The sequence below is a fragment of the Colletotrichum navitas genome, assembly GCF_030913465.1.
Source record: "Colletotrichum navitas strain CBS 125086 chromosome Unknown LY79scaffold_172, whole genome shotgun sequence".
Lineage (NCBI taxonomy): Eukaryota > Fungi > Ascomycota > Sordariomycetes > Glomerellales > Glomerellaceae > Colletotrichum > Colletotrichum navitas.
The window spans coordinates 1-53,287 of record NW_026850718.1 but is presented as its reverse complement, the minus strand read 5'-3'; the positions used below and the strand labels follow the sequence as shown (position 1 = coordinate 53,287).

The 53,287-nt window shown below is 34.5% G+C and overlaps 10 protein-coding genes across 10 annotated transcripts; 5 read left to right on the top strand and 5 right to left on the bottom strand.

Moving 5' to 3' along the window:
- Window positions 1-16,862: 16,862 nt before the first annotated feature.
- On the top strand, window positions 16,863-17,976 carry LY79DRAFT_572984 (Chloroperoxidase). The gene is made up of 3 exons (XM_060559419.1): window positions 16,863-17,147; window positions 17,217-17,738; window positions 17,817-17,976. The coding sequence occupies exons 1-3, from the start codon at window positions 17,054-17,056 to the stop codon at window positions 17,945-17,947; spliced, it is 747 nt and encodes a 248-aa protein (XP_060407241.1). The 5' UTR covers window positions 16,863-17,053; the 3' UTR covers window positions 17,948-17,976.
- Window positions 17,977-20,122: 2,146 nt separating this feature from the next.
- LY79DRAFT_663957 (uncharacterized protein) lies at window positions 20,123-21,122 on the top strand (the record flags this gene model as incomplete). The annotated part of the gene is made up of 2 exons (XM_060562858.1): window positions 20,123-20,782; window positions 21,063-21,122. The coding sequence occupies 2 exons, from the start codon at window positions 20,123-20,125 to the stop codon at window positions 21,120-21,122; spliced, it is 720 nt and encodes a 239-aa protein (XP_060407240.1).
- A 235-nt stretch (window positions 21,123-21,357) lies between these two features.
- On the top strand, window positions 21,358-21,843 carry LY79DRAFT_500682 (uncharacterized protein; the record flags this gene model as incomplete). Its single annotated transcript, XM_060553362.1, has 1 exon — window positions 21,358-21,843. A coding segment is annotated over one exon (486 nt), but the record flags the coding sequence as incomplete, so codon positions are not given.
- Window positions 21,844-32,513: 10,670 nt separating this feature from the next.
- Window positions 32,514-34,613, bottom strand: LY79DRAFT_572982 (alpha-L-rhamnosidase). The gene has a single exon (XM_060559418.1). The coding sequence runs from the start codon at window positions 34,427-34,429 to the stop codon at window positions 32,762-32,764; it is 1,668 nt and encodes a 555-aa protein (XP_060407238.1). The 5' UTR covers window positions 34,430-34,613; the 3' UTR covers window positions 32,514-32,761.
- A 1,486-nt stretch (window positions 34,614-36,099) lies between these two features.
- LY79DRAFT_529606 (MFS hexose transporter) lies at window positions 36,100-37,809 on the top strand (the record flags this gene model as incomplete). Its single annotated transcript, XM_060556125.1, has 3 exons — window positions 36,100-36,434; window positions 36,496-37,510; window positions 37,579-37,809. 3 exons carry the CDS (start codon window positions 36,100-36,102, stop codon window positions 37,807-37,809), a joined length of 1,581 nt encoding a protein of 526 aa, XP_060407237.1.
- Window positions 37,810-39,042: 1,233 nt separating this feature from the next.
- On the bottom strand, window positions 39,043-40,237 carry LY79DRAFT_595156 (uncharacterized protein; the record flags this gene model as incomplete). The annotated part of the gene is given in 2 exon segments (XM_060561752.1): window positions 39,043-39,626; window positions 39,640-40,237. The coding sequence occupies 2 exon segments, from the start codon at window positions 40,235-40,237 to the stop codon at window positions 39,043-39,045; spliced, it is 1,182 nt and encodes a 393-aa protein (XP_060407236.1).
- Window positions 40,238-43,629: 3,392 nt separating this feature from the next.
- LY79DRAFT_663953 (uncharacterized protein) lies at window positions 43,630-44,356 on the top strand (the record flags this gene model as incomplete). The annotated part of the gene is given in 2 exon segments (XM_060562857.1): window positions 43,630-43,873; window positions 43,888-44,356. 2 exon segments carry the CDS (start codon window positions 43,630-43,632, stop codon window positions 44,148-44,150), a joined length of 507 nt encoding a protein of 168 aa, XP_060407235.1. The 3' UTR covers window positions 44,151-44,356.
- Window positions 44,357-44,960: 604 nt separating this feature from the next.
- On the bottom strand, window positions 44,961-45,813 carry LY79DRAFT_572968 (uncharacterized protein). The gene has a single exon (XM_060559417.1). The coding sequence runs from the start codon at window positions 45,762-45,764 to the stop codon at window positions 45,072-45,074; it is 693 nt and encodes a 230-aa protein (XP_060407234.1). The 5' UTR covers window positions 45,765-45,813; the 3' UTR covers window positions 44,961-45,071.
- An 812-nt stretch (window positions 45,814-46,625) lies between these two features.
- On the bottom strand, window positions 46,626-47,868 carry LY79DRAFT_529608 (uncharacterized protein; the record flags this gene model as incomplete). The annotated part of the gene is made up of 5 exons (XM_060556126.1): window positions 46,626-46,943; window positions 47,012-47,342; window positions 47,401-47,486; window positions 47,555-47,717; window positions 47,777-47,868. 5 exons carry the CDS (start codon window positions 47,866-47,868, stop codon window positions 46,626-46,628), a joined length of 990 nt encoding a protein of 329 aa, XP_060407233.1.
- A 2,507-nt stretch (window positions 47,869-50,375) lies between these two features.
- LY79DRAFT_572967 (uncharacterized protein) lies at window positions 50,376-51,949 on the bottom strand. Its single transcript, XM_060559416.1, has one exon. The coding sequence runs from the start codon at window positions 51,864-51,866 to the stop codon at window positions 50,391-50,393; it is 1,476 nt and encodes a 491-aa protein (XP_060407232.1). The 5' UTR covers window positions 51,867-51,949; the 3' UTR covers window positions 50,376-50,390.
- Window positions 51,950-53,287: the final 1,338 nt, after the last annotated feature.

Here is a 53,287-nt window from a genome sequence, read left to right as displayed (position 1 = left end):
AGTAAGACTTTTAATATATTTAACTAGTTTTAAAACTATAAAAGATTTATTTATAGATTATAACTATAATATTTTTAAAATAATTTAATATAATATTATATAGTATATAATAACTATTATTTAGGTAAATTCTTTAGAGTAGTAGAAAATAATATAGAGAAATTTCCTATTTATCTATACTAGTAAGAAAATACTTAGCTATACCTTTTACTTCTCTTGCAGTAGAAAGTAGTTTTAACTAGTCTAGTAATATTATTACTAAAAGAAGAACTAATTTAATAAATAATACTAGAAAGAAGTTAATACTTTTAAAAGGCTAGTAATAATCTAGTAATTTAGAGGGTTTAGATAGCTTATTTTATATACCTAAGATATATAGTAGTTTATTTAATATAGGATTTAAATACTTGTCTAAAGAAGAAGAGAGTATTATAGAGGAAGGAATAAGAGATAAAGAAATAGAAGATATACAAGAAGTAGAAGAAATAGAAAAGGATTCTAGTTATTAGATAGTTAGTTATTATATATTAGGTTATTAAATAGTTAGTTATTAAATAGTTAGTTATTTTATAGTTAGTTATTATATAGTTAGTTATTATATACTAAGTTATTATATAGTTAGTTATTTTATAATTAGTTATTTTATAGTTAGTTATTAGATAGTAATTATTATATACTAAGTTATTTTATAGTTAGTTATTATATAGTTAGTTATTAGATAGTTAGTTATTATATACTAAGTTATTTTATAGTTAATTATTATATAGTTAGTTATTATATACTAAGTTATTTTATAGTTAATTATTATATAGTTAGTTATTATATAGTTAGTTATTATATACTAAGTTATTATATAGTTAGTTATCTTATAGTTAGTTAATATATTATTAGTTATTATATAGTTAGTTAATATATACTAAGTTATTTTATAGTTAGTTATTATATAGTTAGTTATTTTATATTTAGTTATTTTATAGTTAGTTATTATATATTAATTTTCTATATAGTTTATTATTATATATATATTTTCGATATAGTTAGTAATTATATAATATACTTAATAGTCCTTAATATACTATAATTTTAATAATAGTTAGTTAATTTATAATTATTATATATATATTACTTAAGAGTCTTTAGTAAATCTTAGTTTTTAAGTATATAATATTTTTAGTAAATTATATAAAAAATACAATAGCATAAAGAATAATTAACTTATATTATATATTATTTATATATTAACTTTTTATTATTCTTATTTTTTATATTATATTATTATATTTAATATAAAATATTATATAAATATAATATAATATAAATATAAATATATATATTCTTTTTCTTATATAATATAATATAAATATATATATTTATTATAATATTAACTATTATAAATAAATATTAAACTTATTAGGTTAACCCTAATAACTTATTACTAGCAAATCCTTAGATATTTAGCTATAGATTCTCTAAGGATTTATAGGTAATAAGTTAGTTATTTAACTAACTAACCTATAATAATTATCCTTCTTTTCTTTACGTATAATAGAGAACTACAGTTACCCCTATTATTTATTAATTACTACTAATATATATAGTTAACTATATTAACTTATCCCTTAGTATTACTAACACTAATTAGTAGTTAACTTTACTATTAACTATATAGGTTAACTTTACTATTTAAACTATAGATTAGTAAGGTCTATAAAAAGAGGTAATTATTATTAGTTAATTATTTATACGCCTAGAGTAGGCAAGTACTAAAAAACGCCTCTATAAATACCTTTACTATAATAGTTTATACTAATTACCTATTATAATTGGTTAATTAATAGATCTATAACTAGTCCCCTTAACTAGTAGAAACCTTATTAATTTATATTTATTATATAAGCTTTATTACCTTTAGAAAAGCACTCTTAACTATAAAAAACCCTTTACTTTATATACCTATAGCTAACTAGTAATTATTTACTATATCCTATTTATTATAAGCTCTTTAGCTTACTAACTTCTTTTTCTTATATATATTCTCCTTTTACTAACTAATAGTGTTAATAAGTTACTAATATAATAGCCTATTATTTCTCCTCCTTCTACTAACTAATAGTGTTAATAAGTAGCTAATGTAATAGCTTATTATTTTTCCCTAAGTTATTTACCTATAAGAGTGTATTTTTCCCTAGTTGTTTATACTACTAGTAGTAATCCCTCTAATAAATACATATGCCTTCTAGTCTACTAAAAAAACTGCCTATGTTTAAGAGGTTATTAGGCTAACAGAGGGTAATAGTAAATAACACTACGCCTATAAGTAAAAGACTTAAGCTAAGATAAGTAAGTATAATAAGCTTATAAATAAGTAAGGCTTATAAGCTACTGCCTTATTACTTATAAGGTAATAAAAAGAGGTTTATAGTAAATATAATATACTACTTAACGTAAAGTAGTAAGTAGTAGTAATTAATAATATATTTACTATACTTATTAACCTTATATAGTATATTCTCTTATAGTAATAAAGAAAAGACTATATTAAGAAGTTATTAACTAACCTTATAAGTAAGTAATAAGCTCTTATACTTAACACTATTACTATATTTTATATTAGTAGTTATAAGTACTATAACTATATTAGTAGTAAATTACTTTACTACACCTATAAGGATTTTAGTAAATAGTCTATAAATAACTTTAAGGTAATTAACTAAAAGGTCTTAATAAGCCTATATAACTTCCTTATTAATTATAGTGTATAGGTTAACTATAGTAAACACCTATTAATTACTTAAGATATATTTAATACTCTTTAATAAGAGGAAGGCGTCTACTAGACTAATAAGATAATTACTATTATTAAAAGGTTATTATATAACTTTAAACTATACCTTAAAGACCTTAGCTTTATTAAGAATATTTAAGGTTATAATATAATCCTATATAGTAAATAACTAGCTAAAGTACGCCTATTACTAGTAATTACCTATTAGACCTTTTATAATAACCTAACCTTTACTTTACTACTACCTTTATTAATAGTAAAGCCCTATATAATAGCTAAAATTAATAGCCTATATATAATAACTACTACACTACTATAGGAGCTCTTGTTAACTATAGTAATATTAATAGTAATATTAAGGCTAACACTAAAGTAAATAAGTAACCTTATAAAGATATACTTTAATAACTAGGCTATAAAGTACACTAGTAGCTAGTATAAGACTATTAACTTAAAATTACTATTATTCTATAACCTTTATATCTAGGTAAGTATAATATAAGACTACTATAGAGTAGTAATTTAAGTAATACTTTAAGGGGAACTATAAAAGTATTATACCTTTACCTTCTACTAATAGGTAAGTAATTTTAATACTTTAATAGTAAAGCTTAAAGAATAATTTAAAGGTAATAAGGTACACTTAGCCTATATTACTAAGCTTTACTATATATTATTTAACTTAATTACTATAAAAACTATAGTAAAAATAAGCTTAAGATCCTTAAGTTACTTATTAAAAAGGTTATTAAGCTAGTTAAGGTAACTACTTATAATAGCCTACCTAAGATAAGGATTATTATAAATACCTTATTACCTATTACTATAGTATACCTAAGTGTACTATAGCTTTTTTAACCTACTAGTTATATTCTATAGCCTTTATATATAACTATATAATAAAGTAGTAAATATCTTACTTTACTATAAGCTACCTATATAATACCTTATAAATAAATCTACTATAGAGAATAAGTAATTTTAGGTTAACTATAAGTATAATAGTAGCTATAATAATTACACTAATCTATAGTAAACATAAGGTTCTTTATAAAGTAACTACTATAGTAAAAACTAGTGTAGTAATAAATTAACTAAGAAGTACTTTATCTATAGTAAGCCTAGTTATTAGTTAACTAAGTATACTAAAGAAGAGTAGTAATCCTTATTTAACTAGTATAAAAGCACCTACTTTATATAAGCTTTACTAACTACCTTTAACTACTTTCTTCTTAACTATAAAGGTTATAATATAAGTTATCTTAAAGAAGTAAGTAATAGTAAAAGATAACCCCTTAGTAATAATAATAACTATATAGATATAGTGTTCTTTACCTTTATTATCTTCTTTATATAATTATTAATTAATAGCCTAACTATATTCTCTAAGTTATATAACTAGGTAACTACCTATATACTTACTTATAAGAACCTACTAAAGAAGCTATTACTTAGTAAGAATATAAAAACTAATAAGATATTTATACTTAATAAGCACTATTTAGTAGTAACTTTTTATAATATTATACTTAACACTAGTATAGCTAAAAAATTAACTACTAGCTATAAGTAATACTTTGCCCTCTAGTACTACTTAGGTAAGTAAATACCTATAGATACTACCTAAGTAAGTAAAGTAAGTATTTACTTTAGTAGTAGTAATTACTTTAAATCCCTAAAGGTAATTAATATACTTATACTACTTAGTAACCTTGTTTTTTATATAATAACTACTAATACTTTATTTTTTTTTACTTAAAGGATATAGACTATTATAGTATAAAATTTAATAACTTTACTAACTAGCTAATCTAAGATAATAATATTATACTTATTATTTACTAATTTAGCTACCTATAAATACTTCTATAACTACTAGAGAAGAGTATTACTAAGTAACACCTAATAGATAGTAAATTATACTAAATCTACTAGTAATTTAGCTACCTATTTATTTAGTAACTTTATAAGTTACTTAAATACACTAGAGAAAACATCTCCCTCTTGTTAATTAAAGCTATTAATAAGTACTACTACTACTACTAATTATACTCTAAAGCCTTTAGTTACTTTAAGTTTATACTATATAATAATAATAATAAGTTTAACTATAAGATCCTTATTAATATAATATATCTTAATAGTAATAAACTAGTACTTTATATAGTTAATATAGTAATAGTATTTAATATAGTAAGATTCTTATAATTTATTACTATAGAGTATATATAGAAGGCACTATAGATATACTAGATTAATATATATTTTAGCCTACTTAATTAGATAATAACTAACGCTAACCTAAATTTTTACTTTAGTAAGTTTAAATATACTACTTATAGGTTATCTATTAAAGTAAAAGAAGTACTTATTAAAGCCTATTATAGTATTAGTAAAGTTAAACGTTATTATATACCTCTTTACTACACCTATAAAATTATTTATAAAAAAACTAGCGCTAAACCTAAAGTTACCTTTTAATTTACTATTAAAGTAACTAATAATACTACTAGCCTAGATAGCCTTGTCCTAACTCTCCTTATTTTTAGTATATACCCCTAAATAACTAATAAGTTACTACCTACTATAACTACTATATAGTATACTAAAGTAATTAAGAAAGTAATAGCTATAGTATACTAAATCTATATAAAGTAATAGCTTTATAAAGCACTAGCTATATATAATAGCCTAGATTTAACTAATACTATTACTTTACCTCTTTAATCTCTTATTTATATATAGTATAAGAAATATAGCTAGTAAGGCCTATTTTACCTTATTACTAATAATAGTACTACTTATACTATTAATTTACCTTATAGCCTATATAACTTTAGGATTACTATAGTAAAACCCTACTATATAAAGGAAGATTAGCTAGACCTCTTTACACTAGATAAGCCTACTAACTACTTTATATAAGTAGAAGATAGTCCTATATATACTATATAAGCATAAGAAGACCTTATAGTAATACTTAATACTAAAAAAGAAGTATATAATACTATTATTATTAATAATAAACTACTATAATAATACTATAGTTACTTATAAAAGAACCTAATACTTATATTCTTTATAGAGATATATCTTACTATAACTATAGTGTTCTTAACTATAAAAGAGGAGGTAGACTATATATTTATTATTAAGCTATATAAGAAAAGGATTATTACTACACCTAGTAAACCTTTTAAAGAATCTAATAAAGTAGAAGTAAAAGCCCTTATTAACTATAGTATATTTTATATTATTACCTATAATAAGAAATCCTATAGTAACACTTATATATTTAAATTATATATAGTCTATAAAGTAAAAGGTAAAAATAAATAGCCCTATAAGAAATTATAGCTTATTATTTAAGGTTATATAGATAATAGTAAAAAAATAATTCTTATATAGTTACCTACTATTTAGTAAATAGCCTAGTAATTAATACTTACCTTTGCCCTTTTACTACTTTAATATAGATTTCTCCTCTAGTTATATAATATTACCTAAGCGTATACTTAATTAGTAATACTACTAAATTATATTATTCTTGCCTACTTACTTATATAAATTTACTATCTTTACTTAGTAAATATAATAATAATAGTAACTAAGCTATTATATAGTATTATAAAGGTAAAAACCTACTAGTAAGTAACTTATAACTACTATTATAAAGAGAATCTCTAGATAGATTTATTAACCTTTAACCTTTACTTATTAATATTATTACTTAATAATAGTAACTTTAGATTAATTAGTATATAAATAGATAATATAATTAGCCTTATAGATAATAAATTCTCTACTTATAAAGAGAAGAAGCTTAAGAAGGCTACTTTTATAGTAAAACCTAAGTAGTTACTTATAGCTAATAACTTTATTACCTTTAATAACAGTATATTATCTATTACTACTAATAGTAAGCTTACTCTTTACTAAAAAGGCTAAGGTAAAAAGCTTTAACTTATTAATAAGAATTACCTACTGCTTAGTAAAATTATATCTAGTAATACATCTATAGTGTATATATTACTTCTATTTACTAACCTAAAGCCTACTTTAACTATTTAGTTACTACTTAACACTAATTACCTATAGTAAAAGAGATTAAAGCTCTTAATTACTAAATTAAGTAGTAAGTTAATAACCTTAACTATAGCCTATAATTCTTACTAATTAACCTTATAACTACTAAGCTCTTTATATTTATTAATAGCTTATTTATAAATAACTATAACCTTACTTTCTAACTTAGCTTTATTATAATTTTATTAATAAATAAATTATTAAGTAACCTACTACTAATAGTAAAAGCTTTAAATTAACTAGTAATATTATTTACTTTAGTTTAATAAAGTATAAAAGAGTTATATATAGTGTACTTACCTCTAAGGTCTATAGAATAGTTACTAGCGCTAATATTACCTATATAATTAGTACTACCTTTATAATAATTACTAACTACCTTAAACTACTATAAATACCTATAATACTCTACACTAACTTATATTTACTTTATAAGTGCCTTATAAAGCTTAGTACTATAAAGAAGAAGTAACTTATAATAAATATTATAGCTCTTTACTAGTTATATAAACACTATAAGATTTTTAAGATATAATAAATTTATAGTAGTAATAACCTAGTAAATAAATTTATAAAGTTATTACTAAATAATATATTAAAGAAGCTAGTTAGTAATAAGTAGTTAGAGATATAGATAAATAAATAGGTTTCTTATATATAATAGACTATATAAGTAAAAAGTATTAAATACTTTTTAGCTTCTTGTTTTTATTATATTTTTTAGCTATTCTTTTAGATATAAATAATAAGGGATTTCTAGTACTATAGAAAGTTACTAGTATTATAATATTAACTATTATAGATAAATATTAGAGTTATTAGGTTAACCCTAATAACTTATTACTAGTAAATCCTTAGATATTTAGCTATAGATTCTCTAAGGATTTATAGGTAATAAGTTAGTTATTTAACTAACTAACCTATAATAATTATCCTTCTTTTCTTTATATATAATAGAGAACTATAGTTACCCCTATTATTTATTAATTACTACTAATATATATAGTTAACTATATTAACTTATCCTTTAGTGTTACTAACAATATTATATTTATATTATATTATATTATATTTATATTATATTTTTATATTATATTATATTTTATATTTTTTTAAACTCTCTAATACTTTTTATAATCCCCTTTATAACTATAGTATTAACCTAGCTTAATAATAGGTTATTTACCTTTTACTATTTATATATCTTTAGCTTAGTAAAAAATAAATTACTTATAGTAATAATCTATTTTTATTTTATTACTTTATTATTAATAGTTAGTAGTACTAGCTAAATAGGCTTTTAGCTTTACTACTTTATTTACTAGCTAACTAAAAGGTTATTTTAGCTTATAAGGTTAGCTTTATATTACCTTTAGTGCTTAGTGTTTTACTTTATAATATATTTAGCTAATGTAAGTACTCTAAAGTACTCTAGGAGCTCCTTTTTACTATCTAGATTAATAAATTACTAGACTTTATATTAGGTAGTATAAAAGTAAAGCTTTATATACTATAAGAACTAATCTTTATATATAGTTAAAAGGCTATAAAGGTAAATATTAGTTAGTAGACTTACTATTACTTCTAAAGGTATTATAAGTATAAAATAAAGTTAAAAAAAAGTATTAGTTTTAAGAAAAGTATTTCTAAGTATATACTACTTTATAATAGTAAGGGTTATTATTACTTATAAATTAAGTTAAAGCTAGGCTTATAACTATTATTAAGTAATATATTTAGAAGGTAATTTATATAGTTAAAAGTAGCTTATTTCTTTTATTTATAGTACTATAATTTATATTCCTTAAATATTACCTTACTAAGTAGATTCTACTATAAGTATCTATATTTAGAAGTAAAGGTTAGATTAATAAGTAATATTATTCTAGAAAGTAGTGTTAGTTAGTAATATCCTATATAATATAGTGCCTTAAGGAACTTAAGGAGTAAGTAGACTAAATAAACACTAAAGTTATACTTTTTAATAAAAAGTCTAATAACCTTAATATATTAACTACTTTTAAGAGTAGCCTATTTAAAGAGTTAATAAACAAGGTTAACTAAATAGCTACTAAGCTTAATAAACAAAAGGCTATAGTTAATATTAGTAACACTAAGGGATAAGTTAATATAGTTTACTATATATATTAGTAGTAATTAATAAATGATTAAGGTAACTATAGTTCTTTATTATATATAAAGAAAAGAAGAATAATTATTATAGGTTAGTTAGTTAAATAACTAACTTATTATCTATAAATCCTTAGAGAATCTATAGCTAAATATCTAAGGACTTACTAGTAATAAGTTATTATAGTTAACCTAATAACTCTAATATTTATTTATAATAGTTAATATTATAACACTAGTAACTTTCTATAGTGCTAGAAATCCCCTATTATTTATATCTAAAATAATAGCTAAAAAATATAATAAAAACAAGAAGCTAAAAAGTATTTAATACTTTTTATTTATATACCTTATTATATATAAAAAACCTATTTATTTATCTATATCTTTAACTACCTATTACTAACTAGCTTCTCTAATATATTATTTAGTAATAACTTTATAAATTTATCTACTAGGTTATTACTACTATAAATCTACTATATCTTATAAATCTTATAGTGTTTATATAATAGTAAAAAGCTATAATATCTATTATAAGTTACTTCTTTTTTATAGTACTAAGCTTTATAAGGTACTTATAAAGTAAGTATAAGTTAGCATAAAGTATTATAGGTATTTATAGTAGTTTAAGGTAGTTAGTAATTATTATAAAAGTAGTACTAATTATATAAGTAACGTTAGCACTAGTAATTATCTTATAGACCTTAGAGGTAAGTATACTATATATAACTTTTTATACTTTATTAAACTAAAGTAAATAATATTATTAGTTAACTTAAAGCTTTTACTATTAGTAGTAGGTTACTTAATAATTTATTTATTAATAAGAACTATAATAAAGCTAAGTTAAGAGGTAAAGTTATAGTTATTTATAAATAAGCTATTAATAAATATAAAAAGCTTAGTAGTTATAAGGTTAATTAATAAAAATTATAGGCTATAGTTAAGGTTATTAATTTACTATTTAACTTAGTAGTTTAAAGCTTTAATCTCCTCTACTATAGGTAATTAGTGTTAAGTATAACTAAATAGTTAAAGTAAGCTTTAGGTTAATAAATAAAGTAATATATATACTATAGGTATATTACTAGATATAATCTTACTAAGTAGTAAGTAATTTCTTATTAATAAGCTAAAGCTTTTTACCTTAGCCTTTTTAATAAAGGGTAAGCTTACTATTAGTAGTAATAAATAATATACTATATTAAAGATAATAAAGTTATTAGCTATAAGTAACTACTTAGGTTTTACTATAAAAGTAGCCTTCTTAAGCTTCTTTTTTTATAAGTAAAGAATTTACTATTTATAAGGCTAATTATATTATTTATTTATATATTAATTAATCTAAAGTTACTATTATTAGGTAATAATATTAATAAGTAAAGATTAAAGGTTAATAAATCTATCTAGAGATTCTCTTTATAATAGTAGTTATAAGTTACTTACTAGTAGTTTCTACCTTTATAATACTATATAATAGCTTAGTTACTATTATTATTATATTTATAAGGTAAAATAGTAAATTTATATAGGTAGGTAAATAAAAATAATATAATTTAATATATTATAATTAGGTATATACTTAGGTAATATTATATAACTAGAGAAGAAATCTATATTAAAGTAGTAAAAAGGTAAAGTAAGTATTAATTACTAAGCTATTTACTAGATAGTAAGTAACTATATAAGAATATTTCTTTACTATTATCTATATAGCCTTAGATAATAAGCTATAATTTCTTATAAGGCTACTTTTTTTACTTTTTACTTTATAGACTATATATAACTTAAATATATAGGTATTACTATAGGATTTCTTATTATAAGTAATAATATAAAATATACTATAGTTAATAAAGGCTTTTACTTCTACCTTATTAAATTCTTTAAAGGGTTTACTAGGTATAGTAATAATCTCTTTCTTATATAGTTTAATAGTAAGTATATAGTCTACTTTTTCTTTATAGTTAAGAACACTATAGTTATAGTAAAGTATATCTCTATAAAGAATATAGGTATTAGGTTCTTTTATAAGTAACTATAGTATTATTATAGTAGTTTATTATTAATAATAATAGTATTATATACTTCTTTTTAGTATTAGGTATCTCTATAAGGTCTTCTTATACTTATATAGTATATATAGGATTATCTTTACTTATATAAAGTAGCTAGTAGGTTTATTAGTATAAAGAGGTCTAGTTAACCTTCCTCTATATAGTAAGGTTTTACTATAGTAACCTAAAGTTATATAGGCTATAAGGTAAATTAATAGTATAAGTAGTACTATTATTAATAATAAGGTAAAATAGGCCTTACTAGCTATATTTCTTATACTATATATAGATAAAGAATTAAAGGGTAAAGTAATAGTATTAGTTAAATCTAGGCTATTATATATAGCTAGTACTTTATAAAGCTATTACTTTATATAGATTTAGTATACTATAGTTATTACTTTCTTAATTACTTTAGTATACTATATAGTAGTTATAGTAAGTAGTAACTTATTAGTTATTTAAGAGTATATACTAAAAATAAAGAGAGTTAAGACAAGGCTATTTAGGCTAATAGTATTATTAATTACTTTAATAGTAAGTTAAAGAGTAACTTTAGGTTTAGTACTAGTTTTTTATAAATAATCTTATAGGTGTTATAAAAAGGTATATAATAGTACTTAACTTTACTAATACTATAATAGGCTTTAATAAGTACTTCTTTTACTTTAATAAATAACCTATAAGTAGTATATTTAAACTTACTAAAGTAAAATTTAAGCTAGTGTTAGTTATTATTTAATTAAGTAAGCTAAATATATATTAATCTAGTATATCTATAGTACTTCTTATATATACTTATAATAATAATTATAAAATCTTACTATATTAAACACTATTACTATATTAACTATATAAAGTACTAGTTTATTATTATTAAAATATATTAATTAATAAGATCTTATAGTTAAACTTATTATTATTATATAGTATAAACTTAAAATAACTAAGGCCTTTAGAGTATAATTAGTAGTAGTAGTAGTACTTATTAATAGCTTTAATTAATAAAAAAGAGGTTTTTCTTTAGTCTGTTTAAGTAACTTATAAAGGCACTAAATAAATAAGTAGCTAAATTACTAGTAGATTTAGTGTAATTTACTATCTATTAGGTATTACCTAGTAATACTTTTCTCTAGTAGTTATAGAAGTATCTATAAGTAACTAAATTAATAAATAATAAGTATAATATTATTACCTTAGATTAGCTAGTTAATAAGGTTATTAAATTTTATACTATAATAGTCTATATCCTTTAAGTAATAAGGAAATAAAGTATTAGTAGTTATTATATAAAAAACAAGGTTACTAAGTAGTATAAGTATATTAATTACCTCTAGAGATTTAAAGTAATTACTACTACTAAAGTAAATATTTACTTTATTTACTTAAGTAGTATTTATAGATATTTTTTTACTTAAGTAATACTAAAGGGTAAAGTATTACTTATAGCTAGTAGTTAATTTCTTAGCTACACTAGTATTAAGTATAATACTATAAAGAGTTACTACTAAATAGTACTTATTAAGTATAAATATCTTATTAGTTTTTATAGTCTTACTAAGTAATAGCTTCTTTAGTAGGTTTTATAGGTAAATATATAGGTAGTTACCTAGTTATATAACTTAAAGAATATAGTTAGGCTATTAATTAATAGTTATATAAAGAAAGTAATAAATATAAAAATACTATATCTTTATAGTTATTATTATTATTAATAGGTTATTTTTATTATTATTTACTTCTTAAAATAACTTAAATTATAACCTTTATAATTAAAAAAAAGTAGTTAAAGATAGCTAATAAAGCTTATATAAAGTAAGTGCTTTTATACTAGTTAAATAAGGATTACTACTCTTCTCTAGTGTACTTAGTTAACTAATAACTAGGCTTACTATAAATAAAGTACTTCTTACTTAATTTATTACTATACTAGTTATTACTATAGTAGTTACTTTATAAAGAACCTTATATTTACTATAGATTAATATAATTATTATAGTTACTATTATACTTATAGTTAACCTAAAACTACTTATCTTCTATAGTTAATTCTTTTATAAGGTATTATATAAATAGCTTATAATAAAGTAAAGTATTTACTACTTTATTATATAGTTATATATAAAGGCTATAGAATATAGCTAGTAAGTTAAGAAAGGCTATAGTATACTTAAGTATACTATAGTAATAAGTAATAAAGTACTTATAATAATCCTTATCCTTAGGTAAACTATTATAAGTAGTTACTTTAACTAGCTTAATAACCTTTTTAATAAGTAACTTAAGAATCTTAAGCTTATTTTTACTATAGTTTTTATAAGTAATTAAGTTAAATAATATATAGTAAAGCTTAGTAATATAGGCTAAGTGTACTTTATTACCTTTAAATTATTCTTTAAGCTTTACTATTAAAGTATTAAAATTACTTACCTATTAGTAAAAAGTAAAAGTATAATACTCTTATAGTTTACCTTAGAGTATTACTTAAATTACTACTTTATAGTAGTCTTATATTATACTTACCTAAATATAAAGGTTATAGAATAATAGTAATTTTAAGTTAATAGTCTTATACTAGCTACTAGTATACTTTATAGCTTAGTTATTAAAGTATATCTTTATAAGGTTACTTATTTACTTTAGTATTAACTTTAATATTACTATTAATATTACTATAGTTAATAAAAGCTCCTATAGTAGTACTATAGTTATTATATATAGGCTATTAATTTTAGCTATTATATAGGGTTTTAGTGTTAATATAGGTAGTAGTAAGGTAAATATTAGGTTATTATAAAAGGTTTAGTAGCTAGTTACTAATAATAGGTATACTTTAACTATTTTTACTTTATATATAATTATCTTATAGCCTTTAATATCTTTAATAAAGTTAAGGTCTTTAAGATATTCTCTAAAGTTATATAATAATCTCTTAATAATAGTAATTATCTTATTAGTCTATTAAGTACCTTCCTTTTATTAAAAGGTATTAAATATATATTAAGTAATTAATAAGTATTTACTATAGTTAACTTATACTCTATAGTTAACAAGGAAGTTATATAGACCTATTAAGACCTTTAGGTTAATAGCCTTAAAGTTACTTATAAGCTAGTTAGTAAGGTCTTCTTATATATAGTAAAGTAATTTACTACTAAAGTAGTTATTATACTTAAATTTACTAAAGTAAAATATAATAATAGTATTAAGTATAAAAGACTATTACTTCTTTATAAGGTTAATTAGTAACCTTATAATATAATTTTTTTTTATTAGTATAAAAGAATATACTATATAAAGGTAAAAAGTATAGTAATAATATTATTTATTACTACTATTTTCTTTATTATATTAAGTAGTATATTATATTTACTATAAATCTTTTTTTCTTATTACCTTATAAGTAAAATTATAGTAACTTATAAGCTTTACTTACTTATAAGCTTATCTTGTTTACTTATTTTAGCTTAAGTCTTTTATTTATAGGCGTAGTATTATTTACTATTATCCTTTATTAGCCTAATAACCTCTTAAATATAGGTATTTCTTTTAGTAGACTAAAAGGTATATACGTTTATTAGAGAGATTACTACTAGTAGTATAAATAACTAAGGAAAAATATACTCTTATAGGTAAATAACTTAAAGAAAAACAATAGGCTATTATATTAGCTACTTATTAATACTATTAGTTAGTAAAAAGAGAGAAAATAATAAGCTATAATATTAGTAACTTATTAATACTATTAGTTAGTAAAAGGAGGATATATATAAGAAAAAGAAGTTAGTAAGCTAAAAAGCTTATAATAAATAGGATATAGTAAATAATTACTAGTTAGCTATAGGTATATAAAGTAAGGGGTTTTTTATAGTTAAAAGTACTTCTCTAAAGGTAATAAAGCTTATATAATAGACGTAAATTAATAAGATTTTTACTAGTTAAGAAGACTAGTTATAGATCTATTAATTAACCTATTATAATAGATAATTAGTATAATATTATAGTAAAAGTATTTATAAAGGTATTTTTTAGTCTTTGCTTACTCTAGGTATATAAATAATTAACTAGTAATAATTACCTCTTCTTATAGTCCTTACTAATCTATAGTTTAGATAGTAAAGTTAACCTATATAGTTAATAGTAAAGTTAACTACTACTTAGTGTTAGTAATACTAAAGAATAAGTTAATATAGTTAACTATATATATTAGTAGTAATTAATAAATAATTAAGGTAACTATAGTTCTTTATTATATATAAAGAAAAAAAGGATAATTATTATAGGTTAGTTAGTTAAATAACTAACTTATTACCTATAAATCCTTAGAGAATCTATAGCTAAATATCTAAGGATTTACTAGCAATAAGTTATTAGGGTTAACCTAATAACTCTAATCTTTATCTACAATAGTTAATATTATAATAGTTAACCTTTAAGTCTTAGCTACTTAGCCTAAGGTTACTACTTTAATAACCTAGGGTAGCTAAGCTAATAAATACTACTATAATATTAATAATAATAATATAACCTAGGTACTACTAAAGGCTAAATAATCTTAATAAAACTTTAAAAATAATAAGTAATAAAGTTATTATATAAGAAGAAAAGTAATTTTTATACTTTATATTTATATATACTATTATAAAATATATATTTTTTTAGTAAAAAAGAATAAAGTTCTTTAAAAGAGAGGCACTTATTATAAGATAAGTGCCTTATATAGTAAATAAATAAGTAAAATATAGGATTACCTTATTAGTATATATCTAAGTATATACCTAGAGATATATATCCTATTACTTATTACCTTCTATAAGGAAAAGTAACTTTAATAAATAACCTACACTTATACTTAGCTTTTGTCCTATATTATTTATTTAGCTCCTTGTTATTACTTGCCTTGTTTTACTACTCTACTATTATACTTTACCTTTATACTATATTACTTTATATTACCTATTATAGCCTTACTTCTCCTATTAGATCTATAATAGCTAGTAAAAAGGCTATATTAAATATACTACTAGTTATTACTATACTTTTATTTATTTAGTAAAATTTACTTTTTTTATAATTACTTTATTAATTTATATTTTTATTTTAAGATTTTTATAGATTAGGTCTAAGAATTATAAGACCTATCTATTAATTTATATATTATTATTATTAGATATTGTTATAGTATAAGTAGTTTTCCTATGTTTTACTATTCTTCTTTTCCTTTATTAGGTAGTAGATGCCTTGCCTTTTCTTAATATCTATATATTAATTCTTAAAATAATATAGTTTACTTACTATAATTATTTACTTACTATATATATATATTAGGTCTTTTTTATTTAACTATATTAATATAATAATTAAATATAAATTATAAGTAATATTTAAAATAATTAGTTATAATAATTATACAAAAAGAAGAAATATAAAATAAGATATATATAAACCCTATTTTAATACTATAAAAGAGTAAATAGTAAAAGATCTATATTATCTAAGGACCTAGAGAGTATATCTATTAAATTAATCTTTAGCCTTATATTAAACTCTCCTTAACCTTAACCTTATATATTTTCCTATTAGAGTATAGCTAATATTAGACTATTATTAGTTTTACTAATTGAGCCTTTACTGTAATAGGCCACTTACTATACATGTACCTTAGGTCATTTCTGACTTTTAGACTAGTGTTCCCTGTAGGTTACTGTACCTAGGAATCCGGGGGTTCTGAGCCACTTTCGGCCAGCCCGCTGTGGGGTGGACGCTTGGAGAGCCTATTGTAGCCCTGCCTTGCTTGCACGCGCATGATTCCCTTGTCTAAATCAGAAGGCTCTGCCGATTAGAGCAAGAAGTATACCTAGCTTCTGTGTCCGGCCGCGCAAGGTCGTTTCTGTTAATTATTCCTTTGGATCTAGTCCGCTCTTTCTTTGGTCCAAGTAGCCTCCTGTCATCTGTTGCATGTTTCTTCTTTATAGTCCGCTTTCGTTCCACAATGCGCCTCAGTCTTTTCCCCCTCGCCCTCTTCGCGTCCTCGGCGCTGTGCCAGGACGCGGCGCACCAGTGGCAGGCTCCGGTCAGCGGTGATCGTGAGTCTCTCTGCAACAAGTCCCCAATCCCCGCGCGCAGCGCCAACTGACAAAACAAAACGCACGTAGGCCGATCACCGTGCCCCCTCCTTAACAGTCTCGCCAACCACGGCTACCTTCCCCGTAACGGCATGGATATCTCGGTGGACGCGCTTATTGACGGCATGCACGCCGGGCTCAACCTCCGCGAGGACGCGAAGCTCTTCTTCCGCCTACAGGGTAACAAAGCCGTCAGCGCCTCATCGACTGGCAACAAGGAGACCTTCCACCTAAACGATCTAAACAAACACGATCTCATCGAGCACGACGCATCGCTTAGCCGGGCCGACATCTTCTTCGGCGACAACTGGTCCTTCAATCAGACCATCTTTGACGAGACCAAGTCGCACTGGCCATCGGAGACCATCTCCATTATGGACGCCGCCACGGCGCTGGTGGCGCGGCAGAAGAGTGCTGAGGCAGTTAACCCCGAGTTCAACCTGCCGCTTGACGGATACACGAATTCGCTTGGTCAGACCGCCATGTACCTAGGCTTGTTCGGCAACTACGACAACGGAAACGCTAACAGGACTTGGGTAGAGTACTTTTTTGGTGAGTGCTCTGCCTTATCGGCTTCACCAGCCTGTACGTGGCCCTGAGAGTATTGTCGCTAACTTGGAGTTCTCACAGAGAATGAGAGGCTCCCCTACGAGCTTGGTTGGAAGAGACGCTCTGATGACGACAAGATCCCAGCCACAGGCATCTTGGCCCTGACGACTCAGGTTGCAGTAAACTACTTGGCAGTCAAGATTGGCCTGTAGATAGTAATATACTTTATTTAATGAATAAACGTAATAACTTCATAGGAAAGGTCTAGGGTTTATAGCCTTGTATTGTATATGTATAGAGTTTACCAACAGCGGCTTTTACTCCTGCCTTTGAGTGTCAGATTGGCAGTCAACCCACGATGGCCGCAGGGGCCTTTGATGTCAGGAGACAATAGTACGTATATTGCGGCAGTCGAAGCTGCAGAGTCGCCCTTGTTGTCTCATCCAGTGGGCTCTCAATCGGGCGGTGACAACGACAAGATCTCGTCATGCCGGGATGCAGTATGGACTAGTGTTGATCTGGTTAGCAGAGGTCATATCAGGGGGGGGGGGGGGGGGGGGGGAATAGCAGAAGAATCAGACGGATCCTCAAAACAACTTGGCTACTACATAGACCTTGTCCCTGGAGATCTCTATATCCTGTCTCGCACATGCGCCCTTACTATTAGTGGGCTGCGTTGTAAGCTTTATAAGCCTTATCACCAGCTTAAAGCACGAAAACTTGAGCGTCAGCATTAACGTGAAAAGCATGGGCGTAGAGATGACGCTAGCCTCTCTGATCTTGAGCGCCAGGATAAAGATTGCGTTCAAGGCCTAGGCAGAGGTGAGGCGTATACTAAGAAGGTATCCTCTGCGCAGTGTGCTGTTGCAAGTGACTGCCACGTATGTAGAGGCTGCGAACTGGCAGATGAGGCAGCATGTAGAGTTTGGGCGACTAACAACACAGAGTAGAAGAGGCAGATTGTCGATATCATGGGGGCATGTACATGCTTGTGTCCAGGGAAGCCAGCTACCGCCAATAAAGACCCCCCTGCGGCTTCCGTGAGGGTGCACTGCAATCTAGAGACAGTACAGCACCAATGCTTCCCTTGAATCAAGTTCTGGTCCCCACGGAGAGTGTTGCACAGGTATATTGAAACAGGTCAAAGGGACAACGAATAGCAGATAGTTCCTGACCCTGAGATCACTGTTCCGTAGACTATATGGCTGCTTCCAGTCAATATCTCTTTACTAGTGAATGGATTATAGGACGAGGGACACAGAGAACGGTGGAAAAATCAAACAATACTTCAATATACGAACGATTACATCCTTTGACTCGTCTAATGCCAACACTTCACTTCGTTAAACCTAGTCCACCTACAACTATACTAAAGGCTCCCTCTTCCCCAACCTACCATATGTTATGGAGCTATACCTAGAGAATTTGTTTCTTTTCTCAAAGTATCTCTTTTTCAATTTTATTAATTTTAATAAACTAGCTACCCTAGAGCTATAGAAACTAGCAGTAGAATATAGTATACTTCTAGGGGGTATAAAGATAAGGCTATTAATCTACCTAATACTTTTTTATAGTAGTGTATTACCTTATATATAAAAGTACACTAGAAGCAGGTTACTTAACTTCTTATTAGTAGCTAATTTATAGGCATTATATATTATTTAGTAGCTAGCTAGTACTATTATTACACAAGGTAATATAAGGCATTAATTACTGCCTATAATTAACAGCGTCGTTTTTTATAACAGTTATGAGCCTAGTTCGCTCTATATTATGCCTTTACGGTATAAATGCAGAGTTAGTGTCTGAGCATTATAGATCCTAGGGGTTTAATTCCCCTTGTAGACACCATGGGGCCGATTGACCTTATTAAGCTTAGTCAGCTGAGCGTTCTTCTATTACAGCGATTAATTGAAGACCCCTGATTAGGACTTAATAGATCACGGAGGGGGGTCATGGTAGCTTCCCTGCTAGCCAAGAAGCAGATTATATAACACAGAAGTGTCTCTGCAATCTGGGGGGGTGTGTTACACAAGGTAATATAAGGCGTTAATTACTGCCTATAATTAACGGCGTTGTTTTTTACAATAACTATATATAAGTATCTATAGTAAATAATATTAACTAGTCTAATAAATATATATATATAAGCTAATTAGGGTCCTGAAGTAGTAAATATACAGCGGAGTATCTGTATATAGTATAAAATCTTAATAAATTAACCTAATCTATAGACCTTACCAAGAGAAATCTTAGTAAAACTACCTAAGCCTAGCGTTCTTACACATGCTAAATATAAGTTCCTCTAGGGATAACATTATGCTTGTCTATTACTCCCCTAAGCCCACTCTCTTACTTACCCCTATGCTTCAGCGCAATTGTCCAGAATGTGGCACTCTTTAAATAGCCCCACCTTTCTCATCACGGCTTTGTTCTATGCTCTAGTAGCTGCTGGACGTAAACCAGTACGAGATGCCAAGACCTTAGGTCTCACAATTAAACAACAAGGCGGAAACCATTTCGATGTTTCTGGCCCCGGAAAATTCCGCGCCTACGTCGAGATTGACAAGTTTTTGGATCAAATCGATGTTATATACATTGGTAACGCAGGGAGAGCGATTAAAGCCCGTGAGGTTTTATTAAGCGTTTGGAAAGAGAGCTCGGGGACCAGCGCATCCAAATTGAGGCGTATCATGTACGATGTAATCCAGAATGATGAAACTGTGTCGGTTCTGGACAGCATTTGGAAAGCCCGCGAAATAGACGACGGCAAACACGATTCTGACGACGACTACGGAGACAGCTATAATTACGGATCACACGACGAAGGAGAAACGGACGGCGTCATCGAGCCAACAATAACCGTTACAAGACCACCTCCAGGCGAGGAAGATTGGCGGTTTAGCGATTTGCGAGACAAGACTCCTTTTGGAATTGGCGCAGCGAAAATGTGTCTTGAGTATACCGAGATGGAGAATCATTTTATAAAATCCTTCACATTTGGGAGGAACAAAGAGGATGGAAAATGGCTAGTCATTAACTTTGGGGTAAACAAGTAGTAGATAGGAAAAGGAGAAAAGTCGCAACCCTGATTCGCCTAAGAGTTTGACAAACATAAATCTCTGTCATTCCGATGCCTGCCACCTATATTCAAAGCACACGAAACAGCATTAGATCAGGTCCGGCTGATGAATCCTCTAAAGCTATTAAAAATAGGCTGCGCATAGTGATGGGACCTTTACATTATTGTAAAATACACAGCATACATGATTCGCGACTCTTACATAACATATGACTTTAACTAAATCTATATAAACCTACTTATAGACAGGGGTTATTAGTCAAGTGTACTCTAAGGTCGTCATTGTACGGGATGGCCGTCATTAAACTTATTTTCTAGTTAATTAATCCACTTAATTTAATGAAACCTTGATTAAAGAAAGAAAAGCGTATTATGCTAATTTAGTTTTGTATAACATGGAGTGTTTACTCAATCAATAGTTTACCAATGAAAGGCTTAAGCACAGACACAATAGGGAATTTATATAAAGGACACTCAAAACAATTCATTGATTTCTAAAATACGACTTCAGTAGTGAACACTGCTTCTTACTCTGTCCTAATGGCGTCTTTATTCCATTTTACTATTCTTTTATTCCACCTGCTAGGTGTCTTTGCCAACACACTACAGCAAGGTGGATACAGAGTTAAGCTTGAAGAAAATGTTTACAAAGTGTTCTCAGAACACTTCTACGACAATCAGTCACCTCTTACCGTCGTACAATTCGATGAATCTGAAACCTCAATAAGCGTCCTGGAAGCATATAATCAGTTTGAACCAGCACACAAGGGCAAGCTAACCCTACTTGATATCTTGAGAGAGCTCTGTAACTTTGCAGGAGTGAATCCTCATAAATTAGAAGCGGCCACATTCAAGATGAGGGAAACACAGATACGCAAGGCCTTTCAGGATTACATAAAAGAACACCCTTTGAAGCGGGGTGTAAGCAGCATTACGATTACAAAACATAACAGCGCCTGGAACGATTTCAAAAGCACTCCCTACGTACAGACTGTACAAAGCCTAGTTGGGAACAAGGAGATAGACAAGATTTACATTCAAGCACCAAAAGCGACAATACCTGTACCGATGGTATTTATATACATGGCCGATAGTAAGTCAATCTTAGAGATGCCAGTCAAGCTGGAAACAAGCTCAACCAAGAAGTTCAACCTAGGTGAATTGCCCAACACCTTTGTTCCAAGCCTTCCCAGCCCAGACAGTTTTACGACTTCTGTTAGGTTACAGTTATTAGGCATAATGAAAAGCAAGAGCCTTCTCAACAGCCTCTTTTAATAAATATATATTGTGATGGGGACAGCAGACATGGTTTTAGATCGTCACGTGACTTAGCAGCCTCGTTCATATAGAGGTTGGCTGGCAGCGGCCATAGACCAAAAGAGGGAACATTATTATTATTAGTATCACTAATACACACAGTCACCACCGTGTATATGTCTATTTGTTCTTTTAAAAATCATACCTTTGACTACAACTATGTTATTATTTGCCTAATTCTACTTTTCTTTCTAGATTAGGTCTAAGAATTAATAGGCCTGTCTTATAATATATATTTTCTTATAATTTAACATTGTTCTATAGGGGTGTGTTATATATGTATTTAGTTTATCTTTTTCTTTCTCTGATTGTGGTCTACAGCCTTGCCCTTTCTTAATATAAACACCTTAGGGATCTTTACTATATTACTACTAGTAGTAAGAATTATATACTAGGTACTATTAACCTTAGCTATACTATTAGTAGAAACATTACTATTAGATTACTAACTGTAATATAACTCTATTTAAGCAGTCTGGTTTACTAAGTCTACTAGTCTTTAGCCTATTCCTGTTCTTTATAGATTAAGTCTAGATCCTGTATATTGAACCCTATTAGCTAGAAGTCTTGTATTCCTACCCAACCCTATAGTCTACTGCAATTTGGCTATCCTTGGGTAGCCTATTGCCCCCTAGTGCCAAGTTTAATCTAATAATTATCTTTAGGTGGATTGTCACGAAGGGATGTCGTGCCCTCTGCTATAGATAGAATTGTATTAATACTCTGTTAATTAAACATGAAGCAGAAATTATAATGGGCATTAGGAATGTCGCGTTTGCCCGCTGGGTCGAAATGTTCCTCGACTCAGGCATCGAATCGTTTCTCAACCTCCTCCGTATCCGCGCCAGATAGTGCCAGGTACTCTATGACCTCGCTATAATATCGATTCCAAAGCTCCTGGAGAGGCAGAGGGCCTTTGGGCTCTTATCTTGGCATACAAGCGAGATCACCGTAAACCCAGGCTTTGGCGTACATGTTAAGCCGCCCAATGGCCTTCATAAACGCCTCGTCGGATCCGTAAGAGGTGCGAAAGACTGTGAACTCTCAACAATAGGGGTAATTATGACATCCATCATAGTTGGCAAGTTGAAGTAGATAGCGCCTAAAGGCCCGATTCGTCTCTGGATTTCTTGCGAAACGGGGCTTTGGGTTGGTTAGTACCATATCGATGGGCTGGAAACTCGCCATCGTTGGTTTCTCGTTTGCGAAATCTGTTGTGAGGAGGGAAAAGCCTGTGTGTAAGAGGAGCGGAATCAGGTCAGGGGAGCTATCCCACACATGCTGCCCACGGTCGGCGTCGCTTCAATTGGGGGAGTGCAACCAATCTACCATGCGACGTAAGGAATTGAACCTGTGCCGTCTAGGGAGATTAGATGCACCATTGTGTCACGAGCAGGTCAAGGCAACCAACTCTGGCACAAAGCAAAAGCCTCGGTAAGTCAAAGCACCCGCTTTCCGATCACCCCCACTTGGCGATCACCGATTTCCCACCAAAATACACTAAAATACACCAAAACTACTCCTTTTTACTATAGCTATAACAGTACAACCCTAGCTTCTATAATTCTATAAAAATTATTATAGTTAGTTAAATACTTACTTTTACTATACTAGGTTTTTTACTTTATTTTAGCTAGTATAGTTTAAGATATAGTACTTTATATAAAAAAGTACTAAAATACTAGTAAATTATAATTAGCTATAACTTAGTATTTACTATTAGTATAAGCTTTAAACTTTATAAATAGCTTTTCTATATAGTATATTAAGTAATTATATTTTTTATATAATATATGTATCTTTATATAAGCTTATATATTAAAATTAAAATTTTTCTTATAAAGTTTTCTTAGTAAAACTTATATTTAAGTATATACTATAGTATAACTTAAATAATCTACTATATAAGCTAGCTATTATATACTTTATACTATAAAGTAACTATATAAAATATTATAGGTTTTTTTACTTTATAGTTCTAAAGTTATATAGATTTTTATACTGTTAAAGAATACTAGTAAAATATACTAAAACCTTAACACTTTTACTACTTTAGCTTTAAGTAACTAATACTCTACCTATACTTAGTAAAAAAATTATATAACTAGTATATAGACTTTATATATAATTCTCTATATATACTAATTTTCCTAGATCTATTAAGACTTGTCTTATATAGTTAAAGCTATAGTGAAAAAGAGCAGTTTTGGTGTAAATAGGTGATTGCAAAGTGGGGGTGATCGGAAAGCGGGTGCTTTGACTTAATGATGCACCTGCATCATAATCCCCTGTTCTGCACTATAGTTACGCCGGCCAGCACCCCAACTGGTTGGGCCGTAGCATTTAGCAACGGCCACGGTATTGATTGAGAATATCGCCACGACGTTCAATATCCCCATCTCCTAGATGTCTACTGCCCCGGTTGGGAACTAAGACATCTAGACCATGTGTTGATCTATTTGTAGGAGGGTGAGGAAGTCTCGGCGCTTTAGGTGCACTAGTAAAGACACAAGAATATTGGTATGGTATAGTTGTTTGTGTGCCGACTGTCCTACTAACTATCCTCCCTGTCTTCCTACTCAGTTTTAGTACATTCTGCACCATCCTCTCCCTGGGGATTGTTGATTGCCAAGTTTTATCCCTTTCTTTCCATTATTTTAGCCCGTGTCTGTCATCGCTACTTTTACGCACAAGTAGGCTCTTTAGGACTGCAAATGCATTAGTGTATAAGAACTTAGCCTGGAAACACCACTCAACACTCAGTAGAGAGCCGACTGTGCGATTGCTGACCAAAATACTTACCTAACTTTAGTGTGCTCTTTTAGTCTGCCGATAGAGTGGGAGATTAGAGCGTGCGCACGTAAGCCACCATACGGTCAACCTCCTCCTCAGCCAGTCCCTCGGATTGGTAGACTTGATCAGTGCCTAATTTCCACCCTCTGTTATTACTCTTTGCAGTATATTTGCCTGTCGAGAGGGCACTATTAACAACGCGCTTAATCTTGCTCTCTTTAACTTTGATATAACGTTCAGCTTGCGATATATGAGTCCCGTCGTGATAAAATGCTGCAATTAGTACGTTGACTGAGCTATCAATAAATGGAAGGATTCTGCTAAAGACATTGGTAGTGAGGAGGGTAACTATAAGTAGGATTGCTTTAGGAAGAATTATAGTAGATAGAGAAGGGTATTTAGAAAATATATAACGTAGGAGGATAATAGAGTAATAAAGGGTTTAAGAGTTGGTAATATTAAGTGTAAAAGGTTATAATAATAAGATAGAAAAAGTCAAAGGTAGATAAATATATATAATTCTAGAGATTACTCTAGATACTTATCCTTTATAAAAATCTTACTTAGTATATATAGTATTAATATAATTAAAGTTACTTATATTTTATATAAGTTTTTATTTATAATATATATATATACTAGCGTTACTGTTAAGGTTATTACTAACGTTCTAGCGCCTAAATATCCTTTTAGGATTATTATTAGTAACACTAAGAGATAGGTTAATATAGTTAACTATATATATTAGTAGTAATTAACAAATAATAGAGGTAACTATAGTTCTCTATTATATATAAAGAAAAAAAGGATAATTATTATAGGTTAGTTAGTTAAATAACTAACTTATTATCTATAAATCCTTAGAGAATCTATAGCTAAATATCTAAGGATTTACTAGTAATAAGTTATTAGGGTTAACCTAATAACTCTAATATTTATCTATAATAGTTAATATTATAACACTAGTAACTTTCTATAGTGCTAAAAATCCTCTATTATTTATATCTAAAAGAATAGCTAAAAAATATAATAAAAACAAGAAGCTAAAAAGTATTTAATACTTTTTTATTTATATAGTCTATTATATATAAGAAACCTATCTATTTATCTATATCTCTAACTACCTATTACTAACTAGCTTCTTTAATATTTTATTTAGTAATAACTTTATAAATCTATCTACTAAGTTATTACTACTATAAATCTACTATATCTTAAAAATCTTATAGTGTTTATATAACTAGTAAAAGGCTATAATATCTATTATAAGTTACTTCTTCTTTATAGTACTAAGCTTTATAAGGCACTTATAAAGTAAGTATAAGTTAGTATAAAGTATTATAGGTATTTATAGTAGCTTAAGGTAGTTAGTAATTATTATAAGAGTAGTACTAATTATATAAGTAATATTAGCGCTAGTAACTATCCTATAGACCTTAAGGTAAGTATACTATATATAACTCTTTTATACTTTATTAAGCTAAAGTAAATAATATTACTAGTTAATTTAAAGCTTTTACTATTAATAGTAGGTTACTTAATAATTTATTTATTAGTAAGGACTATAATAAAGCTAAGTTAAAAGGTAAAGTTATAGTTATTTATAAATAAGCTATTAATAAATATAAAAAGCTTAGTAGTTATAAGGTTAATTATAAAAATTATAGGCTATAGTTAAGGTTATTAACTTACTACTTAATTTAGTAGTTAAAGCTTTAATCTCTTTTACTATAGGTAATTAGTGTTAAGTAGTAACTAAATAGTTAAAGTAGGCTTTAGGTTAATAAATAGAAGTAATATATATACTATAGGTGTATTACTAGATATAATCTTACTAAGTAGTAGGTAATTTCTTATTAATAAGTTAAAGCTTTTTACTTTAGCCTTTCTAGTAAAAGGTAAGCTTACTATTAGTAGTAATAGATAATATACTACTATTAAAAGTAATAAAGTTATTAGCTATAAGTAATTACTTAAGTTTTACTATAAAAGTAGCCTTCTTAAGCTTCTTCTTTTTATAAGTAAAGAATTTATTATTTATAAGGCTAATTATATTATCTATTTATATACTAATTAATCTAAGGTTACTATTATTAAGTAATAATATTAATAAGTAAAAGTTAAAGGTTAATAAATCTATCTAGAGATTTTCTTTATAATAGTAGTTATAAGTTACCTACTAGTAGGTTTTTACCTTTATAATACTATATAATAGCTTAGTTACTATTATTATTATATTTACTAGGTAAAGATAGTAAATTTATATAAATAAGTAAGTAAGAATAATATAATTTAGTAGTATTACTAATTAAGTATATACTTAGGTAATATTATATAACTAGAGAAGAAATCTATCTTAAAGTAGTAAAAAGGTAAAAGTAAGTATTAATTACTAGGCTATTTACTAAATAATAAGTAACTATATAAGAATTATTTTCTTACTATTATTTATATAACCTTAGATAATAAGCTATAATTTTTTATAAGGCTACTTATTTTTACCTTTTACTTTATAAACTATATATAATTTAAATATATAGGTATTACTATAGGATTTCTTATTATAGGTAATAATATAAAATACACTATAGTTAATAATAGCTTTTACTTTTACTTTATTAAATTCTTTAAAAGGTTTACTAGGTATATTAAGAATCCTTTTCTTATATAGCTTAATAGTAAGTATATAGTCTACTTTCTCTTTATAGTTAAAAATACTATAGTTATAGTAGGATATATTTCTATAAAGAATATAGGTATTAGGTTCTTTTATAGGTAACTATAGTGTTATTATAGTAGTTTATTATTAATAATAATAGTATTATATACTTTTCTTTAGCTTTAGGTATTTTATAAAACTTTTTACGCTTATATAAAGTATATAAGGTTATCTTTTACTTATATAAAGTAGCTAGTAGGCTTATCTAGTGTAAAGAGGTCTATTTAACCTTTCTCTATATAGTAGGGTTTTACTATAGTAATCCTAAAGTTATATAGGCTATAAGGTAAATTAATAGTATAAGTAGTACTATTATTAGTAATAAGGTAAAATAGGCCTTACTAGCTATATTTTTTATACTATATATAGATAAAGGATTAAAGGGGTAAAGTAATAGTATTAGTTAAATCTAGGCTATTATATATAGTTAGTACTTTATATAGCTATTACTTTATATAGATCTAGTGTACTATATTTATTACTTTCTTAATAGCTTTAGTGTATTATATAATAGTTATAGTAAGTAGTAACTTATTAGTTATTTAAGGGTATATACTAAATATAAAGAAAGTTAAGATAAGGCTATCTAGGCTAGTAGTATTATTAATTATTTTAATAATAAGTTAAAAGGTAATTTTAGGTTTAGTACTAGTCTCTTTATAAATAATCTTATAAGTATAGTAAAAGGGTATATAATAGTACTTAACTTTACTAATACTATAATAGGCTTTAATAAGTACTTCTTTTACTTTAATAAATAACCTATAGGTAGTATATTTAAACTTACTAAAGTAAAAATTTAGGCTAGTGTTAGTTATTATTTAATTAAGTAAGCTAAAATATATATTAATTTAGTATATCTATAGTACTTTTATATATACTCTATAGTAATAAATTATAAAACTCTTACTATATTAAATACTATTACTATATTAACTATATAAAGTACTAGTTTATTACTATTAAGATATATTATATTAATAAAGATCTTATAGTTAAACTTATTATTATTATATAGTATAAACTTAAAGTAACTAAAGGCTTTAGAGTATAATTAGTAGTAGTAGTAGTACTTATTAATAACTTTAATTAATAAGAGAGAGGTATTTTCTCTAGTATATTTAAGTAACTTATAAAGTTACTAAATAGATAGATAGCTAAATTATTAGTAGATTTAGTATAATTTACTATCTATTAGGTGTTACTTAGTAATACTTTTCTTAGTAGTTATAAAAGTATCTATAGGTAGCTAAATTAGTAAATAATAAGTATAATATTATTACCTTAGATTAGCTAGTTAGTAAAGTTATTAAATTTTATACTATAATAGTCTATATTTTTAAGTAAAAGAAAAATAAAGTATTAGTAGTTATTATATAAAAAATAAGTTACTAAGTAGTATAAGTATATTAATTACCCCTAAGGATTTAAAGTAATTACTACTACTAAAGTAAATACTTACTTTATTTACTTAAGTAGTATCTATAGGTATCTTTTTACCTAAGTAGTACTAGAGAGTAAAATATTATTTATAGCTAGTAGTTAATTTTTAGCTATACTAGTGTTAATATAATACTATAAAAAGTTACTACTAAATAGTACTTATTAAGTATAAATATTTTATTAGTTTTTATAGTCTTACTAAGTAATAGCTTCTTTAATAAGTTCTTATAAATAAGTATATAAGTAGTTACCTAGTTATATAACTTAGAGAATATAGTTAGGCTATTAATTAATAGTTATATAAAGAAGGTAATAGATATAAAGAACACTATATTTATATAGTTATTATTATTACTAGTAGGTTATTTTTTACTATTACTTACTTCTTAAAGATAACGTATATTATAACCTTTATAATTAAAAAGAAAGTAGTTAAAGGTAGCTAGTAAAGCTTATATAAAGTAGGTACTTTTATACTAGTTAAATAAGGATTATTACTTTTCTTTAGTATATTTAGTTAACTAATAACTAGGCTTACTATAAATAAAGCACTTCTTAGTTAATTTATTACTATACTAGTTTTTACTATAGTAGTTACTTTATAAAGAACCTTATATTTACTATAGATTAGTATAATTATTATAGTTACTATTATACTTATAGTTAACCTAAAATTACTTATCCTTTATAGTAGATTTATCTATAAGGTATTATATAAGTAGCTTATAGTAAAGTAAGGTATTTACTACTTTATTATATAGTTATATATAGAGGCTATAGAATATAGCTAGTAGATTAAGGAGAGCTATAGTACACTTAGGTATACTATAGTAATAGGTAATAAGGCACTTATAATAATCTTTATCTTTAGGTAGACTATTATAGGTTATTACCTTAACTAGCTTAGTAACCTTTTTAATAAGTAACTTAAAGATCTTAAGCTTATTCTTACTATAGTTTTTATAAGTAATTAAGTTAAATAATATATAGTAAAGCTTAGTAATATAGGCTAAGTATACCTTATTACCTTTAAATTATTCTTTAAGCTTTACTATTAGAGTATTAAAATTACTTACTTATTAGTAAAAGGTAAAAGTATAATACTTTTATAGTTTACTTTAAAGTATTACTTAAATTATTACTCTATAGTAGTTTTATATTATACTTACTTAAATATAAAGGTTATAAAATAATAGTAATTTTAAGTTAATAGTCTTATACTAGCTACTAGTGTATTTTATAGCCTAGTTATTAAAGTATATCTTTATAAGGTTACTTATTTACTTTAGTATTAGCCTTAATATTACTATTAATATTACTATAGTTAATAAAAGCTTTTATATTAGTATAGTAGTTATTATATATAGGCTATAGATTTTAGCTATTACTTAAGGTTTTAGTATTAATAAAGGCAGTAGTAAGGTAAAGGTTAAGTTATTATAAGAGGTCTAATAAGTAATTACTAGTAATAAGTGTACTTTAGCTAGTTTTTTACTATATAGGATTATATTATAACCTCTAATATTCTTAATAAAGTTAAGGTTTTAAGGTATAGTTTAAAGTTATATAATAATCTTTTAATAATAGTAATTATCTTATTAGTCTAGTAGGCGCCTTTCTCTTATTAAAGAGTATTAAATATATATTAGGTAATTAATAAGTGTTTACTATAGTTAACTTATATACTATAATTAATAAGGAAGTTATATAAGCTTATTAAGACCTTTTAGTTAATTATCTTAAAGTTATTTATAGACTATTTACTAAAATCTTTATAGGTGTAGTAAAGTAATTTACTACTAATATAGTTATAGTACTTATAACTACTAATATAAAATATAGTAATAGTGTTAAGTATAAGAGCTTATTACTTACTTATAAGGTTAATTAGTAACTTCTTAATATAGTCTTTTCTTTATTATTATAAGAGAATACACTATATAAAGTTAGTAAGTATAGTAAATATATTATTAATTACTACTACTTACTACTTTATATTAGAAAGTATATTATACTTACTATAAACTTCTTCTTATTACTTTATAGGTAAAAGTATAGTAACCTATAAGCCTTACTTACTTATAAGCTTATTATATTTACTTATTTTAGCTTAGGTCTTTTACTTATAGGCGTAGTATTATTTACTATTACTTTTTATTAGCCTAATAACTTCTTAAATATAAGTATTTCTTTTAGTAAACTAGAAGGTATATATATTTATTAAAAGGATTACTACTAGTAGTATAAATAGGTAGAAAAAAATATACTTTTATAAGTAAATAACTTAGAGAAAAATAATAAGCTATTATATTAGCTACTTATTAATACTATTAGTTAGTAAAAAGAGAAGAAATAATAGGCTATTATATTAGTAACTTATTAATACTATTAGTTAGTAAAAAGAGTATATATATAGGAAAAAGAAGTTAGTAAGCTAAAAAGCTTATAATAAATAAGATATAGTAAATAATTACTAGTTAGCTATAGGTATATAAAGTAAAGGGTTTTTTATAGTTAAAAGTACTTCTCTAAAGATAATAAAGCTTATATAATAGATATAAATTAATAAGGTTTCTACTAGTTAAAGGGACTAGTTATAGATCTATTAATTAACTTATTATAATAAGTAATTAGTATAAACTATTATAGTAAGGGTATTTATAAAGGTATTTTTTAGTACTTACTTACTCTAGGTGTATAAATAATTAACTAGTAATAATTACCTCTTCTTATAGTCCTTACTAATCTATAGTTTAAATAGTAAAGTTAACCTATATAGTTAATAGTAAAGTTAACTACTAATTAGTGTTAGTAACACTAAGAGATAGGTTAATATAGTTAACTATATATATTAGTAGTAATTAATAAATAATAGAGGTAACTATAGTTCTTTATTATATATAAAGAAAAAAAGGATAATTATTATAGGTTAGTTAGTTAAATAACTAACTTATTACCTATAAATCCTTAGAGAATCTATAGCTAAATATCTAAGGATTTACTAGTAATAAGTTATTAGGGTTAACTTAATAACTCTAATATTTATTTATAATAGTTAATATTACAATAATTATAGTTAAAATAAAGTTAGAACCTATAGTTGCTCTACATTATTAGATAATCCTTTCTACTATATTAAATAATTAAGAGGTTAAAGATGTTATATATTAGAATATAACTATTATACTAGGTTAGCTATACTAAACTGTTTATATATAATTATTTCAAACCTATATGTTAATTTACACCTTTCTTTCTATAGCTTCTCTAGTAACTAGCTCTTATAGAATAGTCTCTCTACTAAGGAATCAAGGATGCACAGTAACACCGACAATAAAGGAGTCCCACAGTTATTAAAGCTCAGGCTACATACCCCGGCACTAACCTTGGGTGCCGGCTTAGCCGACATAGATACTACCATAACAGGGGTCTATGACTAATAAGGGGCAAGGTGTTACAGCGTGAGGCAATTAGCTAGCCCAACCACACCTACACATGCCTCACACCTGCTGACTAACAGGATTTCGGCTACCTCTACCCTTTTGTTATATTATTACCTTTAATAGGTATATTATCTAGAATGTAAACCTTACTTCTCTAGAAACTTAATACTTAATCATTCTCTCCCTTTCTTTAGTTTTTAGTGTTGTTAGTCTAAAGAGACGCTTTGAGTTACTCTATAGTGACTTGAGATGTAATCCAGTGCTTATCTAGATCGCCTATAGTTACTGACGCTGTCCCTTTCACCCCAATAAAAGGTTTCAACTTCTCTCTCAACAAGTACGTAGGAGTGCAGCTCCAGGCGTGGCAGAAGCTATTGTTTCTCACATCGCCGTAAGGACTTGCGTGAGGATCGTCGGGATTGAAACACTCCCAGAAGGTATCGCAACCAGCTCGTACCATCCCTCCCCAATAGCTCGTCATGATCTCAACGCATTTTTCGAAGCAGCCCGAAGTCACGAGAGCATCGCAGACATGATGCCACAGATACGGTGTAAGGGGCTTGACAGCATCAGGGTGGGCGAGCGTTTTGAGCAGCGCCTTCCGTGCGATATCCTCCGGGAAAGCCTGAGCCAGAACAAGCCACGAGGCCGAGGCATAGCTGACCTGTGCCTTGGGCCCAGAAATGAAAAGACCGTCTGATGAAAGGAACACCCTCGCTCCTTTAGTCATTTTAGTGACAAGGTCCACGAAAGGGGCCTTCTTGTCGAGGAGCTCGGCCAAGCTGTTCGCTGCCTTCAAACAAAACAAAAGAACGCCGTGCAGTCCTGCACTATGTTCCAGGGCAGGCTGCCAATCAAGAAATTTCCATCCTTCTCCTTTCGTCTCATCAAAGGCATGCGTGGCGGCGTCTAAATGACCGATTGCCCGCTCGACGGATCCCAGAACTATAGGCCAAAGGTTGTGGCCCGCAGCCCTGTCTCCGGATGCCGCCACATAGTCATAGACTATAGCGGCGAAGAGTGCGTCGTAGTCCACAATATAGTCCGTTGACGGCGTAAGCTGGGGCTGCTCAAAGATGCAGGCCGGTACAGAGTTGTCTTCGCGGACTACAGCAGCGAACTGGAAAATACACCTTTTGACAAGGTTGAAGTCTTGGAAAGTGCTGTAATTTGCGAGGGCTTGCAGTCGCAGATCGCCGCTCCAAAGGCGTCGATCTCTCCGTGGGCCGTCTTCAAAAACAGTCTGCATGCAATCTCTCAACGTCGAAATACTGACGTGGTCAATTGCTTGGAGGATAGGGTCGTGAAACTGCAAAGCCTCCAGACGATGAGTTTGACTGATGGCGCTGACACATTGACACTTGACGTCTGAGAAGGCGACCTTGTATTTGGGTGATGTGTCAATAACTTCAACCCTCAGAAAGCGAAACGAGAAGCGACGAGGCAGAGAGATAAGCTCGGGACACATATCGATGTTGATGATCTCGTCCGGCAGCCAGCTGGTGCTAATCCACGTTTTGACGTTGTCCATGCCAAGCGCGACGTCTAGAGGAGACTCCCCGAACGTGAGGCGCAATCTGCATGGGGCGTCCATGTGAGAATTGCAAGACTCGAGTTTCATCGAAACGTATCCCACCATATGAATGCCGAAATCGAGGATGAGTTCGTCTCCCTTTCCCCAGGCCTTCGATGGTAGCTGATCAATTGAATAATCTGCAGGCTCGGCCCGAACACCAAAGTACTGGTTTCTGTCTTCGACATATTTGATGACTCGTCGGGGTGTGCGCTCCCATCGATACAGCTTGGGGCACAAATCGTTTGCGATCTGCTCAAAATCACGATTCCATCGTGTACAGATAATGCTATCCTCGACCGCAGGCTTGGGAGCGTCTGTCATGGTGGGCTGGAGTTGATGACGAGCACTGCTTCTGACGATGAGCCGTTAAGGTAAAAGTATGACGTTGCATGTTATTTGTACCTATCGCATAGCACGACTAAGATTCGGGTCATTGATGCGCGAAATCAACTGAAAAGGGTAATCCAAAAAACCGGTTCTCAGAATGAGGGGGGTACGGCGGACACTTGTAACTGCTGCCCCATTGGGCTGATGATAAATCAGTATGGGGCCAGTTGTGGAGGGCGAGAATTTGCGGGGGTTTGCGGAGGAGGAGTGCCGAGGACCATTACATACATACGTATATACACTATAATAGTGGTGTAACGAACCCCAGCCAAGGTTAGCCGAGGAAATACATAGTACCTGTATCAGGAATTCTAATTCCGGTAAATTGCGGGTGAGACATGAACCGAGTGTGAAGCAGATCAGGTCTGTCGGAGCCCCGCCCGGAGGCTTTGCCGCAGCGACCTCACTGAGGAGACAGACGCTATCCCTTTGAGTGCGGGCGGACCTCACTAACCCCGATGAGGGGTAGGGGCAAATCAGACCACAGCAATTAACGCCGAAAGCCAATAGTTTCAAGGTACTTCTATTTATATGACGTTTTGCCTATGCCAAAGGTACCAGCAATCTCTACCTTTACATAATAGTATATTACAGTCTAAGTAGCCTTGCTAGGTCTCCTAGAAGCTTGTTAGGCCAGACTATTACCTGGGATACAGTTATCTAGGCAAGCGACAACAAGGCTATATAAATAGTGCTATTAATTAAGGTATCTAGATCAGAAGACATTATGGTTTTAATGATAATAAGATAACATTCTAAAACAAAGTATTGTCATGTATCTCCGAAAGTGTGGGGTAAAAGTGGAGGGGGTCCACATCGGGGTTAGTGAGGTCTGCCCGCACTCAAAGGGATACGTTTGTCTACCTAATATCAGAATACTAAATCGTGCCCCGATGAATTAAGCTCTTGTATTTTTTTCAGGCATATTTGACGTTTGTAGCTTCAAATTGAACAGTCTGGGCCAAGAGGTCGCCTATACTCTCCCAAACGAGAGCATCCCGCGATGACGAGCATCAATTTAACTCCTTTGCTAGAGTGAGTTACAAGGAAACAACAGTATGATATTGAAACGCTATGTTAAAGCCTTGTACCGTTCGGTACAATGACCACTATAGCCCCAAGCTGCCGAGGGAGATTACCAAAGTGAGGGGTTATTGGTCTAGTGCTCATGATTAGAACAAGGGTTTTATATTTCAAGAGACCACAGCTGACCCGCCGCGAAACGTCAATCGTGTGTTTAGGCGAGATGACAGGTTGAGAGCTTAGGCCTCCTTCCTTACGCTAGGCAAAAAATGATTGCGTTCAGTACTTTCGAAGTCAGGAGGTACGTTCGGTCGATTGATGCGGCGAGGTTTACCCGAGGAAGTGCCTACAACTACCTCGATTAAGATGATGCCTGAATCATTCCTTACAATAAGAATCTAGTGCACTCCCGATAGTCTTGCGTTCTGCCCCAGGTTCCTATAGACTGTTTCTACATCTTCCTGAGATTCGTCTCCAGAGTTTATTGATTTCAGCTCTTCCCCTCTTGAGTTATTCTCTTGTTTCAAGTACACGTTGTCTGAAAATCATACTAGTCGACAGTAGCGGGGTTCGACACAAATATGGGCGAACGAGACTTCGAGGCGCACATAGCCTCGATTATTGACAAGGACGACATCGCTGCTGCCAAAGGCGAACACGTCGAGAGTGTTGGCCGTGCAGCGACTGTGGAAGACCACGAGGAAACTGTTTTCCAAGCCATCAGGGGCCAAACCTGGGCATTCATGTGGTGTCTTTACGCCATCTACGTCCTTATACTCACTAGTTTTGACAACCAAGCGGGCGGCACGGTCATTGGGATCCCTCAATTTCGCAAAGACTTTGGCACAGAGTTTGATGGGGACTATGTTCTACCCGCAAAGTGGCAGTCTGCTTACAGCGGCGCTCCTGTGGCATCGTGAGTAATTATTACACCTGCAAGGCCCCGGAATGGTGTCTAACGGTCTCTCCATTTCAAGTGCTGTCATTGGTTCTCTTGGTGCCGGCTACGTAGCTGACCTTATTGGTCGCAAATGGACATATTTGATCAGCTACATCTTCATGTTCGTTGGTATTACCCTCGAAACGATTAGCACAACCAACGAGATCTTCTTCGCCGGAAAGTTCATTGCGGGATTCGCTATTGGCGCCTTCATCACAGTCAGCATGACATATATCGGCGAGATTTCGCCGTTGGCGCTTCGTGGCATCTTAACTGCCGCCGCCGCCATTGCCTTCACCATCGGCCCTTTTATCGTATCATTAGTCGTCAACCAAACGGGGACCAGAAACGACCGATGGGCCTACCGCACTATCTTTGTATCACAATACGGCGTCAGCGGCCTCGGTGTTCTCTTTCTTCCCTTTATGCCCGAGTCGCCGTGGTGGCTGATCAGCAAGGGCAACACGCAGAAGGCCGCAAGGTCTCTAAGCCGTCTCGGATACGATACTGCCCAGGTCGAGAAGCAGCTTTCCGTTATTACTGTGACCCTTGCAGAGGTACGTAAGGAGACTGAGGGTGCTAGCTTCGCCGAGTGCTTCCGCAAGTCCAACCTTCGCCGAACCATCATTTCTGTTGCGCCCTTGAGCATACAGGCTTTGTGCGGCGTTTTTTTCGTCTCCTCGTACTCAACATTCTACCAGCAACTTGCTGGATACTCTGCGGAAGAAAGTTTTACACTTGCCATTGTCCAGCAGATTCTCTCTATGCTTGGGAATATCACCTCCTGGTTCCTTATTGACAAGGTCGGTCGCCGCGGCCTCATATTTTGGGGTATGTGCACATTGACCACCCTTTTGATGATAACCGGCGGTTTGGCTGTCACGGCCACACCTGGCGCTATAAAAGGAACTGTTGCTTTGCTGTTGGTATATTGCTTTATCTACAACGTCACAATTGGCGCTGTAGCCTACTCCCTATTGACTGAAATCCCAACTTCGCGTCTTCGAGCCAAGACTGCAGCCATTGCTCTAGCTCTTCAAAACGGACTTTTCGTAAGTCACTCTTTGCACAAAGATCTAATATTGTAGTTAAAGCCCTACTAAGATAACAATATGTGTAGACAATGTGGGCATTTGTTATCCCTTTCCTTTTCAATCCTGACCAGGCAAACCTCGGAGCTAAGGTGGCATTTATTTTTGGTGGCCTTTCGGTATTATCTACAGTATATCTCTGGTTTTACCAACCTGAAGTTGCTGGAAGATCATACGACGAACTCGATGAAATGTTTATGAAGCAAATTCCTGCGCAAAAGTTCAAGGGCTTTATTACCCAGGTACAACAGAACAGCTAAAGAGCAGACTAGAACAATATTCAGCATATTAGATGATACGTGGTATATATTACAGAGATCTGGGCGCAATTCTTGCGCACCAGATGGAAATTGGCGAAACCATCACATACCAAGCGATCATGGGCGTCCGGAGAATTACCATCATCAGTGCTGGCCACTACAGAAACTATCACCAGCAGCACACTTCTCCAGACGCGCACTACGGCTTCGTAGGTCAGCCTTTTGTAATCCATTGCGCCTTTAAGAAGACAGGCTCATAGCGAAGATTACCAAGGGTCTCCTGCCTGGCGCAACGTTACAAAACGGCCTGCCAGGCATAAGAAAATTCAGAGGCCCTACTTAATTAATTACAGATTTTATTACGTCAAGTAACCTACTCCTATAGAAACGTTATTATTAAGATGAGTAGACCAAAGTGGCCTCTTAATTTTATACGCTTAACCCTTTATGCCTGTCAGGTGCCTAGCAGAGGTCACAGGCCAGAGCCAGGGTTAGAACAGGTAGGGCCCTATTAGTCAGCCTATAAAGGATAAAACCCTCCCAGCTTGCGATAGTTAAGGGGTTAGATTCGAATGCTGTTACAACACTATACCTACCTTCTGTTAAGTGGCCCTATCGTTGACTTCATTACTCGGACCAGCTGACCCCTGACAATGCCCTACTTTGGGACTAAAGCAGTAATATAGGTTACTCCCGGCTTATCCTGGCTCACCCTGGCTTACTCTTTTCGCCAGGGCCAGCCGCATAAAACAGCCAACCACGAAGTGGCATAGACTGCTGGCGATCGGAGGTCACTTTAGTCACGAAGATCCTGCCCATCTTGCCAAATCTGACCAAACATGCCATGACAATAAATTGAGCCTGTAACCACATTGTAACAATTTTCTAACTGCGCATAATATTACCTCGACCCACGACACAAGGTATTGGGGGTCTGACAATCAACGGCAGTAGATTAGTTGCGCTACTAATAATGAAGAAAAGGAGAAGTCAAGAAGGGAAGAAGAGAAGAAGAGAGTTAGGCTACAGCATGGCTTAATAGTCTGAAGGACGCAAGGGGCGGGGGATCATGTACCCAGCACAAGAAATCCCAGAACACAGCAATCATCTCAGCCCATTGCCTGTCTAAACTGCCGTTGTCCTGCGGGAAAGCGTACCGGCGTGTCTTTTACGCAACAATAATAGAATTCTTTGTAGACACCCGCTGTCCAAGAAGCATCGCCCGAGCCACGGTTACAAGCCGTGCTTCCCCAAAAAGTCAAAAGAAAGCTGGAACCCCGCCGTGGCGTTGTTGTGAAGCGGCAGCGCATGGCCGGTATTAGGTTGCAGCTTGAGATCGATATCCGTGGCATTGGGATAGAAGTTCCTCAGATAGTCCACATCGACGTAATTGTTGCAATCGCCGCGACAGATGTAAAAGTCAAACTCGGGCAGCAAGAACTGCACCGGCGAGTGAAACGAGCCGCCGGGCCGGTTGAGGATGTTGAAAGCTGAGGCGAACTCGCCGATGGGCACGGGCTGCTTGAGTGACACGCCGTAGTCGAGCAGCGCGGGTGTGTACGCCGTCTTTGGGTCGCCGCCGAAGAAGATGGCCTGGATGCCGACTTTCTGGGCCACAACGTAGCCGCTGGGGCGGTTGAACGGCGGGTCGCCCGTGGCGGCGTACTCGACGGCAAAGGTGACGGAGCCGGTGCTGCCGAGGTACTGCCCATAGACGTAGCCCGTGATGATGGCGCCGTCGGTGAGATTGACGTAGGTGGCGATGAAGGCCGAGGTCAGGACGGAGCCGAAGCTGTGCCCGATATGCACTACCTTATCTGGTTTGGTAACGGTTCTGGAATGTTTTGGAAGGCGGCGCGGCATGCTCTGCCAGGGCGTACAAAGAGCCGTTGCGGGCCATGAGGGTCAGCTGTCGGAGGATCTCCAGTTCCAAGGGGGCCTGGACGACGTTGTAGGCGTCGGGGTGGTCGGACTGGCCGACGCCGAGCCGGTCATACGTTAAAATGGAGTAGCCGACCCGGAGCGCCGCCTCAACATACGAGTGGTTCTCGGGCTTGTACTTGGAGTCCCAGTAGCGGGAGTCGTAGTGCACTCCATGCGTGACAATCTGCAGAACGTCTTGGCTCTTTCCATGCTTGGGGAAGCATAGCTGCGCGTGAATGTCCCACGTGCTAGAGGTAACGGTATGCTTGATGACGTTGGAATCGTTATGGAGGGTGGTTCGTGTGGCGTCGTAAATGGCCCAAGCGCCGGCCTCGAGGTCGTTGTCTACGTGGGGGAGGTTGTACACGGCGCTGTCCACGGTCGTGGCTACTGGAATGTTGAACTCTTTGCAGTTTCCGTAGATGTGGTTGTCGGTTGGCACTAGCGATGCAGAGACTGCCGGCAGGAGGAGCAAGGCTTCAGCGATAAGATTGCGGGTTGTCATCATGAGAACAAGAATACCAGAGGGCGTGAGTATAAGGTGATGGTCGTTGAATGTGTTGAATGTGTTTATCAGTTTTCTTGCGCAGTTTCTACTCAAACCCAACCATCTTATATCAACGAAGCAGCAAAGCTCCCCCAGCTTTCAGCTCACGTATGACCATGTATTCATCAAAAAGAATGACTCTAATTCCAAAAATCATTTGCAGTAAAGTGAAATATTTGAAATATTTCCCATGGAGCAAGTACGCCCTGTCTGTATGTAGCCAGTGACAAGATCTATTAGCATCTAGGCATCCTACGCCCTTATACGACTACATCTCTCGAAAAGTCCAAGTACAGATTTGCTAGATTAGGCAATGATCGGAGACTATCTAATGTACCAGTATTACGTACTCGGAGGAGACAGGGAGCTCGCAATAGCATCAGCGGATGACAACCAGAGCCGCCTCGTCCGACGCGCCCCGCCCGACGCCCAGGAACTCCGCCAGAGAGAAAGAAAACAGTGGTAGATAGCTTCCCAGACTGCGGAGTTTAATCAATGCACAGCCGGCCACGCGTCACTACAAAGCCACACCGGTGCGCTAAGTTGCGAGCTACTTGACCGCTTGACGGCCTTAAATCTGATGTAAGCCTACGAGACTAGTGCCGGGCGACGCACAACACCCGACAAGCCGCGACACAGCCGTCTAAAAGTGCACCTAATTAGGCAATCTCTATATTATGAAAATCGCACGGAAATTAAGCATGTCCACTGTTAGAGGAGAAGTAAGGACACTTAGAATTTGTTATTAAGGGCGCCCTAAAACAAGATGGGGTTTGGGCCCTTGCGTTGCTTCCGGAGTGTCTAGCCTTGCGTTGTCACTGCAGTCTCATTTCCGGTATCCCAGCCCTAGATTTCGGTTAGGTTTTTTTAAGGCATCAACCAAGCTAGCAGGCGTTTATCTATAAACATATAAGCCCTCCCTTAGCTAAATATGCCCCAGCGCTGGTACGTGACGGTTGATTTGCCTACTTGGGGTTGGGTATTACCCGCCTAACATAGACTACTCTAGATCTGTATCTTTAGACGTTCAAAAGACTAAAAGAAGAGAATAGATAAAAAAAAAAACAGGTATCTGACGTCCGAGAAAGGGCATTTCAAATTCACAGCTACTCTGGATCAACGGCACTCTTCTCGCAGACTGCGACCTGGCCGGGTTATGTCTCTACTCTAACAACCATCTATTTAACTTGCTAACGGCCGACACATCACAAGGCAACTATCTTAATGATGGATGACGAGGAGGCTTGCCTAATACTACCTGAAAGTGTGTATAAGTTTTCGCAAATCACAATGTTTCATTTTCATACTGACGCTGTACCCATTCTTGTATATAATCATTGAAGGGTTCTTCAATATTGGGACGAATCCGTATCATTTTATTCACTTCGTTCGAGGCTGCTCTTGTCAGCACCGTCCAGCCCTGTAAAGGGCGGAACACGGAAGAATGCGCGACGCCAGGGTACATCTCTTGGTCGGAGGCCTTCCGTAACCCGAGATCGTTACAGTTGTGCAACTCAGACCTATCGGATAAGATGTTATCATACACCTCCCGATACGTCTGATCCGCTCATCTTCAAAGACAGCCAACATTGATATGTGGGCTAAGTCCAAGGAAGGAAGTCCTGTCTTGGCGGTAGTTCCTGATGCCGACGTAGTAGACCAACGGATCAGGAGAAGCGTCTTCTTTGAAGGTATTCCAAATTTCATTCAATAACTCCTGAAGTCTCGGATGTTTTTTGAATTTCTTCTGAGGGTGCTCTGGACGGGAGAATCACACAATGTCAGTATTGAAGGATTCTCTGCTGGTCGTCTCTGAATCTTTATTTTGTTGTCGGCAACATATCTCTTCAGATCAATGTTGTGCTGTGCTGAATGCCTTCAACTTGTCAATAGGTCCACGAACCAAATATGACCCGATTCGCTTTGCTCCAACCTTTTCTCGCCTTTTAATTAACCCTTTTCGACATTAAGAACTGACATTATGCCGTGGCCCTTACTAATGGTCTTTTGAGTGACAGTTTCGGGGTGCTGGCAAACAGCTAGCCAACTCCCTCAAAGACTCAGCATCATAGCGAGCGATGATGGATTTCTTGGCATTGAGGAAGTCGGTGTCCTTCAATTCGGTTAACCCTTACTCCCGTCCTCTAACTGGGGAGCATCATAAATTACGGCCGAGTTCGGTCGACCATTTATACTCAATGTCAACCCTGCAATCCGCGCGATAATACCACCCAAAGCGGCCGCACTAATGTGCTGTGGTGCGCCTCCGATTTGAAGTCTGGGGACAGTCAATCAGGATGTAGCATTTACTATCACGTCTCCTCAAGACTGTTGAAATATAAGGGCTTGAAAGAAGTGGTTCAAAAATTCTTTGCAACTTTGCAAGCTTGTTGTTATCGACTGATTTGATTTCAATATCGAAAGACTGGATCCAGTAATTAATAAAATGGGTTTCGAGCGTAACCATGTCTCGAAGCTGGTCCTAGCCAACCCGAAGTTGATGTCTTCGCTGTTGCTCACAGTTACGATCGTAAGCGCTGCGGTAAGTATCCAACTCTGGGGTCTATCACAACCGATTCTTGCTTTAACAAGCATTTCGTAGATACTTGAATGAGATGCGTTATTAACGAATAGGCTACTCATCCTGCCGTCCCACATAAAATACGTTCACTTTGAAAGACTGCCACCGAAGGTCTCAACAATGTGGCATGATGAATAGGCAGTATTATGGGAGTTTTCTTGCTGCAGCCGATTCCAGTCTACTTTGGCCGCTGGCGAGCCATTATTGTTGCTTTCGTCATTACAATAATGGGCATTATTTTCCAAGCCGCGGCAGAACATCATCATATTCGTCGTTGCTCGCATAATTGTTAGCATTGATCTGCAGTTATCAACGGTGAAGCTCCTACCCTCTCGGATGAACTTCTTCCTCCGCACAAGCGTGGTCGTATTTTGAGATTGTTCTTTTCCTGCTTCTACGTCGGAAGTCTTGCTTCTGCTATTGCGAACTACGGAAGCCAAAATACCCAGAGCACCTGGTCATGAAGCCTACCGTCCCAATTGCAATCCTTACCTAGCCTTCTAAGCATCGTCCCGGTTTTCTTTGTCCCAGATTCTCCTCAGTTTCCCATTAAAAATATGCGGGACGACGAGGCGTTGGAGGTGCTTATTATCATTCAAGGCAAGGGGTTTGAAGACTTGCAACAGGGGCAGGGAATCTACACGAAATATGAGCTATCATGAAGAAGGAGGAAGAAGAGTATCCTCCAAAACCTTGGAGAAGAATCCTCGCAACGGCGGCTAACAGGAAAAACCGTACCATTCTTTGCAAAAATAGTCCGATAATCAATATGTTTGGCAATTTCATTATCTCGTATGCTGCACCATGGTTCCGTTCCAACGGCGTCGCTAACAATCGCATATTTTACCCCAGGAAGATGCTTGATCAGACAGGCATCAGAGATACTGTGAAACAAACTCGGATCCAAGTCATTCTCAACAGTTTGGCTCTTGCTGTGGCTGTCTTTGGTAGCTTCATGCTCGATGTTCTCAACCGACGATTCCAAAGCTACATCATCGGAGGGCCGATCAAATGTAAGCAGATCCAGCTTCGCGACACCACTATGTTGGTTCCAACATGATCACCGAATATGGAGAAAGTATCAACCAGTCCGGGCTTTATGGCAACCTTGCTATCATCTCCTTTTTCCAAGGTTTCTACACCTTTTACTCTACTCCAATGACCAGATTTTACCCTACTGAAATTTCTCGTCACAAGCTCCTAGCTACTGGTACCGCCGTTTTTCGTATGCTGGATGCTGACTTTGGGCTTGTTGACTGCACCCATATCCAAGGGCTGTTGCTGGCGTGAAACAGGCTGCTTGCATCGTTTTTCATGGCTTATGCTATGGCAGACTTAGGTCGGGAATTCTATTTTATGTACTTCATGGAACCTGGTTTTCGTGAATTGCCTATTTCACATCTATTGAGATCAATGTCTTAATAAAGAGGAAATTACAGATAAGTTCAACCGATCCCGAATCATCAATGCGATTGACAATATTTCAGACTCCCAAGGGATTATAGATCCCAAAGTCTTAATTAAAATTAGTTCTAACGCTACAGTAGAGATATCAATACATAAACGGCAATTTAACTGTAATATATATATGCTCTTCTACGAGTCACTCCTGCCTAGGGCTATCACTATATCTGTCTCATCCTCCGTTAAGAGATTTACTATTATCAAGTACAGGTCATCCTGCTCTAATGCCTCCTTTACTAGCTTGTTTTTCTTTCTCTCTTCTTTATTCCCTTATACCTTGTCTTTCTACTCTATAATTAATACCTACAATATCCGGAATTAGGTTGAGGTATACTGGAGCTTTATAGGCTGCCGTATGAGCGATCTAGTATGCAAGCATTACAACTCGCATGATTTGCCATTGCGAAAACTTTTAGAGACGAAAGGATAACCAAAAGATATATTTTATGCTAGGTCTGCGATCCTTCGCTTAGAGGTTAGGTAATATTAGTAATGATATTATCAACAAGTAAAGGTATGTTAGAGTACCAAAAATAGTTTTCAAGCTATCTTACAAGAACGTGAACATGCGCAGTATACCGATATAGGTAGGGATAGATAGAACTGAATAAAACCTAACTAATAAGAAGTTGTATTTTTCCTTGTATATGAACTGTAGATAACTACGAAGTATATGTACTAACAATGTTAAGACCACTGCCGCCTAAATAATACTACAAGTGTGTGTGACCGTAAGCTCTGAGTGGATTACTCCCGAATCCAGCAGCCTGCAAACCCCCTCATTGTCTTTGTAGGCTCTTTCCATTTAGCGTCTACTGCATCCATTAGATATTGGGAGCAGTGCTCAGTGTGTCCGGGGCTTGTAACAATTGAATCTATCGCAGCCCGATCATCATAAAAGGCGTAGAACTGACGCCTCCACATTATGGCGCAGTGATTAATGTGATCACGGACTGAGGTCCAGTAAAAGTCTCTTTCAGACATTTCATCGACCGTCAAACGTTCCGTCATGTTCATGTCGGCGAAAGCACCCCAACTACCATCTTCCTGATATTCGTCGACAGATTCCTTATCAAAGCATACCTCTGGTACCCAGTGATTCAGAAGAATGTCGTATTTGCAGCCTTTGGCTCTTGCTTCATGCGTTGTACTCCCGCAGGATATCTTTTTCATGCCGCTCGTGATGTTGCGGCGTTCTCCAGGAACGAAGACATGTGGCAGTCCAGATGATACCGTTTCTTGTCTCGAGGAAGTCGTTTTCATTGAGGGGTTCATCAAAAAGAAAATAAGAACCCAGACCAGCGAAGTACCAACAAGCACTAATACATGAGAAAGAAACGTATTGCGGCGGCTAGCATGTCGTTGAAGAGAGGTTCGCTCTTCGGCAGTAGGATCGTCCGAGTATTTTAGGAAGGGCTGATATTCGGGTGTTGAAGACATACTGGGTTCAGCGTTGCATGCAGCTATTGCAATGGTCAGATGGTACAATGAAAACCGCATACATGCCACTTCACTGGGAAAACTCCCGGTATTTATTCTGCGGTCTGACAACGTCCGTGCAATTGGGAGTCTTGACGCACCCTTCTATGGCCGTGCGCGCACAATCGTATGTTATCGTTTGTTACAGGTTTTGTTTTAGATTGGCTCCCCGCGGCTGAGCCTCACCAACTCCGTGCCTCCCTTTCTGTTTCATTCAAACATCAATACCACTAACTTGGCCTGATGTTACAGTCAGGAGTCGGACCCTATTGGGTAGCTTAACTGGGTGTTCATGTAGTACTTGCGATTGGATATTCGCCGACTCCACCGTATAGATCAGGCTGATCATGAACATCGTTTATCCCCACGTTTGCGGGCGGTTCGTTCTTCCACCTTGCGCCCCCCTGGTGTCACCTACTATGAGGGGCTGGGTTCTTTCTTGTTACAGGTGAATATGATGCAGCTTTTACACTTAGTCCCGAACGATATTTCAGCTTCTTTCTCGATTAGCGTTAACTAATCTGGACCCCCTTGATTGAATGTACTATGTACATCTTTTTCAGTATTGACTATTGTGACGCATAGAATGAGGCGCTGGAGGCACAAAAGTGGATGCACAACTGCCGTGCTGCAATTGTGGCCTATATCACCTCGTGACAACTATATACAGTGAAACTCTAGTATTAATCCTCGTGTTGTAGTGAAAAAAAATATTCCCCTTAGACAGTGGTTTTGCTGGAAATGCGGGGGTTTTGAAATGGGGATGGTCGTGCTGAATCCGTGACTTTGTGTAAGCTCGACGATTACCATGGGTTGATCATCTTAAATATACTCCACGCAGATCGCGTCGCTTTTGACGTCCATAACCTCAGCAATGGTGATGTTCTCCGCAGTGCCAGCCATCCACATGATGTGATCCAGAGTTGTGGTGTTGCCATTGTCCCCAAAGTACGGAGCGAATGCCTTCACGGGCAAAATCGTCGGTTGAACCGACGCCAAAAACCCGCTAGCAACATTGGGGCCGCCCATGTCAGTCAGACGAGAAGTGTTTTTGCTTTGCCATACCCACCAAAGACGGTCTAGGTTAGTGTGGTGCATGAAGAATAGCGGGTCAGCAGGCGAGAGGGAAACGTCGTCCATCTACAGTTATCCCAATTGGTTAGGCTTCTTCTCTAAGTGTGTTTGCTGGGTAGATCAGATGCACTCACGGTTCCTCCGATAGCATAGTGGCCGGACACATGTGGCGATCCGCCAAGACAGCTGTTGAATTCGCTGTATGAGTCAAGGGTGTTGCAGGCGTCCACAAGGTCTTGAGAGACAAGATCGAACTGGTCTTGCTTGAGATCATAGGCAAGACATTGCTCGGCGCCCCTTTGAAGCTGAATGTTGACGTTGTATTTCACATTCTTGAATGGGCCATCAACAAGGCATCCGTTGCTGTCGACAGCACCAGTTCCGAACGAGGTCGAAGAGTCATTGCCCCAAATGCTGGCAGCCGTGAGAGGTCCGGCAGCCTGGTCCACCTGCTCGTTCCAGTAACTATATAACCCGTTAGTACTTAAGCCCTGGTGTTTCATATATCAACAGAATGTCTTACGGGATGGGGCCAGTATAACCACAATCCGATCGGAGGAGATTCTCGTGGACCGTCATAAACCAACGATGCCACGGAAGAAACGCACCCTGTGTGGAAAAGCAAAACATTAGTTCTGACGGCTCGCTGGTGGTCAATGGGAAGGATAACGCCATACAACAGAATGAATGAATTGAACTTGGGCGATATGGGCCACTTGAAGCTCGTCCCAACGGGTTTTGGAGCCAGCGAAGCCTGTCTTTGATGGAGCCTGTGCTGGATCCATCAAACAGAGTGTCGAACTGATGTACTCGGCCTTCTCAGTGCTAGTGAGCGCACTCCTATTCGGGGATAATTAGCACCCAAAATTCTAGGACAACTTGGTTCAAGATGATTTTACCATGACTTGCGTTGTGCCGGGTTGGTGCAGGCAGCGGAAACGGCCTGGATCATCCCAAGACAGAGGGTTGCGGCGGTGAGAGACTTGACCATTGTGAGAAATATCTTGAAGAAACCTTTGGAGAACGAGTGACTGTGACAAAAGCGTCTTTGCTGAAACAGAGAGTGAGTAGCGATGCTGTTATGGAAGCGGGAATGGAATTCAGAGTGCGCTATCTTCACCTTTTATATACAGCAATAACTAGATGGATTTGCAGTGACATCGATGGCTAACCCAGATCCTCTTCCCTCGTTTGGTATGAAGGCCTGAGTCTTTGCCGGTGAAGTTTCTTCTCTGGAATGGCTCCACATAGCAGGGCGGCGGCCGTCCTTGCACCCGCGCGCGTTCGCCTCCTTGTATGCTTCTTTGCGGATATCTGCAGCGGCATTCTCCTGTCTAGGAAAGACACGCGCTTGGGAACTCCAAGGAGAATATACTACCTGTGGAGCTCCGCGCTCGGTTGAATGCCTCTTTCAAGAAGGTCCAACTTTTTCAATGGCTCCAGTATTGAATACTAGAGCCAATATTGGAGTGCCCAGCGCTCAGAGCCTCTGCGTCACGGGGTATCAAGTCTACATCCTTTCATGGTAGGGGGCTGTAATATCCTGCCGCCATCTTTTGCTTATCGATTAACAAATCCCACTCTCCGTACAATCCCGTATAATCTAGGACCATGCCATACTCTCCCTCCATTGATATTCTGATTTCCGTAAGGCATATAAATGGGCTATCACATAGGGCTTATTTAAATCGAAGTTAGAGTTTAGATCAGGGTGAGACGAAGGGTTTAGTCTTAGACCGTAGAATGCAATGTATTGAAGCTTGATGCGTTAGTGACAGCGGATGAGCTAGACTCTGCTTAGGGCGGCAGCTAGCCTTGCCCTTGACAGGAGTCAGTATCTCGATCATCTCGATCGATACGTGTCTTAGATTGTAGATAAGCTCGGCGGCCAGCATCGTCTATTCATATAAGCTTATCCACCTAATAGTGGACTGATGTACCGTACGCACTTGTCAAGTTCGACTAGGTATAGCTGATGCACGAGCTAACGGTAAAGAGTCTCGCGGCCGCTGAAAAGGGGCTGGCGTGCTGGCAGAAACAGGGTTAGTTGGTTATTAGTTGATAGGTTTTCAAAGCTAATTGTAGTAATAGATGTGGTGGATAGGGGGTTGACCGCTTTCCATGATAGACTTAGCGCCTAGGCGGCCGCTTTCCTCCTTACCGTTAGCTCGAGCTTTGGCTATAGTCGAATTTAACGAGTGTGTACGGATATGGTATGTATAATGGGCTATTACTGCATAGGTAGTAGTAAGCCATGACTTCACCGGCTTTTGTGTTTTCCAATATTCGAGCCTGATTGTAGAACAGGTTTGACCAATAGAAAGGCTTGGGTAATCAGCTTCATAATAATCCACGTAATATAGTGGGTTCCCTAGGTTCGGACTTTGCCGCTCCACCCACGTTGTATTAACTTAGAAATGATATGTGACTTGACTGCCGGGGCATTTCCCCTATTTGTTCCAGGTCAAACCCAGAGAGAGAAGTGTAACCTTAACTACTGACACCTGGATATTTGTAGAAATCCAGATGGGGGCATTGGCCAATCATCACATCTCCTTCAACACAAAATACATCGGATTTTGACTGGATTTATGGGCCTAGATCTATATCCAGGCTTGACTGCGTGTTTACGAAGTAAGGAAGCAGGGGCGGCTGTAGTACTGGGTCCATACCGGAACCTCACCTGACTCGTGCCGGTCCCACCGAAGCTGATACCTCGGTAACTCAAGTCTGATTCTTCTCCTGACTCGTGTCCTCCGAGAACGCAGCCTTGGTTGATAGTTTGTTGCTTTGCAACTACATCTTAATGCCCACAGTAAAGATACTACGGATCACGCGTTGGTCGTGATGAGGGTTTTGCTATACTACCCCTTTCAACTGCGTTCGGTTTCCCTTGGCGTTAGTCCATCTCTTTGCCCAGTATGCGACGGTTCATGTAGCTGACTTGAACCTGTAGATCCAAGGAATGGCACCCAGGTGTTGGCAAATGCCAGGTCAGCTGGCGGACATTTTATCACAGTGGCGATCTTGATTGTTGCGGCCAACTATTTAGGAATTCCCGCAAAAAAACTGCCTAGGAAAGAAGATGCCCCGAAGTATCGCCATGGTTGGACCGTCATCACGGGTCTTATGACCGCTGCTGCGAGCCTGCAGCTTGCGGCATCTGGGCCAACGTGCAGTACTAGTTCCTCGGCAAGCGTAGGCCGAGTCGAACAGGCCTTATCATCGGCACAAACAGGGTATGATTTTTTAAGACGGTGGGGTTACAAAAGAGGCAGATACGATGACCAACTCACACTGAAGGTCAATGCGACAGGACCTCTGAACATGGTAAGCTTTTCAGGGGCTTCATACATGCATACGTAGGTAGTAAGATTCTCGTTGTGCAGTCTCCACACTCTCTTAAGAGCATTGCCATGATTTGATAGTGCACGGACTCATCATAACAGTTGTATCAACCAAGCCACTGCCAAGCAACAGGCCTCATTAGGAAAGAGCTTCTGATTGAAGGATCTATATGCCTATTGTTCCTATCAAATTTTCACGGCTGGTCATCGGCTCAGGCTTCCATACTGCGCCTTGTTTTTGGGCTAGAATGTCCGCATCCATCGCTCGCAGCACCTGTCGGTAATGTTTGACGACTGGCTCGGGATAATCGGCAAGGTCCGGTATAGTCCACTGATCGTAGCAAGCCCCATGCGTGTTAGCTGCAAAGTAGGCTCCGTGATGTCGGATGAATAGGAAACAGAGATAGCAAAAGTATTTGGAGGCGCCGAGGCATCTCGGTCTATACCAGGAACCATCAGACTTTTCCAGATCGTGATGAACAGCCAATATGACTTCTGCGTGTACGTGAGTGAATTTTGCCCATGGTTGATAGGCTAAGGTGAGAGGCACTGCCTCGAATGGAGGCAAAAAAAGAAGCTGTACGTTGTCAAATGTCTTGGCGTGGGAATGTGATAGGCTTGTCAAAGTCACGCAGATACGGTAGTAAGCTGCGATCTTCTCAATTTGACGCAAAGTCTTGAGGCAGGCTTGGATTTGACTTGTCGCCCTACCCGCTTGCAAGCGCCCGAGATAGTCTGCAACGAGTGGGGAATTGCAGAGCTCGTAGCTTGACCGTACTATCTCGAGTAATTTCTCGTGGTCGTTTGTCTCTGCCTCAAATGCTTCCAGAAGACTTCCCAAAGACAAGAGCTCTCTTTCAAGCTGCGCCCGGGCTGCTGCTTCCTTTTTGATGTAAAGGAACTGGATGCGATGAACAAGGTTCGCGAAATCGGCATATAAGGGCTTTTTGTGGGTTCGGGAGAGGTAGACGGGCTTCTTCCATTTGGCTGAGCGAAGGCGGTTCAGGAGACGGGCTTGATGATGCCGAACGACCAAGTCCAGAAGACAATGCGCTTTCTTGGTGGGTGGCGTAGCAGAAAGGAGCTGAAAAATGGAACGGAGAAAGGCCTGCGAACTGGGCTGGATCGCATCTACAGAGGCGATGACGACCCTAAGACCTGCATCTTGCTGCTGTTCTTCCACTCGGTGCCTTGCCCGATGTTCCTGAACAGTTGTAGCAGCAACGGACTGAGCCCCTTCTCCAACGGCAATCAAGTAGGCAATATCATCCGCTAGACGTTGCTCAGTGGCCAGCGTTAGTTGGCGGGGTTGAAGATGCTCGTAGTAGCTATCGGAATCTCGAAAGTCGTTACGCATTCCTGTTGACGCCGATGTTCCATCTATGTGCGCTTTGAAAGATGTCCCCGTTTCTCCAGCTGCGTCAGCTTCTGGAGCATCAGGTAACGGAAATGTCTGGGCATCGACAGGCACAGCATTTGTTAGTTTCTCCAGTTCCACGACATGTTGGCGAAAAAGACTTTCAGGAAGGTCCCGCCAGACAGACGATGTGGGCGAAGCAGTGATCGTTTCTCGGGGTCGGAGGGGTGTGTTTGAGTCGGATCCAAACTCCATTGGCGGCGCCTCCGGCGAAGTGAGCGACATAGGTTTTGGTGGATGCAAACAATGAAGATGGTATCGGCGCGGTGGCGAGCGTGTTCTGCAGCCAAAAGAAGGGAAGGGGGGAGAAGGGGGGGGGGGGGGGGGGGGAGAGAAGAAAGTGATTGAAAAATCGGATTGCCTCAAGTTTGGTCTTCTCTAGGTCCACCGACATCCATTTTGCATTTTGATAGGCGGTGGCCTAACCAAACACCTCTCGTTTCCTGATGCAGCCAATAGTGCGACAGACCGTTTTTACCTGGCCTGTGCGATTGCCGATTTAGCATGTCGTGATGAAAACGTCAACATGAACAGATAAATCTACAACTCGTTTTATTGGTGTTCCTCATCCACTTTGTGTTAGATGAGACAAAAAAAAAATAAAAAAATGGATGAATCGGCAGCAAATGCAGCTGCCTGGAAACAGTTCTGATCTCGTAGTTGCACAGGATGGTGGAGTGAGCTGCGAGGTTAGTAATGATTGGCGCGCCTTCTGCTATGTTTGTACAACCGTTCAGTGAATACCAATATCAGCTAAGAGATAATATGTTAAAAGCAGCCGTGCTCTACAGGACGACTGTTACTCCCGGTTATTCAGAGACAAGACTGGCCGCTGACCCCCCAAACAGAGCAACAAGCCACGTGAAAGCTTGATTATGCTGACCGGTACGGATACCTGTTCCAAAGTGCTGGTAACCTACCCGCTCCGCACCCCACAAAAACGATGCCACTACGCTTAGAAGAGAAAGCCGAGCGAAACCCCCTGCTTTTGGGGTCTGCCGAGAAAAGCCTAGTGGAAAAGTCTTGATTCATTAAGGGAATGTGGCAGTTATACTTTTGCTAAGTCACATCGTCCGTTGTTGTTTTGATAGGCTTTAGGGTCCCGGCAGCTCTCAAGATGAAGGGGATAACCCGTCCTACCCAGATTAACGTCATCACGCGTAAGGAGATCTGACACTCTTTTTGTTGGAGTTGGCTGGCGACTGCCGGGGTCTCGAGGCCAATAAACCAGAATTCTTGGATCAATAGATACAGACATTATAATATGTAAGCACAGAGAACAGAACACAAACGTTGCATGTTGGAATACCAAAAAATGACCCTGCCTAGGATAATAACAAATCATGTTAGGTGTTTTATCAGAATTAGCACCAGCCACATAATAGAGCTATCCTCATCCACGTCGACAGCGAAAGAGGAGCGCTCGCCTTCTGCTAAGCCACTCGGCCAATGTCGTCCAATTAAAAGCGTCATCCGGAGTTTGGGTCAAACTCGGAGCCCTGTCCTTGGTTATTGGTGTTAGCTTCGTGACATCACGATGGGGAAAATTCGCCTGTCACTGGCTGCCATTTGCTCAAGTGTCTCCCCAGATTTTGGCCTCCCCGCTAATATTCAAGTGTTAAGATGTGGCATTCGCATGTCAGCTG

Coding starts and splice junctions, on each gene's coding strand:
- LY79DRAFT_572968 (XM_060559417.1), bottom strand. CDS start 45,764: ATGTCTTCAACACCCGAATATCAGCCCTTCCTAAAATACTCGGACGAT.
- LY79DRAFT_572982 (XM_060559418.1), bottom strand. CDS start 34,429: ATGACAGACGCTCCCAAGCCTGCGGTCGAGGATAGCATTATCTGTACA.
- LY79DRAFT_572967 (XM_060559416.1), bottom strand. CDS start 51,866: ATGTCGCTCACTTCGCCGGAGGCGCCGCCAATGGAGTTTGGATCCGAC.
- LY79DRAFT_572984 (XM_060559419.1), top strand. CDS start 17,054: ATGCGCCTCAGTCTTTTCCCCCTCGCCCTCTTCGCGTCCTCGGCGCTG. Junction 17,148..17,216: donor GGCTCCGGTCAGCGGTGATC/GTGAGTCTCTCT, acceptor AAACGCACGTAG/GCCGATCACCGTGCCCCCTC. Junction 17,739..17,816: donor TTGGGTAGAGTACTTTTTTG/GTGAGTGCTCTG, acceptor GAGTTCTCACAG/AGAATGAGAGGCTCCCCTAC.